The following is a 72,089-nucleotide window of genomic DNA, read 5'->3' on the forward strand; positions in this document are numbered from 1 at the left end:
TGGAGATGTTGTTTTAATTGCAGACGCTACAGCTCCAAGAGGATCGTGGATGATGGCAAAAGTCTTAAATGTAAACCAGAATGCAAAAGGCTTGGTGCGTTCTGTGAGACTACAAACAAAGACCAGTGTTTTGGAAAGGCCAGTGACAAAACTTATTTTGCTACTGGAAGCCTCATCGTGAAGAAAATCCTCAATGAAGATTAAGGACCTGCTTAAGGGAATAGCTCCTCCTTTTGGGACTTTAAAGTAATTGTGATTGTATGCACAATTAGGGGCCGGAGTGTTGGAGCTATTTGTTCTTTATTTTTATTATTTTGAAATTAGTTAAAGTTTGTTGTTAGTTTACTTATATTTGGGGGTTTATTTGTCGGTTAATATTTTGTTTCAATGTTTTGTTTTGTTTGTTGTTATTTTGTTAAATTAGTCAGTAAGAGCTGTAGGGCCATTTTGTTTCTATAAATAAAGAGACTGGTATAGGACCAGCATGCATTGGGGTGGGCCTATGGTTTTTTACCAGAGCAGGAGAAGCAGCAGGAAGGATCTTGTTATTGCTTGCCAAACTGGATAAATAAACCATAAAAACTCAACTTTCAAGTTTAGACAGTGGACTTCTTTTGCCTGCGTACGAAATATTACCTCAGTGAAGCAGTGGCTTGTGGACTTTAAATTATGGGACGTTTGGTTTGTCAAAAGAAAAGGAATTGCCACTACACTGATGTTGAACTTTATTTTGTTCATAAGGTTAATTATTAGAGTTGCCAACCGTCCCGTAAAAAACAGAATCGTCTGGTATTCAGAGAAAATATTACGCGTTTCGTACTGAGGTGAAAATGAACACAGTTTGTCCCGGACTTCAGCTACAATGAAAAAGACACAAAGCTGAAGCTGCACAGCTGCCTCTTCTTCTCTCATTCTCTCCCGTTTCTACTTCAATCACGAAACTGATCAATGATCAGCTGATCGGCTTTTCTCTCTTGTTTGTTTATCGCCCACTTTGCGCCAGAAAGAGGAAACCAGCGGATGTCGCATTAAACAACAGCAGCACGTTTAAGCTTGATCAGCTGTTGTTAGAATTTATTTAATATTAATTTCTAGTATCAGCTGATGTTTGCTGGAGCCACAGCTGTAAAAGCTGCTGGTCATGATATCGGTTTGGTTATCTGGTGAGAGGGAAACATGCAGATGAAACCAGGAGATGTCCTTACTGAATCGTCAGAGCTGAACAGGTGATGGAGAAACAGGTTTACCTTTTAGGTGACATGAATGAGTTGAAGGGAAGTTATGAACTGTTTCTGAGAGACAAATAACACCAGGATCCTTTTCTACGTAGCTGACAGCTGGTAACTGTGCAGGGGCGGGTCTAGCAAAGTTTTGCCAGGGGTCCGTGTAGGGCATTAACAGGGAAAGGGGGGGACAAGGAAATACTTTTCTTTATTATTCTCATTTAAAATGTCTCGCTTTTAAAAAAAATAATTATCTGAGTCTTACAACAAACGATTGATAGATTGATACATATATACCATCAGAACAGTGTACATCACTGTCACAACAGTGTTTATTTTCATTCAAAGGCTTTATGATTTTTCCTATAATGGTGGGAAAAATCATAAAGCTCTCGGTCTCTAGTCAAAATGCCCGGGACGATTGTTTTGTCCCAGTCCAGCTCTGTATGCAGCTCATCTGCAGTCTGGTGTTACCTACATCTTCCTATTCAGAAGGCAGAATTTCCGAGTTCTGAGTACAATCAAAAGCACCACGACTGCAGTTTTTGTGTTGGATGTAAAAAGCAGGCTAGAATCATGGCGGCGGTCAACGATGGTCCAGGCGTGGGATTTCTCTCGTGGAAATGTGCACATTATTTTTTCCTTTCTGTTGGTAGGTGGCACAGTGCACTTGTGGCAAGTAAGCAAGCTAGAAGACTGGCAATCTTGCTGGGTATCCAGTTACAGAAGCAACACATTAACAGGAGAATTCTGAGTAAAACCAAAGTTACTTTCCCTAGTAACTAGTTACTTTGAAAGTAACGAGTAACTTGAAGTAACTGAGTTACTTTTGATAGAAGTAACTAGTAATGTAACTAAGTTACTAATTTAAAGTAACTTACCCAACACTGGTACTGACCTGTACAAAGAGCTGTCAGTCTCAGCTCTTCTCTCCCAGCACTGGTGGAGCAGGTGTAGTTGCTGCTGACAGCCATTGTTGGTTTTCTCAGAGACAGCCCAGATAGCAAGGAAACATTGAAACAATGTTGAGTCAATATCAGGTGATGTCATTGAAGCAACGTTGAAGTGTGACGTTGACCCAACATCACTCTTGCACCCATTTTTAACGTTGAAACAACGTCAGGTTTTGATGTTGAATCAATGTTGAAACCTGACATTGATTCGACGTTACATTTTCTAACACTGTTGACATTGAAACAATGTCAGATTCTGATATTGAAACACTGTTGAGCTATGGTATTGATTTTCCACCTCTTTCGCACAGTTGCTTTTTATTGAAAAAAAAAAACAAAAAAGGTCAATAGACATGTATCATTTGCAAAATACTTTATTAAAAGACAAAGTTTCCTATTTACATTTCTATGTTTCACGTCACTTTTTATTATTTACTCCGGGATGGGGATGGATGATGTGCGTCCTGCGCGCCACCCGTACGATCTGGAGCATATCTGAGCCATTTCTGGACTGCTTGAGCAAAGACCAACTCAGACATAGAGTTCGCCCCTAGCTGCTGCGCCAGGCCATCTAGGACAAAAATAGACACACACACAAAAAAAAGACAAAAAAAGTGAATCAGAGCACATGAATAAGCTTTTGTTAATTGTCTTCAGCAGGGAGAAAGTATGTAAACTCCTAGGCTGATAAACATGAAAGTCACCAGGCGGAAATCAGCAAACTGCCGCATTTGATTCCCAAAGAGCTATAAGCTGAAAATGTGATATGTCTTAGCATGGTGTGCCGTGTATCCTTTAAAAAAAAAAAAAAGAAAACATGGGGTCCTCGGCTGTACAAAGTGTACAACCCGAGGACAAAACAAGCCGAAGACCAAAGACTCCATCTCCAGATTAACCGGACATGAAAGTGTTGTTATTAAGAAAGACAAAGTAATATAGCAAAAACCAGACATAGGAAATGTGAAACGCACCCAGCACATCAATTGATCCCTTTATTGTTCACTTTAGGCTCATAAAACTACAATAAATGTTAAAACTTACCAAATATGCATCTGCACAGCGCTGTCTCTTTAAATGCCCTTTTTTGCTTTGTCTGGTCCTTGGTTTTTTTCCCTGCCCAGTTGAGTACAGAGGCCAGCTCCTTTGTAATGGCATAAACCATTACACGGCGGACTCGCACCTCCAGTGTGGTCCAGCAGCACCAATCAACGCAAAGCGTCTCACCTATAGACACATTTTATGAGATGGAATTAGCGTGTCTCATGTCTTAAATGTGTATGCAAGTGCTTGTGTGTTTACTTCATGTAATTGATGATAGAAACTTGTCATTTAGTTTTCCCTAAAGCCTGATTTTCAAGTCATACAAAGAATAAACCAAAGTATTGGCAGTACAATGTATTCCTATTCCCTTTTGTTGGATATTCATTTGTTAGTTCTTGTAACTGCTAAAAGTGTTTACTAGTTTTTGCCTGTCACATATATTTGTTATACCATGTAAACTGTGAAATTCCAAGATTTTCAAACTTGCCTTGTAATAGTGGCCTCACAGAGTCTCTGGAATCTACAGAAAAAAAAAAAAAAAAATCACAACAAGATGACATTCAGGAGTATAAATTGGGTTTTTTTTTAGATAAGAGTACAATGACATTGTGATGCAGCTTTAAAGCTTTTTTAAAAGCATACCATCTATAGGGAAGACATCAGACTGCATGCTGGCGAGATCGCAAAGCTGTGTCGGTTTGTGCCAGAGTGGCGAAAGGTGCCGGAAGCTGGGTGGGGCATTATGATGGTTGCTATCAGTGGGCTGGGGGGCAGACTGCGGAGTGATGAGGGCTGTTTAGAAAAAGATAATTTTTTAAGTATTTAAGAATACAGACAACTTGTCAAAAAAGTTTCCTCGTGTCAGACACAGATATGTACACAGACACTAGACAGTATTTTATTACCTGGTATTTTCACTCGAGGGGCCTGGGGAAACCGTTTTTTTGTAGGCTGTTCATCCTCTGAGTCCGTATATGTGTACAGGGGATTTGGTCTAAAGAAAAGAAATTAAAAACGGTCTTAAGTAATTGTAAATATGCTTTTGGCATATTGTTTCCTAAAGTTAGTTTGATTTCTAACAACACACACAGGAAACAGAGACGTGCAAGAAGGTACAGTATACAATGAATTTTTGAAGTGCACAAGTGTACACGGCTTTACATTTTTAAAAAGTTTACAAACTTCCACTTTTTGGACTATATTATGTGGTGATATTGCAGTATGCAAGCACCACAGATATGTATAAAAGACAAGATCATAAATTCTTAACAATCAAAGATATGTTTGTGAATAAAAAGGTTTTACTTGTGCTTTCTTTTAAGACTGGTCTGGGTTTCTTCTTCAGACTGAAGGTCAGACGTATCACAGCGTTCACGTGGATATCTCTGAAGACTGCGTTCTGCTTCGTGAAATGTGCCTGGAAATACAAACACAATGTACGGCCAGACATACATTACGTGTGGACAAAAGGTGCAAACGCATAGAAAAATCAGCGGTTTCAAAAATACGCTGGTACGTGTGGACGTAGCCTTATTCATTATTCAAGGCACAAACGGAAAGTCATGTACGCGTGCAACATACAGTCACGTGGGCATGCCGCGTGAGCATTCAAACTGAGTCTAAAGTTTTCGTGTGCGAATTGAAGCGAGTGCTCTCCAATCATCAAAAGTAACAAAGTCATTGAACACGTTTATACAGTTAACTTTACGTTTATCAATCATATATCACAGATTTAGAATTTTTTGTAGTACTAAGCAACTACAGAGCGAAAGTCTGGGTCAAGCGCCGAGGCGACGGCAAGAGCAAAGGAAACCTCGAAGCGTTAAAGCTAGCTTTGTAAGGGAATATAACGAAGAAATTATGAAACAAAAATGTTTTCTTTGTTGATATACTTTGTTCGCAGTGCAATTTATTTGTTGCCGGATTGTAAGAAGTAGACACAATTTCGGGCTCCCACATTTTGTGGGAGCAACGTAAATAACAGTAAAAAAAAAAAACTCGTTAATGTACAACATTAACGAGTTTTTTACTGTTATTCAAATGCAAACATGGAAATAACGAGTAGGAAAAAAAAAATCATTCATTCTTACCTTATACTAATCGTGGTGCGGGCCAGTGCAGTGCATGAACTGATGCCTTCTCCGGTCAATTCCGCTGAGAGTAAATCAAATGTCCCGCTCTACTGTAGAAGACAATGAATACCTGGGGGGATGTACCAATGTGAGAGGGGTGCTGCGGAATAGTCCAAGTGATCGCTGCTTTAATTTCCCGGTCAACTATACATAAATTGCACGTAGACACGATTTTTTAAAGCTGGTGAACTAGACCAAGTCATTGATAACAAATGAACAATAAATCTACTTTCTCTGGTACTTTATACCCGATCAGTTGCAATGCAATTTAATGCTCAACTACAAATCGATGGTTTTTGATGGTGACCGGAGCCGAATGATCGTCAACTATAAATAGACGTTTTCTCGACGTTGTTGTTGTCACCTGGTCGACTATAATTAGATCAAATATCAATGACAAAAAAACAACGGTGAATCAACATCGTTACAACGTCTCTATAGTAAGACTGTCGGTTTACCACAGTATTTCAATGTTGTTACAACATTGGCATTTCAACCCCGACCATATACGACGGTTCGGATGAAAAATCAACATAGATTCAATGTCGTCTTGCTATCTGGGAGGCGGAGGTCTGAAGAGTTGAGAGCATCAGCTCTCATCGATGTGCGCCGCTGTAACGCTGCTTTTGTCCTCTGAGATCACCAGGTATGAAATCCGAGTACTGACAGGGCAGCGGGACAGATCTTTCCCCCTCATTCACTTCCATGAGCACAGCCAAGGCATGCTGGGAAACTGAGGACACACCAGCAGATGTAGAAATGACCTGCATGCTGTGGGTTTGTCTCAGAGTCCTCACAGGTGACACATTAGCTGCAGAAACCCAAGCCAGGTGTCTGAATACTGACACATGGACTCTTCCCATCCAGAGGGAGGATTTAGTCGCACTTTATGATAACGACACAATAGTGAGCGTTAGTATGTAGTTTATTAATGGAACCAGACCCAAACTGTTCCTGTTATACTTTCAGGACCTCCAAGTCTGCACTTATGTTTATTATCAGTTGGAGCCCCTCCTCATTCTTCTTCTTCTTCTTTGGTGCAACCCTGTAAATTTTGGGGTACCCCTTTGGCCCCTCCCCTTTTCTACAATCCCCCTGTGGGAGAGGTCGGTGTCATTTCTTTCCCAACACTGTACAACACACATATAATGTATATTTAGCCACCCTGATGTTTCTGATTGTGTTTTTAGTTCAGTTATTGTCATCATTGTGTCTTTGCTAGATGCTGTAAATGTGTAGTACGTGTGTGCCACAGATGTGTTACAGGCTATGCTAGCATGAATAGATCATTCTTGCTAGCTTGGAAGTTGTGGTGGGTGGAGCTAACCCTCTTCCCTACTGTTTGCATTTGGTTGTAGGAGGTGGAGCGAGCAAGTTAATGACTTGGAGCTCTTTGTTTCTTTGACCTTTCATTGTCAGACACAACGTAGGAACACGCAGGTTACATGAAGACAGATTTAAAAGATCTGGATCAATAAGTTCAGAACATCATCAGTGACAGCAGTTTATATGTCTAAAGTATGACATCACAGACAGAGCAGTTATTTAGGAGCTGTTATGGTTGTAAATTATAGGTTTATTACTTAGAAAATGATTAATGAAGTATTTAGATCATAATAATGTTTCAGATGATTAACATACAGGATAATTCTGCTTCTATAAATGTTATGAAGTTTGATTTCTCTGAGGTTTCATAAATACTTATCTCTGACTGTAATTTCTGCTAACTGAGGCACTTACTAGTTGTTATTGTTAGTTAGTGCTTTTGTCTGATCTCAACGAAGGTGACGATTATTCAGACTTTCAGGAGGTTTTAGATGAAACTGAAAGGCCCACAGAACCAAACACTTCTCAGCTGTGATCACACCAGAAACAGACAAACACAAAGTGATCAAACACACACCAAAGCCTACACTGCCATCTAGTGACAGGAACTAGTACTGCTAGACAACCAGGCTGCTTTAAAGCAGCTGATATTTAGGCTGTGTAAGATTTACAGAAATTAGTTTACTGCTGAACTGTATATAACCATCATCCTTATCATTGCATTAATTATCATTCATCAGAGCATTGATTGAAGGTGCTGGCATTATGTTATAATTTGTATTACAGGTGTTATCATAATCACATATTAACATGTTTAGTCTGAGCAAAGGCCTGAATGTATTCAGCTTCTTGTTGCATTTGAGTTTGCCTAGTTACAGGTGACAGAAGGAGGACAAGTCCATGGTGACCTCAAAGGCCTGAGATCATCACCATATTCGGAAGAGGATGCCAGAAAGAGGAACCTCTGTGTTTGCATTTAATTCTTAAAATACATGAATGTTCTGTACATGCAAATTATGTGCTTGTAAACGCAAGAAGGGGCGTTACAATACCCTGATGTTATAAAAGCAATCTGAAGTGTATTTTGGGTAGAGATGTACAACTGATGTTTCGCAGTTTACACCTCTCCACGCGGCGTGCATTCATTAAAATCAATTGTTTGACCGACCTCTTCTGGACTATCATTGTTTTACTCTCATCCTCAATTTCGAACTCGTAACATTTGGTGCATTGGCTGGGGTTGACGGAACGAGAGAGTTGGAGATTGAGACCGAGAGGGTCCGAGGTGCTCAAACGGGCAGACACGAGTCAGTGGTCGAAGTGAGTGGACATAAGCCGGCTTATTCAAAGGTAAGGCACTACCTGTTGAATTATTTCCAAACTGTGCCAGATTGACTATTACAAAATTGAAAGTCTACTCACTGAAATTACTGGTAAAGGTCTGTTTTGATTTTGGTGAAAATCTCATGAGAATTGAAGTTGAAGTAATGATAATGGAACGTTAAGTGACAGTACTGATTAGAGAAAAAGCAGTTGGACTGCTAAGAGGATTTAAAAGCAGTTGGACTGCTAAGTGAATTTAGAATAATAGGTAATTGGGCGTTTTGTGGGTTACACTCCCAATTGGTTATAAGGTTGGACCTGTGCCAGTCATACACTTGTTCTGAGGTGTTGATTGTTGTTTCAAAGTATTACAAATTTCTGTAGAACGGCAGTTGGACTGCTTAGAAGCGCATTTCTCGGAGGTGACGCTCCAAATTTCCTGGGGATGCTCGGGATTTTCCTTTGGAAGGGATAGTCCGATTTGGCATTCGTGGAGAACTTGGGAACCTCCAAAATAGCTAGTGGTTGGACCACTTTACCGTTTGGAACGGTATTTGCGCTTTTTTGGGTAGCAAAGGTTGGACCTTGGGCGTTGGACGCTTTTAAATTGATTTAGGGATTTTAGAAATCGGGGCAGAAACTGTTGGACAGATACTGCTTAATTGATTACAAAAAAGTTGGACTTTATCGGTTGGACCGTTAACTTAAATTTGTCAAAATTCGGTAGGATTTTTAAAGAGGCCTAAAATCTGTGCAGTTGTAATCAAAGGACGTCTGTGTAATATATTAAGAGACTTGTCTGAGAGGAGTCTGGGAGTCAGGCTGGTATTATTTTTAGACTGTGTGTGTGTGTGAAAATGCAAATAAGGCAGCTGAGAGGTGCATAGAGTTTGAGGAAGTTTATAGAGACTGCTACACATTGCTGAACGCCTGTATTTAAGATGCTGGTTTTGTTTATTACAATACTGTAAGTAAAGTTTTATTTCTTGCCATGACTGTATGACTGTTTGCTGGGTTTTGAGATAGGATACATAAACTGTTGATACTTAGGACCGTTATTTGGGTTCTGAGAAATGAAATTCACTTTGAAATAATTTCATTAATAAATATGTCTGTAAGTGATGTCTCTTTTGGTGTCGAAGTAAGATGTTTTAGGATTTTTAGATGGGTTTTGTTTCAGTTTGAGATAATATATACAGTTACATTTTCTGTGTGTGTGTTGTTGAGTGACAACATGCGCAGTTTAAATTGGGCGCTGTTCCTTCCTCTTTTTAGTTTCAAAACACAAAGGCTGTTAGATTAAATATTACTGTGTGAGGAACGGTTGGACTTTTGATTAGGGAAATAATATGCTTACTTTTGGGTGTATGAAGATATCATAACATTTTGGTGGAGATGCCAGGGTAAAAATAGTGAGCTCAGACGAAGGAGTCTGAAAAAAAAAAAAAAAACCCACCGTGAGTTGAACAAGGTGTTTAACTGATTCAGGATTTCAGAGAATCGAGTCAGCGGCGATCTTGAGTTTTAATGGTAAGTTGATTTTAAGAGAAAAATCAATGTTTACCATGTTGAAGTAATTCTGATGATATTACTAGAGGTGTTGTGACACAAGTGAAGAACAAGTTGTACATGTGGACTCACAATTATGCTGATATGGATCGGCTGCAGTCCATCTGATAAGTGTGTGTTGGGTAAACTAAGACAAGAAACTGTTTTCAAAAGTAGCACTGGCCGCAGTTATTTGACCTTGAGTGATGTTATGAGAGGTTGAGTTTATTTTTCTGATTGAAAACACATAAGTATAGGCACTTAGTACACCCACTCAAGAAATTATTGTGTGACTGATGCTACAAAATTGACCTAAAGAATGGTGATGTGTGTGGAGAAGTGTTAGTTGTCCTGATGTGTGAAAGAGCTCTATTTAAATGTGTGTGAGTGAAATGAAGGCATATTGTTTTTAGATAAAGATTTAGTAGAATTACTGATTGTTTGTAGACTGTGAAATTCAAAGGGAGACAGAGTCTGCCTGTTGCCTGCAGGAAGTCTCTGCAGAGGCTGTAGAAACAGGAAACCGTGTGTGTGTCTGGGACAGGAAATGCATGCCCATAAAAGGGAAGCTCACGGTGACAAGTGTGCACCCAGAGAAGAGAGAGAGTTAACTCTGGGCAGATGAAGCAAAAGGGAGGTTTTAAGATAAAAAATGAATATGATACTAATTATATGCTTTAGTGTGCCAATACAGGTGGACTTCTCTCAACATTGGAACCTTGAGTACAGCGGCAGAACAGTAGATTAACAGAATTGGGAGAAAATAAGCCAGTCTTTGGCTCGAAATTGTGCAGCTTGAGCTCTCACTTTGTCCTTGACCCCGAGAAGAAACGTAAAGGACAGTCAATTTCCTGATGAAGACCGACAGAACATCGTGGACTTGAAGAATTAACTGAAGCGAAAAGACAGTGCAAGCGAAAGCAGTAACACTGACGACGACTGATGAGTCCAGCAGCATGAAAGAAAGCATGTGATGCAACATGCATGCTGGTGAAGAACAGCGTGATATGTCTGCTTGAAGGCACTGACTCTCATATTTGCCAAGCTTGGAGCAATCTTGGAAGAGAAGACTGAAAAGATGAATGGAGAAGAAAACAGAGCAAATGAAAATAAGACTGAAGGAAGAAGAATACTGAAAGATCAAAACAGAGAAGAAACAGACTGTGTTTGCTGGAGCTTTGAAGCCCGAACAGGACACTGTGAATGAAAAAGGACCAGTGAGAGATGAAGCTGGACGAGTTTGACTGCGAGAAGATAGGAGATGATTGGATTGAAATTGAAGCCTGAACTCATGATGGTTTAGGGATGTCCACCACATCACAACGAAGAGGTAAACAATACAAAAGGTAAAGATAATCCAAATAACTGACAACTATATTAATGAATAGAAAACACACATACACAAATTGTTACATGTGAGATTATTTTTGAAACGAATAATAGTGAGATAGTTTGAATATAGAGCTCAGTGAAAAGATGCATAAATTAAATATGAATACATGAAAATGAAATTAATAAATAAGGATGCAATGAAGAAACAGCTTACACTTATGCAATGAAGAAGCAGCTTACACTTAGTGTATATTGACATGAATATAGGAAAATGTAATGAAGGACGCAATGAAGGCATGCAATGAAGAAAACAGCTTACACTTCATTTACATGACCACATAACGCAAGGAAGAACACGCTTACATACATGACATAATTGGTATTTCTGACTAGAGAAAAGAGAAATGGGTCGTTTAGGCACCTGTGATAATAATGAAAATGTCTTAGTTTTGTTATTTTCAGGAGTAAAGCAGACCCGGACCAATTCTCCAGAAGCATCAGTCGGAAGAAATTACAGGTTAACATGAATGGATATGTTAAGGCAAGTTTCTGGTTGAATTGTTTACAGCAGGATGTGTCCAGGAACCTGACAGCAAGCCCTAACTGCTGGCGGAAGACCAGGAGGGCTGTTATTTAAGGTGGGAAATTAAAGTTTGGGTTAGCAATTCGGGGACGGAGAAAACTGACTCTTTAACTGGAGAATGGGAAAGTGTCTGTGAGACTGTGAAGCCATATATGCAAAAATAACACACACAAACATACGCAATGAAGATCGGCTTGCTACTTGTATGAGTGATAGAATGGTGTGAATGTTTAATAAAGTGATTAAAGTAGTTTAAAAGGGTGACTTAGGAGTGCTCTTGCACTGATTGATCACAACAAGTGATTAGTATGGAAAGAAAATGAAAATAATCGAATAATGTGATAAAGTTTAAACATGTATTTCCTTTGCCAAGTTAAGTTGTTGAGATGTGATTCAGTATGCAAATTAGTTCGGGAGCTCATGTGAGTGATGACAGAGGAGCTTGCTGTGTGTGTGATTGAGGCCTTAAAGGAGAAGTTGACTGTTCAGAGGTGCAAATTTGATTAAGAGGTTTATAAATTAGTGTTGACACATTGTTATAACGTGTTTATATCTTAGGCTGAATCTGAGTATGGTAAAGTGCTTGAAGGGGGATATTGTTGTGTACAAAACGGTGCAGTTTTTTACGAGGTTTTCAGTGTGTTGAACGGGTGAAATTTAAGATTGTTGAAGATTTTTGAGGTTGTTGTTTTATTTTTAATAGAGGGAGTTTTAATAAACATGGACATGTTTAAGGGGGGTTTGTAACAGTGCACTTAGAAAGAAAAACCTGTCAGGTGATTTTGTTTTGTACTTTGATGAGCTACTACTCAGCTCTCTTTTTTCTCATTTTTGTTCTAAGCAGGCCTGCAAAAGAATGAATAACAGCGCTGACAAAAGTCTCAGGAGAACAAAAAATAAGGTGACCTTTTCCAGATTACAATGGGCGAAGGAAAGAGGCCACGTGTGGGGATCTGATCAGATTGTGAGTCCCTGTCTAAAAGGATTGCAGCGAGCCAATCCAGTCCAAAAGTATAAAGAACTATTTTCCTAGAAACAAGTAAAAAGAAAATAAATGATTATATAAATAAACTGAGTTTGCTGAAAGTGGAAAATCTGATTATTTGTGCGGAAGTCTACCAATACCCGATGTTAATGCGTGTGAGTGAATGTGTGGGAATGGACAGGTGAATGGACGGACCAGGCAGACCATAGGTTGGACCGACTGGACACTGACAAAAGACTGGACTAAGGTTGGACACATGACTGATAACTGTTCTGTTTTAAGTTTTCTTTTATAACACAGGTTGGATAATAAGTGGGGAAACTGAGTATGAAATGTGAAGTTCTGGTTAACAAACAGGTTTTTGTTTCTAGGACGTTTCAAGGATGCAGGCTGTGGATGGAGCCAAGAAAAGATTTGACATGATGATTAATTTGATTTCATTCCTTAAACACAGGTTTGAAGGTCCGGAGCATGTATGCCTAATATGATAGGACTAACCTTTTCTTTTAATTCCCTAACCTGAGTGAAGGATTTTGAGTTTGTAACACATGAGATGTGTCACAAAAGGGGGGGTTACAGGATTTAAGGTTTAATTTGAAATGGGTTTTAGGATTACTTGATGACGTTTGGGGTTTTTTGATAATTTAGGTATGGTAAAACGGAGGCAGAAAGTGTTATTTTCAGGTTATTTTTGATTTCTAGAATAAGAGCTTATAATTTAGGCGTGCACATACAGATATGTCAAAGGAAAATTGTATATATGTGATTAGCTACATGAAATGTGCTCTTTTAGGATTACTAAGCAAATGTCTACGTGACCTTTACCTAATAACTTCTGTGATGATAAACTTGTTTACCGACTAGCAGCTTGCTCTCTTCTAGGACATACAGACTTAGGAAAGGGGAACCTCAGCTCTGAGTTCTGAGAATAACTCTGTTAAGTTGACAGGAAACATGTCGAGACCGCCGTACAGGGCAAATGTGTTAGAGCTTGTAATTAAATGGGGGCTTGAAAAGAGGAAGCAAAGTTGGTACAGGACGTGCTTAAGATGATCAGATGAGAGAAGGGGAAGGTCAACAATAGTTTAACATGGAACATGCCTCTCTGGAGCTTCTCTCCTGATGCTACCCTACCAAAGACCCTTATCCATAGAGACTATGTCAGCTCCCAAACAGACAACAACGAACCAAGACTAGCAATAAACAATCTAAACATAAATAATAACAATTAAAGAACAATACAGAATCCAAATCTGAACCGAGGAAAAAAATAGTGAAATGTGGATTATTAAATATTTGGTCTCTCTCTTCAAAGTCGCTGTTAGCTCACGCCAAGCGGTCGCAGCAGATGGCTGCCCGTACCTGAGCATGGTTCTGCCGGAGGTTTCCTCCTGTTAAAAGGGAGTTTTTCCTTCCCACTGTTGCCAAAGTGCTTGCTCAATAGGGGGTCACAAGATTGTTTGGTTTTTCTCTGTATCTATGAAGCGCCTTGAGGCAATTTTTGTTGGGATTTGGCGCTATATAAATAAAATTCAATTGAATTGTATTGAAGTAAACTTAAATGTTATAAATTAGGAATTAGTTCATTTCTCAAGGGAGAAATGAAAAAGGGGGACTGGTGTTAGGAATAAAAGAAAATATTTTTAATGTGTATCTGCTCATTATCTTGTTTTATGTACTTTAATAATGAAGGCTTGTAGAGCAAGGCCACCTTTTACTCACAAACAAGTGCTCAGCCAGACTGAAAAACAGGAAGTTTTAGTGCACAAGGCATATTAATAGATATAGACACAAAAAGAGGAACTCCCCATATAAACAACGTTCAAAACTGTGTGACGTGTAAAGTACCGAAATAACATCATATAAGTCACAGCTGATGATTCTAATGTTAGAGAGCTCTTGCAACTGGTGTCTGAGCTGTGCAGAGGTCTCTCACCCCCGGAAGATGATTAAATATTCTTTTATTGCTATCATATAATCTGCCTTATGATGACTGCATTAATAACATGTTGTACAGTATTATTTTAATAGTATTGAATATGTTTGTCATAACAGTGATGTCTCTATTTACAGGTTGAGTTCATTTTATACACAATGCATAACTGTGCTTGTTTAGAGTTGATGTTCCGTCCAAAAGGGTTTTAAGTTTCACTGGTGAGAGTGTCCAGGTGATACATGTTGAGGGAAGATGAGAACATAGCAGGTTAATTGCATGCACGCTTACAAACACACATGATTTGAATATAGGCGAGGCCAAAGGCCTGGACTTGATGTAGCTTTTAACTTTACAGCTCCTAACTTCCAGGAATGGCGTGGAGTGTAATGAATGAATGCAAAATATGCTTACAGACACAAACATGATATAGAGTTATTTTACAGGGTAAAGGTGGAACACATGTTGCTTTGTTTCTGCTTAGCAACTACTGAGACGGGTGAAACAAAATGTTGTAGATAATGGAAACTTGTCTAACTGGCATTAACAGTAACTTTTGCATGTTATGTATATGCTTGAAGCCAAAAGAGGCGTAAATCCTGATAGAAAATTTTGAAGTGTGCTTTCTGGCGGAGATTTAGGCTGACATGGGGCTGGTGTGTATTTTACCTGGGGTGTGTTTAATAGAACTAAAAGCGTTGCTCACACACATAAAGAGTATTGAGATTAAGTAAAGTTAATAAAAAGGATAAAGCCCAGAACATGATATTGTGAACCAAGTTTGAATAATTAAAGGAACAGTAGATGAACACAGTAGATTAGTGAGGTGTAGCAGAGAGAGGCTGTTTGTTTCCTATCCCTTACAGGAGAAGATTTCCACTAGAGAGGGACCCAGAAGAGGAGCAGAGACCACTTAAGCATGAAGTGTTTTCAAGCGGGAGCTGGTGTTTTATTACTGGACCACCTAGAGGACATGAGGTTATTGTCTGATTTGCCGAGTCAGGGGGCGGCTAGAGAGGGTCAGAGCGAAGGTAGTGGACCTGGGAATGGTGGTTTCGGCGCCCATGGTGCCATTAATGGATCTAGAGGTGACAGAGTGGGCCGAAGAGTGACACAACACACGGTATGGTGACCTCTTGTGGTCAAGAGGTCAAGAGAGGGGATTGTAGGATTAAGGAAATTAGTTTACTGCTGGACTGTATATAACCATCATCCTTATCATTGCATTCATTATCATTTCATCAAAGCATTTATTGAAGCTGTCGGCATTATGTTATAATTTGTATTACAGGGGTTATCATGATCAAATATTAATATGTTTATTACAGGTGCAGTTATAACCACTTTAAAATGATTGAGTTAAATATATATATCAAAACTCATATGCTGAGTATATTGTTACAGTAAAATAGGAGCTGAGCAAAGGCCTGAATGTATTCAGCTTCTTCTTGCATTTGAGTTTGCCTAGTAACAGGTGACAGAAGGAGAGGTCCAGTCCATGGTGACCTCAAAGGCCTGAGATCATCACCATATTCGGAAGAGGATGCCAGAAAGAGGAACCTCTGTGTTTGCATTCAATTCTTAAAATACATGAATGTTCTGTACATGCAAATTATGTGCTTGTAAACGCAAGAGGGGGCGTTACAATACCCTGATGTTATAAAAGCAATCTGGAGTGTATTTTGGGTAGAGATGTACAACTGATGTTTTGCAGTTTACACCTCTCCACGCTGCGTGAATTCATTAAAATCAATTGTTTGACCGACCTCTTCTGGACTATCATTGTTTTACTCTCATCCTCAATTTCGAACTCGTAACACTGACAACACATGAGCCAACATCAGACTCCGAGCGCTATGATGCTAAAGATCAGAAGATCCAGTGTGACATCATCGTTACCTGGCAACAGCAGCCCTCATCTGACTTTAATGGAGGATATTTACACCAGCAACACTGTTTAGTTTGATATGACGGATTAACAACATGCTGTGATATCCAGTTCATCTGTAATAGATACTGGATCTAATCAGTAGCAGATATTTGATCAGCTTATTGATAATGTTACGGGTTCGAAATTGAGGATGAGAGTAAAACAATGATAGTCCAGAAGAGGTCGTTCAAACAATTGATTTTAATGAATGCACGCAGCGTGGAGAGGTGCAAACTGCAAAACAGTTGTACATCTCTACCCAAAATACACTCTAGATTGCTTTTATAACATCAGGGTATTGTAACGCCCCTTCTTGCGTTTACAAGCACATAATTTGCATGTACAGAACATTCATGTATTTTAAGAATTAAATGCAAACACAGAGGTTCCTCCTTGTGGCATACTCTTCCGAATATGGTGATGACCTAAGGCCTTTGAGGTCACCATGGACTGGACATCCTTCCGTCACCTGTAACTAAGCAAACTCAAATACCACAAGAAGCTGAATACATTCAGGCCTTTGCTCAGCTACTATTTTACTGTAACAATATACTCAGCATATGAGTTATGATACATATATATTTAACTCAATCATTTTAAAGTAGTTATAACTGCACCTGTAATAAACATGTTAATATTTGATTAGGATAACCCCTGTAATATAAATTATAACATAATGCCAGCAGCTTCAATAAATGCTTGGATGAAATGATAATTAATGCAATGACAAAGATGATGGTTATATAAAATAATCCCTATAATTCTACAATTCCCTCTCTTGACGTCTTCCAAAGACGTCACTACACCATTCCCAGGTCCACTACCTTCGCTCTGACCCTCTCTAGCCGCCCCCTGACTCAGCAAATCCGACAACAACCTCATGTCCTCTAGGTGGTCCAGCAATAAAACACCAGCTCCCACTTGAAAACACTTCATGCTTAAGTGGTCTCTGCTCCTTTCCTGGGTCCCTCTCTAGTGGAAATCTTCTCCTGTAAGGGATAGAAAACAAACAACCTTTCTCTGCTACACCTTACTAACTTACTGTGTTCATCTCAGGTTCCTGTCATTATTCAAAGTTGGTTCACAATATCATATCAGGCAAAATCACAAACCCTACTGCCACGTCTGCTTTGTTAAGCTCTTCAGTTAGACTCTGTACCGGTTTGCCAATCTGTGTGTACATGTCTCTACACTTTTAATGTCTAAATGCACATCTGGATGTATGTGCACTTGTATGTCTATCTGCATCTATGAGTCAGTGGTTTTTCAGAAAAAAGGCGTTAAAGTGAGAAATGTTTCCTGACTATTAACTCCTGATACTCAAGGAACTTTCCTGTTTGCCGAACTTCCTAGGTTTGGCCTTTTACACTTTTACTAAAGAAATTTTAACAGAGCCCAAAGAGATTTTTATTTTACTCCTGTGCTTGACAGGTTAAGCGAAGTTGTTTTTTGTTTTGTTTTGAAATTTTTCCTTCTGTGTGTGTGTGTGTACATAAGTAAGAATATAATAATCAACATAAGATCCCTGGTTTGCAAATGATTTTCTGCCCCCGCTGCAGGGCAACATCCTACATCATTTTGTGGTGAGTCTATGTTGGCTAGTTTAATGCAAATATGTAACAGTTGCTTCATTACATTGCCCACTCAGAGTTGCGCAGTTTCAAAGTATGTGGAGAGTTCAATACACATTTCTTGGCTAAATATTTTCCCAATAAAAGTGAAATCATACTGTTAGGTCTAATTGTTGAATGTTGCCATTGTGTTTCTTAAATTTGTACAGTCTTAGTTCAAGCAGTATTATCAAAGCTATTCCTTTGATCCTGAGCACCTCTAACCACTTTGTGTTGGGGGAGGTTTTATAGCAGATACATCCTATCTGGAAGATCTACTTCCTTTGATGTAAGCTTCCTGCGTTTACGACCCTTTGGTCAGCAGGAGGACACACACACACACACACACACACACACACACACACACACATACCTGCATATACATACATACAGTGCCTTGTCTTTGTAACCAAAGGGGGTTGCGAGGGGAGGTGTTTTGTAAACTATTGTTTGAAGTTTGTCAATAAAAGCCAGCGAGAGGAGGTCCTCGGGGTGGTCATTTTCGTGCTGGACACGGAGGAGGCCTCCCTTGCGCAAGTAATCGATCGATCGCTGACTGTCTTGTTTTCATTCATGATGAATAAGTCTCTAGAACTATCGGGGTTTGTGGGAACAGACCCAACACATACATTGCATTTGATTTCACTTATATATTATCCTGTTCTGGGCTCTATCCATTATATTAACTTTATTCAATCTCAATACTCTTTATGTGTGTGAGCAACGCTTTTAGTTTTATTAAACACCACCCCAGTAAAATACACACCATCCCCATGTCAGCCTGACTCTCCGCTAAAAAGCACACTTCAAAGTTTTCTATCTGGTTTTACGCCTCTTTTGGCCTCAAGCATATACATAACATGCAAAGGTTACTGTTAATGCCCGTTAGACAAGTTTCCATTATCTACAACATTTTGTTTCACCCGGCTCACCCTTACACATTTCCTGTTCACTTATTGCATATTTATCTTTAACACCATTTACCTCAGTAGTTGCTAAGCAGAAACAAAGCAACCTGTGGTCCACCTTTACCCTGTAAAATAAACCCCTGTCATGTTTGTGTCTGTAAGCATGTTTTGCATTCATTCATTACACTCCACGCCATTCCTGCAAGTTAGGAGCTGTAAAGTTGAAAGCTGCATCAAGTCCAGGCCTTTGGCCTGGCCTATATTTAAATCATGTGTGTTTGTAAGCGTGCGTGCAATTAACCTGCTATGTTCTCATCTTCCCTCAACATGTATCACCTGGACACTCTCACCAGTGAAGCTTAAAACCTGTTTGGACGGAACATCAACTCTAAACAAGCACAGTTATGCATTGTGTATAAAATTAACTCAACCTGTAAATAGAGACATCACTGTTATGACAAACATAAAATAATACTGTACAACACGTTATTAATACAGTCATCCTAAGGCAGATTATATGATAGCAATAAAAAATCTCTAAATCCCCAATCCCAACAGGTCCTGCTTTTAAATCTTCCCTGACTTTCCCTTCAAGTTCTGCTTTCTTAGTACAATAATTAGGTCCTCCTAATCCCATTAAATCTGCCATATTGATTCCTTCATGTGTAAATGTCAGATTTCGAGCATCTAAAACTTTACTCTGTTGTGCTAATGATGTCATAGTGAACGCCTGCAAGTTCACATAAGCCACCACACTATGTGTAGTCAGAACTTTTAGTGAGTGTTCTCTCCCTACATGTGCTGTTTCCTATATTATTTTGGCCACCCCTGCTGCATGCTGTGCACATTTAGGGTGCCTTGCTTCTGTTGGACTCAACCTCATGCTAACCTACATAAGTACCTGTCTTAAGAGAGACCTCTGCACAGCTCAGACGCCAATTGCAAGAGCTCTCTAACATTAGAATCATCAACTGTGACTTATATAGTGTTATTTCGGTACTTTACACCACACATTTTTGAACGTTGTTTATATGGGGAGTTCCTCTTTTTGTGTCTATATTTATTAATATGCCTTGTGCACTAAAGCTTCCTGTTTTTCAGTCTGGCTAAGCACTCGTTTGTGAGTATAAACTGGCCTCTACAAGCCTTCATTAGCAGATACACATTACAAATACTTCATATATACAGAGAAAAACCCAATAATCCACATTTCACTATTTTGTTCTTTGGTTCAGATTTAGATTCTGTATTGTTCTTTATTTGTTATTATTTATATTCAGATTCTTTTTTGCTAGTCTTGGTTTGTTGTTGTCTGTTTGGGAGCTGACATAGTCTCTATGAATAAACTTCTTTTGGTGGAGTAGCATCAGGAGAGAAGCTCCAGAGAGGCATATAACAAAAGAGATCTCCTCAACGTGTTGTATATTTTCAATATTTCCTTATTATTTTGTCATAAAATAAATCACCCAAATAACTTAAGCTGTGTGACAGCACCTTGCGTTTACGCCAGGCTGTGAACTGCCCTGAAGCTACACCCCCTTTTACCCCATTTACTTTCTCAATCTTAGTTTAAACTATTCCTGACCTTCTCCTTCTCTCGTCTGATCATCTCAAGTACGTCCTGTACCAAATTTGCTTCCTCTTTTCAAGCCCCACATTTAATTACAAGCTCTAATACATTTGCCCTATATTGCTGTCTCGACGTGTTTCCTGTCAACTTAACAGAGTTATTCTCAAAACTCAAAGCTGAAGTTCCCCTTTTCTAAGTCTGTATGTTCTACAAGAGAGCAAGTCGGTAAACAAGTTTATCATCACAAAGGTTACTAGGTAAAGGTCACGTAGACATTTGCTTAGTAACCCTAAAAGAGCACATTTCATGTAGCTAATCGCATATATTAACACCCCCCTTTTTGTGACACATCTCATGTGTTACAAACTCAAAATCCTTCACTCAGGTTAGGCAATTAAAAGAAAAGTTTAGTCCTATCACATTATGTATAAATGCTCCATAACTTCAAACCTGCGTTTAAGGAATGAAATCAAATTAATCATCATGTCAAATCCTTTCTTGGCTCCATCCACAGCCTGCATCCTTGAAACGTCCTAGAAACAAAAGCCTGTGTGTTAACCAGAACATCACCTTTTATACTCACTTTCTCCACTGATGATCCAACCTGTGTTATAACCCAAAATAAACTTACACAGAACAGTTATTAATCATGTGTCCCCTCCGTTCATGGTAACTTAAGTTACATCAATGTTTCCCTTTTAGCATTTAGCATTCTATAATGTAATAACATAATCCAACCCCAATAAATAATTTTCTCAACGCACACATCAATATCCCAAAATCAGCATCCCCAGATTTAAGTCTCCCACTTGTCCTGTTTGTCAACCTTTTATTTATTTCCCCTCTTGGTCCCATCACTCACATTCACTCCCATGCATTCACACATGATATTTTTTGCTGATCTGCAGCCTTCCGCGCACGTCATCAGATGCTCCACATCAGCAAAATGAGCTCAATCATTTGTTTTATTTCGTTTTCCTTTTTAGGAAAATAGTTCTCTATATTTTGACTGGATTGACACGCTGCAATCATTTTTAGACAGAGACTTGCCGCCAATCGGTCTCTGATTGTAATCAATTATAATTCTGTAAAGCCCACCTGATTTTCGTACTTGGTAATTTTGTCAGCGCCGTCGGTTCATTCTCTTCCGGGCCTGCTTAGAACAAAAATGAAAAAAGAGAGCTGATTATTAGCTCATCAAAGTACCAAACAAAATCACCTGACAGGTTTTTTCCTGAGTGCACTTACTACTACAAAAATTTTTGGGGCCCCTCTCAGAGATATCCATGTCTTAATCAACCACCCTCTCTGGAAATAAAACAACAGCCTCAAAAATCTGAAACAATCTTAAATTTCACCCGTTCAACACACCGAAAACCTCGCCAAAAGCTACACCGTTTCGTACACAACAATAACCCCGGTTAAGCACTTTACCATACTCAGATTCAGCCTAACACCTTACAACAATGTGTCAACACTAATTTATAAACCTCCTAATTAAATTTGCACCTCTGAACAATCTACCCCTCCTTTAAGGCCTCAATCACACACACACAGCAAGCTCCTCTGTCCACATTCACACAAGCTCTCAAACTTTTTCCATACTCAGCCATATCTCAACAATTTAACTTGGCAAAAGAAATACTTTTTTAAACCTCATGCCACTATTCAATTATTTTCATTTTCTTTCTATACTAATCACTTGTTTTGATCACTCAGTGCAAAAGCACTGCTAAGTCACCCTTTTAAACTAGTTTAATCAGTTTATTCAACATTCACACCATTCTATCACTCATACAAGTAGCAAGCCGATCTTCATTGCGTATGTTTGTGTGTGCTATTTGCATATATGGCTTCACAGTCTCACAGACACTTTCCCATTCTCCAGTTAAAGAGTCAGTTTTCTCCGTCCCCCAATCACTAACCCAAATTTTACTTCCCCACCTTAAATCACAGCCCTGCTGGTCTTCCACCACCAGTTAGGGCTTGCTGTCAGGTTCCTGGACACTGTAAACAATTCAACCAGAAACTTGCCTTAACATATCCATTCATGTTAACCTGTAGTTTCATCCGACTCCTGGATCTGGAGAATTGGTCCAGGTCTGCTTGCCCCTAAAAATAACAAACTAAAACATTTTCATTATTATCACGGACGCCTAAATGACCCATTTCTCTTTTTCTAGTCAAAAATACCAATTATGCATCTCTAAATCGCCATGTATGTAAGCGTGTTCTTCCTTGCGTTATGTGGTCATGTAAATGCAGTGTAAGCTGTTTTCTTCATTGCATCCTTATGTATTCATTGCATTTTCATGTATTCATATTTAATTTATGCATCTTTTCACTGAGCTCTAGATTCAAACTATCTCACTTCTGATTCGTTTCAAAAATAACCTCACATGTAACAATTGGTATATGTGTGTTTTCTATTCATTAATATAATTGTCAGTTATTTTGATTATCTTTACCTTTGTATTGTTTACCTCTTTGTTGTGATATGGTGGACATCCCTAAACTATCCCGAGTTCAGGGTTCAATTTCAATCCAATCATCTCCTATCTTCTCGCAGTCAAACTCGTCCAGCTTCATCTCTCACTGGTCCTTTTTCATTCACAGTGTCCTGTTCGGGCTTCAGAGCCCCAGCAAACACAGTGTGTTTCTTCTCTGTTTTGATCTTTCAGTATTTCCTCTTCCTTCAGTCTTATTTTCATTTGCTGTGTTTTCTTCTGCATCCATCTTTTCAGTCTTTTCTTCCAAGATTGCTCCAAGCTTGGCAAATATGACAGTCAGTGCCTTCAAGCAGACATATCACGCTGTTCTTCACCAGCATGCATGTTGCATCACGTGCTTTCTTCCATGCTGCTGGACTCATCAGTCGTTGTCAGTGTTACTGCTTTCGCCTGCACTGTCTTTTAGCTTCCGTTACTTCTTGACGTCCACGATGTTCTATCGGTCTTCATCAGAAATTGACTGTCCTTTGCGTGTCTTCTCGGGTCAAGGACAAAGTGAGAGCTCAAGCTGCACAATTTCGAGCCAAAGACTGGCTTATTTTCTCCCAATTCTTTTAATCTACTTTTCTGCTGCTGAACTCAAAGTTGCAAAGTTGAAAGACGCCCACCTGTATTGACACACTAAACCATATAATTAGTAATATATGCATTTTTCCTTAAAGGCTTCATTTGCTTCATGTGCCTAGAGTTAACTCATCTATCTCTCTGTGTTCTTTCTGTACACACTCAGTTCCTTTTATGGGCATGCATTTCCTGTCCCAGACACACACATTTTAATAGCGCTCTTTCACACATCACCATTCTTTAGGTCAGTTTTGTAGCATCAGTCACACAATCATTTCTTGAGTGGGTGTACTAAGTGCATATACTTATGTGTTTTAAACAGAAAAATAAACTCAACCTCTCATAACATCAGTCAAGGTCAAATATCTTCATAGACCCACAAGTAAGCATATTATTTCCCTAGTCAAAAGTCAAACCGTTACTCACAGTAATTTTAATCTAACAGCCTTTGTGTTTTGAAACTAAAAACAGGAAGGAACAGCGCCCAATTTAAACTGCGCATGTTGTCACTCAACAACACACACAGAAAATGTAACTGTATATATTATCTCAAACTGAAACAAAACCCATCTAAAAATCCTAAAACATCTTACTTCGACACCCCAAAACACACATCGCTTACAGACATCTTTTTTAATTAAATTATCTCAAATTCAATTTCAGTTCTTAGAACCCAGATAGCGGTCTTAAGTATCAACAGTTTATGTATCCTATCTCAAAACCCAGCAAAAGTCATACAGTCATGGCAAGAAATAAAACTTTACTTACATATTGTAATAAACAACTCCAGCGTCTTAAATACAGGCATCAGCCATGTGTAGCAGTCTCTATAAACTTCCTATCAGTCTTACACAGTTTTACCTAGTACAGACACGTGTCAAGCAAACCCCATACTCATATTCTACAGTTATCATGAAATACTTATCATGATCAACAACAGTCACACAAATATAATAAACATAAACTGCATTTCTTCCCTTAAAACACAGATTGAAGTCGTCCTTAACCCTGGCTCTGCAGTCAGTCATTAGCCACTCATTCGTAAACAGGAAATGTCACTCTAAATAAGTCACAGGCATCTCATTTACATAGACACAGACACACTCTCAAAATAAACAGCCTGCTGCAGTGCCCGTGGCAGACAGAGCCTATATACAAACATAAAAATTATAACACAGAGACGTCTGATAAATTAAATAATATTTACAAGGCCTTAAATTGCACAACCTACATAATTTAGACAAAATTTGAATTAACCCTCCAAGGGACAAACTCCAAGTTTTTGATAATCAATGACCCAGTATCAGGTCCAACCTGTGTCTGGTCTAATTGCTAAAGTTCCTAAGTCAATTTAAAAGCGTCCAACGCCCAAGGTCCAACCTTTATTACCCAAACAAAGTGCATAAACCGTTCCAAACGGTAAACTGATCCAATCAGTAGCTATTTAGGAGCGTCGTTGTTCTCCACACTTGCCAAGTGAACTATCCCTCCCAGAGGAAGATGTCGATCGTCACCGACAAATTGGAAGCGTCACCTTCCGACAATGCACTTTCTTAGAACTTCCCACAGTTCCGTTCTAGAAAAATTTACTTGTATTTTAAAGACATCCTATGAAACCACAAAACCGACTGTATTGATGTCCAAGCCCAGCTTTATATTCAATTATAACTGTATGACCATATACAGATTTCAAATGACCTATATCCTAAATTCAGTAGTCCAACTACTTTAAATTCTCTTTCCTTAGCAGTCCAACTGCATTTCCTTTAATCAGTACTGTCACTTAACCTTACATTATCATTACTTCAACTTCAATTCTCATGAGATTTTCACCAAAATCAAAACAGACCTTTACCAGTAATTTTCAGTGAGTAGACTTTCAATTTTGTCAGAACCAATTCAGCACTGTTTGGAAATAATTCAACAGGTAGTGCCTTACCTTTGAATAAGCCGGCTTATGTCCACTCACTTCGACCACTGACTCGTGTCTGCCTGTTTGAGCACCTTGGACCCTCTCAGTCTCAACCTCCAACTCTCTCTACTCAACCTCGGCCAATGCACCAAATGTTACGGGTTCGAAATTGAGGATGAGAGTAAAACAATGATAGTCCAGAAAAGGTCGTTCAAACAATTGAGTTTAATGAATGCACGCCGCGTGGAGAGGTGTAAACTGCCAAACAGTTGTACATCTCTACCCAAAATACACTCTAGATTGCTTTTATAACATCAGGGTATTGTGACGCCCCTTCTTGCGTTTACAAGCACATAATTTGCATGTACAGAACATTCATGTATTTTAAGAATTAAATGCAACATAGAGGTTCCTCCTTGTGGCATACTCTTCCGAATATGGTGATGACCTAAGGCCTTTGAGGTCACCATGGACTGGACATCCTTCCGTCACCTGTAACTAAGCAAACTCAAATACCACAAGAAGCTGAATACATTCAGGCCTTTGCTCAGCTACTATTTTACTGTAACAATATACTCAGCATATGAGTTATGATACATATATATTTAACTCAATCATTTTAAAGTAGTTATAACTGCACCTGTAATAAAAATGTTAATATTTGATTATGATAACCCCTATAATGTAAATTATAACATAATGCCAGCAGCTTCAATAAACACTTCGATGAAATGATAATTAATGCAATGATAAATATAATGGTTATGAACAGTAACCATAAAATAATTCCTATAATTCTACAGGAGTTACAATAATCCAGCTGGGATGTCATGAAAACGTGGATCGCCCGTTCAAGGTTTTTAAAAGATATAAATGATCTCACCTTAGATAAAAGCCTCAGTTTGAAGAAAGACCGCTGAACAACTGAGCTCAGCTGTTTTTCAAAGGTCACATTGCCGTCAAATATAAGCCCCAAATGTAATAATGCGATTTAATAAAAGACCTGAACCAGCCTAATAGAACGCCCTTGATGCCGCCATGCTCCAATGGTGAGATCAAGATGCTGTGGTCAACAGTGTCAAAGGCAGCGGTCAGGTCCAAAAGCACAGCTGAGTCTCCTGATCAGTGGCTGATAAAAGATCATTAAGAACTTTTCAAAGTGCAGTTTCAGTGCTGTGAAGAACTCCAAAGGGGTTTAAATGTGGGACTCTCCGCCATTTGACCTTAGAACTGAAGAAGCTTCTCGGATGCAACTTAAAGAAGTCCAGACGCTTTTCTTCGCAAACTCCTTTGACTCCAAAGCCCTATACTGACTCAGAGGATGAGCAGCCTACAAAAATTGGTTTCCCCAGGCCCCTCGAGTGAAAATACCAGGTAATAAAATAACGTCTAGTGTCTGTGTACATATCTGTGTCTTTTTTTTTTTTTTTGGCCTTTTTCTTTTTTTTGCCTGTCCCGTTTGGCTCTTTTGCCATCAGAATTATTGTCTAAACGGATTTACTTTACCAAATGGACCATCCCTGCCTTGCCATATTGGTGTATTTGATTCACCTTTTATTGTTTATTTTATTTTTTTTTATTTTCACTTGCTAGATACGGGACAGACTTGAATGAGGAAAAGAAAAGGGAGAAAGAAAGAGGGGAAAAAACAGCGGAGAAGAGCGACGGGGATGAAGGGCAAAAAACAAAAACAACAAAATAAGCAGACAAAAAGTACATATATCAATCACCTGGATCACCTGTTGAGAAAGAAAAAAGAAAACAAGCAGAAGAAAAAGAGAGCAATAGAATAAACAACATGACGATGATATATGGGAATATAACAGTAAATACTAAATATTAAACATTATTGTGCAGCACGTAAGATCGACAGCGCACAGTGTGCTTTGAGGTAGGAGGCAAAAAGGGTACTGTTATAGCGGACGCCCTGGACCACTATCTCCGAGACGTGATTCGGTACTGTTCCCTGGTAATAACGTCCGGTCAGAGACAGAAATGATGTCAGAGTGGAAGAACTTTATTTGCCACGAGCCCACATCGAACACACACTCTCGCTGGCAAGTAAGGATGTGGTTCTGTAATTAATACAAATAAGAAATAACATAAACATCTCTCTTGCTTGTCTATCATTTCTCATACCTCCGTATTACAGAGAACAACATACCAGATTACAAAAGGGCAGATCCCGATACCAGAAACAGAGCTTAGAGTAATAACATAACAGGCTGGCATAAACACAGAATCATAATCAATTTAGGCCAATTCTTTCATTTGTGGGTCAACACCACCCTCTAGTGGACACAATCACTCAGTCAAAGGCCGCCATGTGTATGCGGCTTTATAAACAAGAACTGATTCGTATGCTAACTTAGTAACTCCATCAGGTAAAATCTTTGGGAACATTAACTCCCCACAATAACTGAAACAACTTAGAAACGAGGAATATCCTGTGGAGCCAGGCTACTACTTACTTATTCCTACAGCAATAGTAACAGATGTCTACATTGGTACATTAACAGTAACAGAAATAACATACATTCCCAACGTGACTTACTGGTTCTATGAACGCACTCTTGCCCGCCTTAGTCCGATTCAACTCAAGTCCACAACTTGCCTGCAGCAGCGTTACTCTCCGACTACACTTTTAATTGCCACAGCAAGGAGAGAACGGGTGAGCACTCTGATTGGCTGCTGGCCCCTGGGGGAATCATGCTCCTCCCATGCAGGTAACGCATGCCCTGGACGGAGGACTTTTTAACAGCCGCCCCCAGATTTCCTGTGGAAATCTGTTGAGCTCCGGTGGCCATCGGGCAATGATCATTCATTAGTCTGGTATCGCAGGAAGACGAACAAGCCGTGGGAGAGGGCGGGTGTATGCACGCCCTCTCACTTCCACCTTCACAGTTCTGACCCGACCATCTGGTCCTGGGTAGGTCTCTGTGATCCGTCCTGTAGGCCACAGTGAGCGAGGAAGCTGGGGATCTGCAATCATAACGGCTTCACCCACAAGAATGTCTGGACTCTCGAACTGCCACTTCTGTCTGGTCTGCAGGCTTGGAAGATAATATTTAATGAAATGCTTCCAGAAGTGTTCGGCTAAGACTTGGCTGTGGCGCCATCTCCGTTTACTCAATATCTCCGATTCAGGGTAGACACCCTGGGGGAGAGATGCATCTGGCCGCCCCATCAACAGGGTATTTGGAGTAACAGGATCTACATCAGCTACATCTGAGGAAACATAGCCCAGGGGCTTTGAATTCAGAATACCCTCAACTTCAGCGAGGAGGGTCTGCAGCACCTCCTCAGTTACAGTCTGTGCCCCTAAGGTTGTCTGTAGAGCCTGCTTCAAGGAGCGGATCTCTCTCTCCCAGCAACCGCCAAAGTGGGGGGAATTTGGTGGGTTGAAATGGAATCTCACCTGCTGAGCGGCTAGGTGTGTCTGCAGTTCAGGCTGTAAAGCGTCGAAGACCTGCTTCAGCTCCCTCTCCCCACCTCTGAAGTTCGTTCCTTGGTCAGAAAGCAGTTCAAACGGCTTCCCCTTGCGTGCTACGAATCGCCGGAATGCCATTAGGAATGAATCTGTACCAATGGTGGGCAGGAGGTCAAGGTGGACAGCTCTAGTGGTGAGGCATTTGAAAATGATGCCCCATCGTTTCTCATGTCTTCGGCCCACTTGAATAGTATATGGACCAAAACAGTCCACACCTGTTGAATAAAAGGGGGGCTGATGAAGTCGGAGCCTCGAAGGAGGCAAGTCCGCCATCTTAGGTGCCTCTGGCTTACCTCTCCATTTCCTGCAATCCAGACAGCCTCGCTGGTGCCGCTTTACTGCTTCTCTCCCTCGTAGTATCCAGTAGCGCCTCCTAGCTTCTGCAAAAACTCTCTCTGTTCCAGGATGGCATAAGGCTTCATCTGTGTCTTTGATAATTAACTGAGTGATCCTATGTTTAGGATCAAGCACGATAGGGTGGATGGTGAATTGGTCCTGGTAAGGACTGTGGCGAAGACGTCCCCCTACACAAATGAGTCCTTTATTTGAATCCAACTCAGGAGCCAGAGTGAGCAGACGGCTGGATCTTGGGAGTTGCTTGCCCTCTTGTAAGTGGACCAACTCAGAGGGGAAACACTCTCGCTGCACTTGTTGCAGCAGCATGGTTTCTGCTCTGTGATAGTCCTCCGCGGTCGGAGGGGCATCTGCTGGCCCACGGAGAACTTGCGCTGTAGCCTTAAGGAGGTCCTTAAATGTCTGAAATTGATCGGCTTCGGGTAAGGGTGGGCTGCATGGTGTGATGATGTGTAGACAGGTGAATGGCCTCCGTAGTTCCTCATCATTCACAGGTAGGAGGCGTGGTTTCTCGGGCCACCGATCTGGAGGCTCATGGAGGAATGGAGGACCTCGGCACCATCGGCTCAACTCACTTAAGTCTGACAGATGCCTTCCCCGTGTAATGTCATCAGCGGGGTTGTTGGCTGAGTCAACATATCTCCAGGCTGCCCGGTCTGTCAGCTCCTGTATCTCTGCTACGCGTGTCCCGACGAAAACTTTGAATCGACACGTGTCTGACTGTAGCCATGTTAGTACTGTGGTAGAGTCGGTCCATAGGGTGACATGGCGAAGCGAGACCGTTAGTTCAGTAGTGAGCACCTGTGCCAGCTGTGCCCCTGTTAATGCTGCACATAATTCCAAGCGGGGTATGGTCTGTTGCTTCCGGGGTGCTACTCTGGAACGTGCTGTCAGGAAGGCAACTTCCACAGTGCCACTTGCATCCGCACTCCTCAAGTAACCCACTGATCCATAGGCCTGTTCAGAGGCATCACAGAATATGTGGATATCACGTTGGCAGGTGCTCGAATCAATGCTGGAGCTGGTGTAGCAACGAGCTAGAGAGATGGTTTGCAGCTGGGGCAGTTCCTGCTCCCACTCATCCCAGGCCTGGAGAAGGTCCTTAGGAAGGTTGGGGTCATCCCAGTCAGTCCGTGAAGCCCACATCTGCTGAACGATAATCTTAGCTCTTGTGGTGTATGGCACAATGTAGCCCAGTGGGTCGTACTGACTCGCTAACACCTTGTAGACTGTGCGCAGGGTCACTTGAGGATGGTCAACAGTGCGGAGCTTGTAGTACAGCCTGTCTGATGAGCAGTGCCAATGGAGCCCCAGTGCAGCTTCTTTCTGATCAGGTTTGCCATGTGTGATCCAGAGCTCAGCGCTGTCTGATCGAAGCTCTGGCGGGAGGTGGCTGATGATTGAGGGCTGGTTACTGGCCCATTGTCTTAACTCAAAACCTCCATCAGCCAGAAGCTTCTGTAGTTTGTCCACAAGCACTTTAGCTTCTACCTCTGTCGCCGAGCTCCGGAGGCAGTTGTCGACATAGAATGACTGCATCACAGTCTCACGGACGTCTTCCTCGGGGTTGCTGTGATCCAGCACGTGCTTTTGTAGGGCAAAGATGGCGCAGCATGGGCTACATGTGGTGCCGAACGGGAGTACTCTCCACTCGTAGACAGAAGGGGGGTCGTCACGTTTGCAGTCTCGCCAGAGGAATCGGAGGAGTGGCTGGTCTTCTTTTAATAGTCGGACTTGATGGAACATCCCACGGATGTCGCTGCTGAAGGCGATGGGATGTTGTCGAAACCTCAAAAGCACTGCCAGGAGGGTTGGCCCCAAAGTAGGTCCAGGGAGAAGGTGGTCATTGAGGCTCTGCCCCTGGAACTGGAATGAGCAATTGAACACAACTCGATTCTTGCCATTATGCTGCACCATGTGATGTGGAATATACCAGCTAGCAGGAGTGTTGTCAGCTCCAGGCTCAAGCTTGACAACGAAACCTTCCCGCTGCAGTCTCTGAATCTCAGTTGTGTAGCAAAGGACCTTCTCTGGTGACTTTAACAACCTTCGCTCTGTGCTGCGGAGCAGAGGGAGCACTGCCTCCTTGGGCGCAGACAGGGTAGGCATATCAGGAGATCGTAGGAGTGGTGTTGCATACCGTTGAACTCCCCCGATCTCTACTCTCTCCGTTTTAGTCTCGAGAAGTTTGATGGCGTCTTGGTCTTGTCGTGACCTAATGGCGACTTTGGCACTGCGCCAGGGTAGCACATCCATTTGCCATAGTCTTTCAACATCTCGAAGCAAATCCACACCTGGGGACTGACAGGTGGTGAAATAGCACTGTTGCTCTCTCAATTGCTGCACTACACCTTGAGTTGGCCCTTGTAAAGTCCAGCCCAAGCGTGTCCTGACAGCTGCAGGCCCACCTGGGGGCCGAGTCGGACTGGCTCCACTGGGGTGACCAGATGCGGGTGGTCTGATCCTATTAGCAACACTGGTTTGGCGTTGTCAATTTCTTGCAGCGCCAGACCTCTGAGATGATGATATTTCCGCTTAAGGGCATCCACTGGGTGAGTGTGCTCTGCTAGCCCAAGTGTCTTGGCTGTGAAAGCGTGGTTGATTTTGAAAGTCTGTCTCGGCTGGGAAGCAGGAGAAATGCTGAAGGAGACAGCCTCCCCTTGGAGGACATGGAGATCTTGTCTCACGGTTCTCAGCGGCAATTCTTCGGGCTGCCCCTTTAACCCTAACTGCTGCGCAGCGGTGCTGAGAAGGATGGTCCGCTCAGACCCGTCGTCCAAGACAGCATAAGTTTCTAGGACTCGATCGCCATTCCTCAGTAAAACCTTGCTGATTTTCAGTAGGACTTTACATCCTCCTAGTGGTTTGTCAATGTACAACACTTCCTCTCCCACTCGTGTAGCACCTGAGTCTGTTGTTGCAGAAGAGGCCTGTAAGGCTCGCACATTGTTGGCGGACCTGTCATTGAGTTCGTGGAGGACAAGGAGATGTCGTTGGTTGCATGTCTTACAGCGCATCTTTAGATCGCATTCTGCAGCATGGTGGGTCCTCCCACAGCGCCAGCACCGGTTGTTACTCTTGATCCAGTGCTGTCTCTGTGCTTTGTGTAGCTGTCTGAAATTGGAGCAGTTGTTTAAAGAGTGATCAGCACTGTTGCAATAAGGACAATACTTCTTCCCCTTATGTTTGGCTGTTGCTGCTGCTGGAGGGGCACCAGATTCTTGGGGCTCTGTGTTCAACAGTATGGTGGTTGTCTTACCGGTGAACTTCCTCCTTTCCTCTCCTCTTGGAAACGCTGCTCTCTTCGAGCTGAACCGTGCCGTGTCGACTTGCACCTGCAGCTCATATTCAAGCCAATCTGAGAAGTCAGTCAGTGTAGGAATGGGAATGTCTTGAGGATGAATATACCGACGGAAGCTGGACCTCAAATCATGCGGCAGTTTTTCAAGCAACCTTGACACGTGGGACCCACATTCCAGCTCGACAATTCCTTTCCTTCCTAATTGTGCAAGCATGCTGACCAGGGAGCGTACCTTTAGTGCAAACGTCCTGAAGGTCTTGGTATCTCCTGACATAACAGGTGCCCCGTCCATTAACTCTGCGATACGCTGGAGTGCCAGTTGATGCGGCTGTCCATATTCCTTGTTTAGGGCATCCATTGTGCTGGTGTAAGGGTGCCTGGAATGGCTATAGGAGTCAGCAATAAGCAGGGCCTCCTCTAGCTTAAGATGATCTACCAGTATCTGGAACTTGAACCGTTCTGTTGCGTCTGCTGGGAGGATATTTTCCAATGCGATCCTCAGCCTTGCAAACTCTCGTGGGTTTGGGTGTACGAAATCTGGGATTGTAGGTGCTGGCCCCCTATAGTAGCTCTCCTGACCCCCCACCGGGCTCGGCTGCCGGGATCTAGGGTATGAATAGTACTCTGAATGCGCGGGTCTTGGAGGGGGCTGGTAATGCGACCCGTAATCACGATGGGGGCCATCCCCACCTCCCGCTGGCTGCTCTGGGCAACAGTAATAATCCCTGTCCAAACTGCGAGGGTGACCCAACGATGCTACATGCTGTTTTCTCTCTGACAAGGTGAAACCCTCAGGTGAGTAATCACAACTTCTTTGTCGAGAGTGCTGGGTGTCCGATACTGCTGCTGCCATCCTCTCCGAAGGACGGGTAAGGTGTCTGGAGTGAACAGCGTACCTTTCAGGAGAATGCCGGCGTGGTACTGTATGTTCTAAAGGGTGCTGCCAACCTGAATCTGGCTGCCTAACAGGTTCCCGCAGAGCCCCCTCGTATGGCATTGTCATATTAAGTCCTGGGAGGATGTGTCCCTTAACTCCTCGGGTTGAAGCTGCATGCAGTTTCTTGCCACCATCAGACTCCGATCCACTGTGATGGCCTGGAATGCCTGGCCGATCCAGCTTATCAGACTGGTCCTCCTGCTCTAACTGTTGAGGAGGTCGTGGGTCATATGCACTCTGCAACTGAGTAATAACACTGCTGAGATGGTTGAGTTGCTCACGTAACTGCTCTGTCTCAGTTGTAGCCTGGGGGGGGAGCTGGCCCATTCTCTGGTCACTTTTTTTAGCCAGCTCTGCATTCTGCAGTCGCAACTGGTCCAACGCCTCCAGCAAAGCTTCCTGCTCGCTTCTCAATCTTTTATTCTCCTGCTGCAACATCTCGGTGTCCTCTTCCCATCGATCTCTGATGTCCCAACCAGACTGGAAACTATCCTGAGTGACAGGAGATTCAGATCGAGGAGATCCATGAGCCCCGCCGGGCTCCTCCTCGTCTCTCAGACGTGGCGGGGGAGTGTGAGCTGATCTGGGAAGTGATGATCTACTCCGGGGGAGATAGTCACTTAAGTCATATTCTCGAAGATGGGCAGGACGAGCCTGATGTCTCCTGGGGCGCTGTTCTTCCATGCTTTTATTACAGGGATCAGATCCGGCTCGAAGGACCACTTGTTATAGCGGACGCCCTGGACCACTATCTCCGAGACGTGATTCGGTACTGTTCCCTGGTAATAACGTCCGGTCAGAGACAGAAATGATGTCAGAGTGGAAGAACTTTATTTGCCACGAGCCCACATCGAACACACACTCTCGCTGGCAAGTAAGGATGTGGTTCTGTAATTAATACAAATAAGAAATAACATAAACATCTCTCTTGCTTGTCTATCATTTCTCATACCTCCGTATTACAGAGAACAACATACCAGATTACAAAAGGGCAGATCCCGATACCAGAAACAGAGCTTAGAGTAATAACATAACAGGCTGGCATAAACACAGAATCATAATCAATTTAGGCCAATTCTTTCATTTGTGGGTCAACACCACCCTCTAGTGGACACAATCACTCAGTCAAAGGCCGCCATGTGTATGCGGCTTTATAAACAAGAACTGATTCGTATGCTAACTTAGTAACTCCATCAGGTAAAATCTTTGGGAACATTAACTCCCCACAATAACTGAAACAACTTAGAAACAAGGAATATCCTGTGGAGCCAGGCTACTACTTACTTATTCCTACAGCAATAGTAACAGATGTCTACATTGGTACATTAACAGTAACAGAAATAACATACATTCCCAACGTGACTTACTGGTTCTATGAACGCACTCTTGCCCGCCTTAGTCCGATTCAACTCAAGTCCACAACTTGCCTGCAGCAGCGTTACTCTCCGACTACACTTTTAATTGCCACAGCAAGGAGAGAACGGGTGAGCACTCTGATTGGCTGCTGGCCCCTGGGGGAATCATGCTCCTCCCATGCAGGTAACGCATGCCCTGGACGGAGGACTTTTTAACAGGTACATATCTGTGTCTGACACAAGGAAACTTTTTTGACAAGTTGTCTGTATTCTTAAATACTTATCTTTTTCTAAACAGCCCTCACCACTCCGCAGTCTGCCCCCCAGCCCACTGACAGCAGGCATCATAATGCCCCGCCCAGCTTGCGGCACCTTTCACCACTCCGGCACAACACACAAACCGACACAGCTTTGCGATCTCCCCAGTATGCAGAGTCTGATGTCGAGGCCTTCCCTATAGATGGTATACTTTTAAAATTGTTTTAAAGCTGAATCACAATGTGTGATGGACCGAGTTGAAAAACAGGAGGAGTCACAGGAATTATTTGGAAAAACAGGGTTGCCATTTATTTAACCCCAAAACTATATTTACAAAAGCAATAAATGTTGAGCTCATAAAAGAGGTCAAAGAAACAAAATCAAACTCAGGCAAAGACTGCAAACTTAACAAACCAAATGACTGCCCAAACAAAGATAACTGACCTAAACATGAAATGACACACAGGGGTATATATAATGGCTGATCAGACCATTGTGACACATGAGGGGTAACAAACAAACACAATCATAAATCACAGAACAATGCAGTATATTCTAGTTTGTTAATTAACTAAACACTAAAGAAGAAAATCAAAACCATTAAACCCTAAACCCAAATATTTAATTAAATACAAATACTTTGTTTCTGAAGTAAAGAAAACACACATTCTCCCCTTCAGTAGGAAGTGGTGGTGTGGTCCAATTAGCCCTCTTTGTACTTAATGGTTTCAAACCCTGGCTACCATCTTTTGTCCAGCAACTCCCAGGGATGATAGCAGGTAAGAAATAAAAAAGACAAAGGTTAGTCAAAAATGAAGTGGTGTGAATACATAAGTAAACTAAATGTGCGCGCTTACAAATAGAACAAATGTATCCAAACCAATCAATAAAGTTATTGGAAACTAAAGTGTGTTACTATGTTCAAATGAAAATACAAGAGTTACTGACTTTAGAGTGTGGCCACGGGTTTGGCCATCACACAATGTCATTGTGCACTTATCTTCAAAACACCAGTTTATACTCCTGAATGTCATCTTGTTGTGATTCTTTTTTCTGTAGATTCCAGAGACTCTGTGAGGTCACTATTACAAGGCAAGTTTGAAAATCTTGGAATTTCACAGTTTACATGGTATAAATGGTAAATGGCCTATATTTGTATAGCACTTTTACTGGTCTCTAAGGACCCCAAAGCGCTTTACACATTCAGTCATCCACCCATTTACACACACATTCACACACTGGTGATGGCAAGCTACATATACAAATATCAAATATATGTGACAGGAAAAAACTAGTAAACACTTTTAGCAGTTACAACAACTTATACTTGAATGCAGAATGTTACACCATCACTTATGGATATATTAGTTTTTCGCCCCTCACTGCTTAAGCCATTAATCTTTCTGGAATTGTCCTTTGAAACAGATGCAACCTCACAAAAGATGTTAACGATGCTGTCAGACCGGACCAGAGCAGTTAACGAACTCCATGAGGAGGTCAGAGCCAACCATCGTCCCTGCTGGAAGCAGAGTTGCAGTCTTACACGCCTCTCTGCAGCTTCTCTCCTCCTGCTACCCCCCCAAAAACCCATCTCCATAGAGACTGTGTCAGCTCCCAAACAGACAAAACAAACTAAAAACCAGCAATAAACAATTTAAACATAAAAAATCAAAAAGAAAGAACAATACAGTATTCACATCTGAACCAAAGAGTAAAACAATGAAATGTGGATTATTAAATATTAGGTCTCTCTCCTCCAAGTCTCTGTTAGTACATGACTTAATAATTGATCAACAAATCGATTTACTCTGCCTTACAGAAACCTGGTTGCAGCAGGATGATTATGTTAGTTTAAATGAATCAACACCCCCGAGTCATTCTAACTACCAGAAACCTCGAAGCACAGGCCGAGGGGGTGGTGTGGCAGCAATTTTTCACACCAGCTTATTAATTAACGAAAGACCAAGATAGACTTTTAATTCATTTGAAAGCCTGATGCTTAGCCTCGTCCACCCCAGCTGTAAAACTCAGAAACCAGTCTTACTTGTTATCATCTATCGTCCACCTGGGCCTTACACAGAGTTTCTCTCTGATTTCTCAGACTTTTTATCTGATTTAGTGCTCAGCTCAGATAAAATCATTATTGTGGGTGATTTTAACATCCATGTAGATGCTAAAAATGACAGCCTCAACATGGCATTTAATCTGTTATTAGACTCAATTGGCTTCTCTCAAAATGTAAAAGAACCCACCCACCACTTTAATCACACTCTAGATCTTGTTTTAACATATGGCATAGAAACTGAACATTTAACAGTGTTTCCTGAAAACCCTCTGCTGTCTGATCATTTCCTGATAACATTTACATTTACAATGATTGATTACACAGCAGTGGAGAGTAGACTTTATCACAGTAGATGTCTTTCTGAAAGTGCTGTAACTAAGTTTAAGAATATAATCCACCCACTGTTATCATCTTCAATGGCCTGTACCAACATAGAGCAGAGCAGCTACCTGAACGCTACTCCAACAGAGGTCGATCATCTTGTTATTAATTTTACCTCCTCACTACGTACGACTCTGGATACTGTAGCTCCTGTGAAAACTAAGGCCTCAAATCAGAAGTACCTGACTCCGTGGTATAATTCTCAAACACGTAGCCTAAAGCAGATAACTCGTAAGCTGGAGAGGAAATGGCGTGTCACAAATTTAGAGGATCATCATTTAGCCTGGAGAAATAGTTTGCTGCTTTATAAGAAAGCCCTCCGCAAAGCCAGAACATCTTACTATTCATCACTGATTGAAGAAAATAAGAACAACCCCAGGTTTCTCTTCAGCACTGTAGCCAGGCTGACAAACAGTCAGAGCTCTACTGAGCCAACCATCCCTTTAACGTTAACTAGTAATGACTTCATGAACTTCTTCACAAATAAAATTTTTATCATTAGAGAAAAAATTACCAATAATCATCCCACAGATGTAATATTATCTACAGCTACTTTTAGTACCATCGATGTTAAGTTAGACTCTTTTTCTCCAATTGATCTTTCTGAGTTAACTTCAATAATTACTTCCTCCAAACCATCAACGTGTCTTTTAGACCCCATTCCTACAAAACTGCTCAAAGAAGTCCTGCCATTAATTAATTCTTCAATCTTAAATATGATCAACCTATCTCTAATAATCAGCTATGTACCACAGGCCTTCAAGCTGGCTGTAGTTAAACCTTTACTCAAAAAGCCATCTCTAGACCCAACTGTCTTAGCTAATTATAGGCCAATCTCCAACCTTCCTTTCATATCAAACATCCTTGAAAGAGTAGTTGTCAAACAGCTAACAGATCATCTGCAGAGGAATGGCTTATTTGAAGAGTTTCAGTCAGGTTTCAGAGCTCATCACAGCACAGAAACAGCTTTAGTGAAGGTTACAAATGATCTTCTTATGGCCTCTGACAGTGGACTCATCTCTGTGCTTGTCCTGCTAGACCTCAGTGCTGCGTTCGATACTGTTGACCATAATATCCTATTAGAGCGATTAGAACATGCTGTAGGTATTACAGGTGCTGCGCTGCAGTGGTTTGTATCATATCTATCTAATAGACTCCAATTTGTTCAAGTAAATGGAGAGTCCTCTTCACACACTAAGGTCAATTATGGAGTTCCACAGGGTTCAGTGCTAGGACCAATTCTGTTTACATTATACATGCTTCCCTTAGGCAGCATCATTAGAAGACATAGCATAAATTTTCACTGCTATGCAGATGACACGCAGCTCTATCTATCCATGAAGCCAGGTAACACACACCAATTAGTTAAACTGCAGGAATGTCTTAAAGACATAAAGACCTGGATGGCCGCTAACTTTCTGCTTCTTAATTCAGATCAAACTGAGGTTATTGTACTCGGCCCTGAAAATCTTAGAAATATGGTATCTAACCAGATTCTTACTCTGGATGGCATTACCTTGGCCTCCAGTAACGCTGTGAGGAACCTTGGAGTCATTTCTGACCAGGACATGTCCTTCAATGCACATATTAAACAAATATGTAAGACTGCTTTCTTCCATTTGTGCAACATCTCTAAAATTAGAAATATCCTGTCTCAGAGTGATGCTGAAAAACTAGTTCATGCATTCATTACTTCCAGGCTGGACTACTGTAATTCATTATTATCAGGATGGCCTAAAAACTCCCTGAAAAGTCTCCAGCTAATCCAAAATGCTGCAGCAAGAGTCCTGACAGGGACTAGAAAGAGAGAGCAGATTTCTCCTGTTTTGGCTTCCCTTCATTGGCTTCCTGTTAAATCCAGAATTCAAAATCCTGCTCCTCACATACAAGGTCTTAAATAATCAGGCCCCATCTTATCTTAATGACCTTGTGGTACCATATCACCCTATTAGAGCACTTCGCTCTCACACTGCAGGCCTACTTGTTGTTCCTAGAGTATTTAAAAGTAGAATGGGAGGCAGAGCCTTCAGTTTTCAGGCCCCTCTTCTGTGGAACCAGCTTCCAGTTTGGATTCGGGAGACAGACACTATCTCTACTTTCAAGATTAGGCTTCAAACTTTCCTTTTTGCTAAAGCATATAGTTAGGGCTGGACCAGGTGACCCTGAATCCTCCCTTAGTTATGCTGCAATAGACGTAGGCTGCCAGGGATTCCCATGATGCATTGAGTTTTTCCTTTCCAGCCACTCACTATGTGTTAATAGACCTCTCTGCATCGAATCATATCTGTTATTAATCTCTGTCTCTCGTCCACAGCATGTCTTTCATCCTGTTTTCCTTCTTCACCCCAACCGGTCGCAGCAGATGGCCCCGCCCCTCCCTGAGCCTGGTTCTGCCGGAGGTTTCTTCCTGTTAAAGGGGAGTTTTTCCTTCCCACTGTCGCCAAAGTGCTTGCTCATAGGGGGTCATATGATATGATTGTTGGGGTTTTCTCTGTATTTATTATTGTTTGATCTATTGTACAATATAAAGCGCCTTGAGGCTACTTTTGTTGTGATTTGGCGCTATATAAATAAAATTGAATTAAATTGAATTGCTGCAATGAATCTGTAGATGCTGGGGTACTGCCTCTGGATTTGCCCTTGCACAACATTGAGGAGCTAAACAATGCAGAGGCAGCTCTTCAATCACAAGAGGCAAATAAGGCAATGGTAAGTATATAAAGGTTATGTACACTTTGTAACTATTGTAGTGTAATAGCTGTCAGATGTGATTTAAATACATAACGGCCTGTTGATCAAACAAACAAGCACTTGCATACACATTTAAGACATGAGACACGCTAATTCCATCTCTTTAAATGTGTCTATAGGTGAGACGCTTTGCCTTGATTGGAGGGAACACACTGGAGGTGCGAGTCCACCGCAATGCCAAACGAGCTGGCCTCGGTACTCAACTGGGCAGGGAAAAAAGCCAAGGACCAGACAGGGCATTTAAAGAGACAGCACTGTGCAGATGCATATTTGGTAAGTTTTACCGTTTATTGTAGTTTTATGAGCCTAAAGTGAACAATAAAGGGATCAATTAAAGTGCTGGATGCGTTTCACATTTCCTATGTCCGGTTTTTGCTATATTACTTTGTCTTTCTTAATAACAAGACTTTCATGTCCGATTAATCTGGAGATGGAGTCTTTGGTCTTTGGCTTGTTTTGTCCTCGGGTTGTACACTTTGTACAGCCCGAGGACCCTATGTTGTCTTTTTTTTAAAGGATACACGACACACCATGCTAAGACATATCACATTTTCACCTCATAGCTCTTTGGGAATCAAATGCGGCAGTTTGCTGATTTTCCCCTGGTGACTTTCATGTTTATCAGCCTAGGAGTTTACATACCTTCTCCCTGCTGGAGAGAATTAGGTATTAGGAATTAGAGAAATAGGTTTAAGTATTGATGGAAACATGCAGTAGTTTAGCATTGGTTAAAATACCTATAAAGAACGGTAGATTTCCAGTCATGATTTAACTTTTGTTTCAACAAAAAGCAACTGCGAAAGAGGTGGAAAATCAACATCATAGTTCAACAGTGTTTCAATATCAGAATCTGACATTGTTTCAATGTCAACAGTATTAGAAAATATAACGTCGAATCAATGTCAGCTTTCAACATTGATTCAATATCAAAACCTGACATTGTTTCAATAACAATAAAGGGTGCAAGAGTGACGTTAGGTCAACGTCACACCTCAACGTTGATTCAATGACATCGCCTGATATTGAATAAACAATGTTTCAATGTTTCCTTGCTATCTGGGTAGGGACTGAGTAAAGTGCTATACAAATGCAGGCCATTTACCATTTAATTCATCATTGTCTTCTGGCTATGTTCACTCTGTTTTTAAACATGCTGTAGTGCAACCTGTTCTTAAAAAAGGTGTCTTGACCATAACGACCTGTTTAATTAAAGGCCGATCTCCAAACTTCCGTTTCTCTCCAAAATCTTAGAGAAGATAGTTCTCTCGCAACTCCAGGCTTACCTGGATACGCATGACATCTGTGATAAATTTCAATCTGGTTTTAAACCACACCACAGCTCCGAAACAGTTTTGCTGAGAGTCCTTGATGATCGTCTCTTAATTACTGATTCAGGGCATTCTGCTGTATTAGTCTTTTTGTATTTGTCCTCAGCCTTTGATATGGTCGACCATAATATTTTATTAACAAGATTAGAGTGCACTGTGGGCATTTGTGGTGAAGCCCTTAATTGGTTCAAATCGTACTTCTTTAACAGGTCGTACTCTGTTACTTTGGGTACTTATTCTTCCTCAATTGCATCCTTATGCTGTGGTGTGCCCCAAGGCTCTGTGCTTGGCCCAATGTTATTCTCATTATACATGCTCCCTCTAGGCTTAATAAAAAACATAGGTACCCTGCTTGTGTCAATTTGATTGATGACCCTAGCCTTGACCTTTTGACCCCTCCCCTCCCCCACCGGAAGTGTGTAATTTGATCCCCCCTCCCCCACAGGAAGTGTGTAATTTGATCCCTAAGCGTGACGAATTGCATCAGCGGCTTGTGTCAAAATTTGATTGATGACCCCTCCCCCACCGGAAGTGTGTAATTTGATCCCTAAGCGTGACGAATTGCATCAGCGGCTTGTGTCAAAATCTGATTGATGACCCCTCCCCTCCCCCACAGTAAGTGTGTAATATGATCCATAGTCGCGCCATGAGAAAAAAATAAAAAAAGTTTTTGGGAGGAGAATAAAAACAGAGAGGGCGGCGCACTATGCACAGACAGCAAGATGGATCCTTTCATTCTGCAGCCCTGTGTTCCTCTGTACTTGGACGGGGAAGAGATCTGCTCTGCGGAGGCCGTAAGCATGGGAGGCAGCAGCGGCGAGTGGTCTTCGTCGATTATCAGCGACACCCCCGTCACCGTCTACAGTAACAGATCGGAAGCGGCCGATGCTCCGCGGAAAGAAGGGAGAAATAAGGAGGTCTTTATGTTTCGCAGCCAGATAGCGGCTCCGAGGAGCTTGCGGGGAGAATGGACTCTGCCTATTGAGGGCTGTGGAAAGTGGGGCTACATCTTCAAATACGAGCTGGGAGAGCTTTGGTTCTATCAGCTTGATGAAGGAGAAAACTTGACGGAATCGAGCAACCTTGTGAAGCTGACTTCCGGTGACTGGGCCGTGCTGAAGCTGCTGATTGCGCTGGTTATCGGAGAGGCTAACGAGGATTTTCCTATTCCAGAAGAGGAAAATGTTACTCCTAAAAGACGCCGGAGAGAGGAGGATAATCCTCCTCCTCCCCCTCCTCCTCCTTCTCCTTCCGACTCCTCTGCAGAGGATGATGAAATAGAGGTTGATGATCCTCCTGCCACCATCGCTGCTGAGAATGATGAAATAGAGGTTGATGATCCTCCTGCCACCATCGCTGCTGAGAATGATGAAATAGAGGTCGATCCTCCTCGCCTCCCTGCTGAAAAAACTCCGGACCCCCCTGTAGAGGATTCCTCCTCGGATGAGGAGGATGATTCTTCATCCGATGAGGATGACAATCCTCTCCACACCATTACAGAGGAAGAAGAAGAAGATCAGCCCCTGGCTGAAAAACTTTCAGAAGATGTTCCCCCAGCTCCAGAAAAAAAAGAGGAGAAAGCAACCCCTGCTTCAGCGGATGAGAATAAAGAAAACATCCCCCCGGCTGCTGAAAAAAAAGCTTTGGAAGAAGAGGATATTCCTCCTCCTCCTCCCCGGAACGGGGGCATACGCTTCAAGGACGGAGAACTAAGCAAGACTAAAATAATCTTGTCAACCGTCTGGTCTTCAGGAGCCACAGCCACGGGCAGATGGAGACTGCGGGCCAGCCTGCGCTCAACGGATGAGTCTGATGCGCCCGACATTTTCGTCATGGAGAAATTCAACCCCGACTGCGGTTTATTTCGCAGCATGATGGTTTTACCCGCCAAAGAATGGATCGTAAGGATGCTGCAAGTGAGGAAGGATATTACAATTCTTTTTCAAAGTTGCCGCTGCTGGAGAGACGCCGTAGCGGTGAAAAAAACTCTGAGCTTCTGAAAATCCCCGCCCATCCCGGACCACGCCCCCCTTCCTTTTGTTTTAAAAAGGAAGCCCGCGGTCGTTCAAAAAGCCTATTTTTCAGCTCTGAGAGAGAGATGGCCTCTGCACCCGTGCTTCGCGATGAGGAGGTCAGTTCCTCGGACGAGGGTCAGCTGGTACCCGACACTCCCGGCTACTACGAACCTCCGGAGCAGCAAGCCGACCAGCCGGACGGCTGGGCGTCTTCTTTATTCATCGACGCTGTGAAAACCGCCGTGTATCATCTGGTCAACTTGGTGATCAACAGGTACCGCGCCGATGAATGCAACGGCTGTAAGATCGATCATCCCAGCCAGAGACAACACGAGTGTCTGCAAATCCTGGAGGATGATTTTTACTCGGACAACTATTACAGCATCAGGAAGAAACTGCTCACCCCTCGTTTCATTCCTTCCATTCAACGTCTGCTGATTGCCCGCAACATCAAGACGGACGACACCAAAGTCAGCACGGTGGCGGAGACTCTGCTCCATGAGCTGAAGTCGGTGAGGAGAGTTTTTGACGCCATCACCGAGGCTTACGACAATCTGGTGGGGCAGGATGTGGTCAAAATCGGGGAGTTGCGATTGGTCACAGAGTGTTACAAAGGATACTGATTCTTATCCTGCCTGCATGCATGTATCCTATATTTATCCTCGTTTTTTTAATCATGTATCCTCTTTCTTAAAAACCTACCTCATTTGTTTAATCATGTGTGTTGCTTTTTTTAAAAAACATGTATTGTGTTTCTTAAAAACCTACCTCGTTTTTTAAAAACATGTATTGTGTTTCTTAAAAACCTACCTCGTTTTTAATCATGTGTGTTGCTTTTTTAAAAACATGTATTGTGTTTCTTAAAAACCTACCTCGTTTTTTAATCATGTATTTTTTAATCATGTACGCTGCTTTTTTAAAGCATATATCAGGGTTTGAAAAAAACGCTGATCATCCTGCATTTAGTACACTTTTAAAAACATGTATCCTGTTTTTTTGTAACCTTTTTCAAAAGCATGTTTGATCTCAGGTTTTTTGAATTAAAAAAATGTATTCCTGTTTTTGCATGTTAAAGCATTTGGTTTTGAATAAAATGTATCCCGTTTGATTCTATAAGCGTGTTTTATCTCAGGGTTTTGTATTCCTGTTTTTGCATGTTAAACCCTCTGGTTTTTGAATAAAAATATTTTTAAAAAGCCTTCATCTCTGGTTTTTGAATATATTAAACAGATCCTCGAATAAAATAATAATAAAAGCCGACTCCTGCGACGCGATAACGCAGACGGCTTTATATCACAAGACGGGATGGCTGAGAAAAGAGCTATGAAAAAAGTGTATTACGACCCCCTTCACCCCGGTAGTTTCGGAGGAGTAGATAGGCTCAGGCGGGGTGTGGAAGAGGAGACGGGTAAAAAAGTGGATGTTCGCAAGGTGCAAGATTTTTTATCCGAGCAGGACGCTTATACTCTGCACAAACCGGCGCGAGTAAGATTTAAGAGAAACAGAGTGTTTGTGACCAAACCGCTGAAGCAGCTTCAGGCCGACCTGTGCGACATGAGACACCTGTCTGAATACAACGACGGATTTAATTATTTATTGACCGTCATAGATGTATTTTCAAAAAAGGCTTACGCGCGCGCCCTTAAAAAGAAGACGGGGTCGGAAGTGACCGAAGCTTTCGAGTCTGTGTTGAGAGAGAGTCAAATACCCGAAAATGTACAAACCGATGCGGGAAAAGAGTTTTTCAACAAGAGTTTTCAGGCTCTGATGAGAAATCACGGCATCGCCCATTTTGCCACCGCCAGCGACCTAAAGGCCTCGGTGGTGGAGAGGTTTAACCGCACGCTAAAAACGCGAATGTGGAGGTATTTCACCGCCCACAATACCAGACGCTATCTGGAGGTGTTGCCCGATCTGTTAGAAGGGTATAACCGCAGTTATCACAGCGGCATTAAAATGACGCCCGCCGAGGTGTGCCCCGAGAACGCGGATCAAGTGTTTCGCAACTTGTACGGCACAACCCCCGCCCGTCCGAAAATAAACGTGAAATTTAAGAGGGGGATCTGGTGAGAATATCCAAAGTGAGAGGAGTATTTGATAAAAAATACGAGCAGAGTTTCACGGACGAAACCTTTACCGTGACCCGGGCCCTTCGGCGCTCACCCCCCGTGTACAAGCTGGAAGATTATGACGGGGAGCCCATCGAAGGGTCGTTTTATGAGGCCGAGCTGCAGAAAGTGAAAATGACAGAGGACAAAGCGTTTCATGTGGAGAAGATTTTAAAGCGGCGCGCGGTCAGAGGCGAAAAGCAGGTGTTTGTCAAGTGGAAAAACTGGCCCGAGAAATTCAACAGCTGGGTGAAAGCCTCGGAAGTGGTCGGGGTATAAAAAAGAGAGCCCCCGGGATCGTTCGGCTCATTTTTTTAAATTTTCACTCGCCTCATGGAGTCCGGAGGGTTTTACGTGACCCTGCCCTCCAACGCCAGCAAGGAATTATTTAAAGATAATACGAGCGGATGCTACACCGTGGACCTGGCCAAACCCATAGAGCTGACCGGAGAATGGACCGTGGGACTTTGCGAATTTATTTATCCGCGCACTTGGTACAACCTACCCCCGGACGCCTCCTACTTGGAGCTGATGCGGACGAAGGGAGAGGAGGAGGAAGATCAGCCCCTGGTGATTTTAAAATTTGGCAGGGGAGGTCATTACGGCCGCATTAAAGATCTGTTGGAGCACCTGGTGCCGGCGATCCAAAAGTACGACCCCTCGTTCGAGGCCTCTTTCAACAACATCACCAAACGTCTGGATGTGAAAGGCAACGGGAGCCATAAAATCAAGGCCTTCCCTCCTCGGGCTTACATGTTGGGATTGAGAGCGAACGAGTGGTGGACCCTGTCGAAGCGTTCTACCCCCTATCCGTGCGATATGAGCGCGGGAGTATATAACCTGTTTCTCTACACCGACATCGTTCAGTATCAACCGGTCGGCGACAGCTACTCCCCGCTGCTGAGCGTAGTGAACGTGAAAGGCGATTACGGATACGTGGTGAGCATCAGGTACAACACGGTGCATTACCTGCGCGTATCTAAAAAATACATTAAAACCATTCGCGTCGAAATTAAAACGGACCGCGACAGGTTCGTGGATTTTGTTTACGGGAAAACGATAGTCAAGCTGCACTTTAAACCCGCTTGAGAATGGCGGCGCGCCTCCCTCAGGACCCCCACCGTTTTGTGCGCTATTATGAAGGGCAGGTGGGCGGATCCCTTCCGGGTTTTTACGGAGCCCCCGTGATGTACGGCAGAGGGATAGGCTCCATCTTCTCCAGGCTGTTTCGTTTCGTATCTCCTCTCTTCAAAACGGGGTTCGCCGTAGCCAAACCTCACCTGAAAACGGCGGCCACCAACATCGCTACGGACGCTGTGAAAAGAGTGATGGGGAAGCTGACCGAGCCCCGCCAGGAGGGAGCGGGAGGCATGATGGTGCTGTCCCGCAGGAAGAGGAAACGCCCTCCGGGCCAGCGGGTTAAAAATAAAAGCCCGGGTGTAAAAACCAAATCAGTCAAGACCGGCGGCGGGAAGAGAAGGACCCTCAACGGAGCTCGGACATATTTAATAACGTATATTTTTTTTTTTGAGAAAGAAAGAAAAAAAATATATAAATTTAAAAAAAAAAAAAAATGTCTCTCTTACACAAGAAATCTGCCGAATGCACCCTGGCCGAACTGGATCTATTTTCGGCTCCCATGACCCAGCTATCCATAGAGGATAAAAAATATCAAGAATGCCAGCCCCTCTCTGCGCTGAACGACAACTCACCCATTGAATTTTTCATCCCGGGAGACGGGGAAAAGTATCTCGATCTGAACGACACCATGCTCCATCTGAGGGTAAAGATTACGGAGAGAGACGGGACCAACATCCCGCCCGATGCCGGCGTAGCGCTCATCAATTACCCCCTCAATACAATTTTCAGTCAGTGCGACGTTATTCTGGGGATCGTCTGATTTCACAGTCCAGCGCCACCCACCCTTACAGGGCCATGATCGAGACGCTGCTCAACTTTTCAGAAGACACTCTAAAGAGTCAATTCAGCGCCGGCCTGTTTTACAAAGACACGGCGGGAGCCATGGACTCTGCGGTTATAAACAACGGGCCTAACAAAGGGATACAGCAGAGAGCCGCTTTCACGGCAGAGTCGCGAGAAGTGGACCTGCTGGGTCCTCTTCACGCCGACATTTTCTTCTGCGAGAGGCTCCTGCTGAACTCTGTGGATTTGAGAATTAAATTGATTCGCAACAGCGACGCCTTTTCCCTGATGGGGACTCGGGATTCGCAGTTTGCCCTGAAAATAACCGCGGCCTCTCTATTCGTTAAAAAGGTCACGGTTTCGCCGGCCGTCAGGCTGGGCCACGCCGCGGCCCTGATGAAAGGAAACGCCCTCTATCCTCTTTCGCGCGTTTCTGTGAAAACCTACTCCATCCCCGAAAATTCCAGGATCTGCAACCAAGAGAATCTCTTTCTGGGAGCCATGCCTAAATACGTGGTCCTGGGCATGGTTCACCACGACGCCTTCACCGGGAGGAGGGACCTGTCGCCTTTCAACTTTAGACACAACGACGTGGAGTATCTGGCGCTGTGTCAGGACGGCAGGCAGGTGCCCGCCAAAGCTTTCCAGCCCCAGTTTGACCGCGGAAATTCGGTCAGAGAGTTTTACCACATGTTTTCCGCCACCGGGAGACACCTCAAAGATTTGCCTCTGAGCATCGACCGCCGGGAATTTAACGAGGGGTACGCCCTGTTTGCCTTTAATCTGGAGCCCAGCGAGGACGCGGACGCCCTGTCTCCGGTCTCCAACGGAAATTTGAGGCTGGAAATGAGATTCAGAGTTCCTCTGCCTCAGACCACCACGCTCATAGTGTACGCCTGCTACGACTCCATTTTGGAGATTGACTCTAAAAGGCAGGTGCTGGTGGATTATTATTAAAAAAATACATGGATAATCTTCAACTGGAGCACATTCTGCATCGCGCTTTGGGAGACGTTTTCTGCGGGGTTTGGGCCTCGGACCAGCTGGCCTTTTTGAGACGCGACTTTAAAGCACCCGCCTACTTTATAGTAAACACTCATCCGTCTCACTTGAGGGGAGAACACTGGCTGGCTCTGACTCTGGAAAAGGACGGCTGCTCCACTTTTTTTGACTCTTACGGATTCCCTCCCGACTTTCTTCACTATCCCTCGGTCATCTCAGAGTTTCTGGAAGACCGCTCCGAAAAATACTCTATCATGATCGTCAGCTTCAGCACCCTCTGTCTGTCGTTTGCGGGCAACATTGCATTTTTATCTATGTCACAAGGCTCAGGGGTTATCCGTCGACAAAATACTTCTCTGTACTATAATGATGTGTTTAAAAATGATGGCATGGTGTCTGACTTTTTGAAAGGCGCTGTCCCGCTCGATCTCGCAGAGGTCATCACGGGGCTTGCTCCTTACAAAAGTTTAAAAATGCGTGTATCAAATAAAGAATCGTAAACAACGATCAATTTGTTTGCAGCGTTTTTATTTATTTCATTTGTGAAAAAAACATAACAAAAAACACGGTTTTATATAGAGGTCCAGGTCGGGGAAAGCATCTTTTTGAACCGAGAGGGTTTTCTCCCCCTTCGCGCAGGTGTCGGTCCTCCTCCTCCTCCTCCTCCTCCTCCTCGGATTTAAGACGAGCGTACTGCTCGCGAGCTCTACGGTTATGTATGGAGGATGAGGGGATGTTTGATTCGACCAAAGTAGTTAAAAACGCCGTCCATCCTTTCGGACGCGTTTGGTTTTTACTTTTAAAAGAGAGGGAGAGGTTTTTAAATAGATCGATCATGTGAGAACCCCGCACCGCATTCCCCTTGTAAACAAATTCTCCCCTCTTTGTCCATCCTCCTCCCCCCTCCGCTAATTTCTGCATAATGTAGCGGGCGTTTTTGCGGTCTCGAGGGGTAGGGATTTTAATACTTCTTCCACCATTTCATCCTCTTCCCCGGGCTGCTCCTGTTGGTGCGGATGCACCTGCTGCTGATGCACCTGTTGCTGCACCTGCTGCTGAGGCTCCTCGGGCGGCAGGTGGAAAGTCACCCGACTCTCCTCGTCCCGACCCTGTTTATAGAGCGTGAGATATCTCCGCAGCAGAGACTCGTATCTTTTGACTTTTTCGTACAAGTTTAGCCGCGGATCCTCCAGTATAGCTTTCATCTTTTCGTCCAAATCGTCTTTGGCGGCTTCTCTGACCGTGGGCTCGGCGGGTCGGGTCAGTTTTTTCATCTCGTGAGAGGGAACGAGAATCATTTTTTTAAACATCTCAGCGTTTCTGAAATATTCCTCCCAGCAGGTTTCCCAGAATAGGCACGGCGGCGGACAGGAGAGGGAATAGAAACCCTCCCGTCTGTTTCTTTAAAACTTGACGTTTTCGGTTTAAGCTCGTTTTCTTGTCGGCCAGCAGTCTGATGATCTTTTTCTGGCGTTTCAGTTTTTGGTATTGAGAAGCGGAAAGAGGTATGTTCCCCTTTAAAAGATTTAAAGCTATCTCGCACAGCGCCTGGAGGAAATCCGGGGAGCTGTGAGCGAGAATGTCTTTGCGTTTCTGCGGCGACGCGTGGTACAGAGCCTGCAGTAAGACGGCGTTCCTTTTTATACGCTGAGACATAGCGAGCTGCTACTTGGATTTGGGCAGGTAGATGACGGGCTGCTGTCCCGGAAGCAGACCGGCGCGCACTCTGTAACGTTCTGGGCAGGAGGGAGTGAGATCGAGGATTAAATACCCGTGGGGCTCCTCCGTGGCGTCTTTGAAACTGTCTGAGAAAAATGTTTTTGCGAAGGGAAAATTTGGCGGGCCAAAATCTCAATCTGCAGCTTGTCTCTGGGGTTTTAAACAGCACCATATAATTGGAGTTTAAGCCGATGGTGCGGCTGTATTTGCCCTGATGGAAAACGTTCTGGGTCAGCATCATGACGGAGACGTTTTTATGGTGCGGTATTGAGTGAAAATTTTAACCACTTCCGGGTGATCCGAGGCCTGAAAGATGACGTCATCCAGCACCACCAGAGCGTCTTGGAAATCTTCGAAAGAATCGGGCAAACCCTCGACAAATTTAATGTTTTTATTGGTCTTTGACAGTTCCTCGTACATGGGTTGAAAAGAAGTATAAATCCACACAATATTCGCGGGCACAGTATTCATGGAGCGTTCACAGTTTTCCAAAACGCACTTTACAAAATGAGTTTTCCCACACCCGCTAGGCCCCACAACGAGACAGGAAAAAGGCACTTTCAGTCTGTGATCAAAATCAATTTCCTCCATTTTAGAAGAAAACAAAGATAAAACAAACAAACAAACACCTAGTACCCGAAAGGCAGAGTTGTGCCGTCTGGAAAGAGGCGCCTCTTGTCGTAGACCACGCGAAACTTTTTCTGAAATGTTCTGTTTTTGAGCACAAACCCTCTCTTATCCCTCTGAATGCCGTGCTGAGGGGTCTCGAGCTCCGCCTCCTTCATACCGGAAAGGTAACTTTCCACCAGCTCGCTCATACTGTCAAAATTGACCCGCTCGCAACATTCTCTCGTCTGCGTTATACCTTTCATTTTTACCACAAGTTTCTTCTTGTTTCTGGTCCTGTAGGCGTAGCTCTTTGGACCTGCGGAGACAAATTCCTGGATGGTGTCCCCGCCTAATTCGTCCGTGAGATCCCCCAGAAAATTGCCCAGCTCTAAAGGTTCCTCCCCCTCTTTCACTACGTAGATCAGAGAGTCGGTGTCGGTGTACAGAACGTTGCGCTGCAATTTTTCTAAATACTCGTAGAGTTTTAGGCGGGCGTAGGCTGTGGTGAAAGCAGCGATGAAAACGTTATTGGACGCGCCGGGAGGTATCACGCAGCGCTCGTTATAGCTCCACTGAATTAACGCCACGTCCTGTTTTTTGGCCTTTAAAAAAGAGACGTGTTTAAAGTCGTACTGGCCGGAAAAGACGTAGTTAAAAAACTGACCGGGTTTTCTGACCAGAGTGGTCTGAGTCAGGTTGGTTCTCTGAGCAAACTTTCCCCAGAAACTGTTGAGACACAATTTCGATACCTGTCTTTTGGCCGGGTTCACCTCGATTTTTGACGGGTCTAAACGTATGCCCTGATGCCTGTGGTACTCTTCCACGTATTTGCTCCTCTCCTCCTCGTCGCGAGCTTCCGGAGGATAGCCGGAGGCTTCCTGTTTGCCTTTGAGAAAAGTGTTAATATAGCCGGCAAAGATGTCGCTGCTGCGCCGATCAAAGTGCCAGACCTCTGTGATTTTAGCCACCCTGTAACCCAGTTCTAAGGCTTTGTTAAACTCGACGGTGACCCAGACCCCTGTGAGAGCTCTGGCCTCGTCGTCGTGAGGGCACGGGCCGCTTTGGTGATTAGTCTCGGCGCAGGTGCGGCAGAGGGAAAATATTAATTTACCTCCGGGGGTTTTGTAAGGTAGAACGGGGAAATAGAGCCCGCGCGGCGGGTAAACGGTGGCTCTGATCAGCCCGAAATAACGGCGAGGGTCTACGAAATTCTCTCTGATGATTTTCGGGTGATGGAGAGGGTAAGCGCGCTTGGCGTTGACGTAAGGGTACAGGGATGTGACGTCTACGTAATACACATTTTCTCCGGGCGAGGCGCTGTAACGCAGCCTCAAGGCCGAAGTGCGTCCTCCGTAAAGGCCCGAGCGAGGAGACAGAGGTTCCGGAGCTTCGTAGCTTTGCAAAAACTCTTTAACCTCCTCGTTCGATTTTCTCATCTCGCTCCACTCGTGCTCCCACAGCGTGACCGTGCGGACTCTGTAAACGTTTCTCAGCTCCCGGAGCCTCGCCTCGGTAGAGGCGTGCAGGTCGCCGTAAGGAGCGCGGGTCAAAGGGCAGATTTCCTCCGGCCTGTAGCACTTTGGACAGCCGTGATAAAAGCACCCCAGAAATTCCCACACCCACTTTTCACCGTCAATCAGCGCGTATCCGTCAACATAGTACGGACCTATTTTTTTCTCCCCTCCCGTTGTGAGAGCGTGTTGAATGGGGATTTTCTGAGAGCGAGACACCCACTCCAGCCACTGAATGGACGCGTGCGAATAGGCTTTGGACGTGCGTCCGTAGTTGTCGGGCGAGGGGATGGCCAGAGTGTTTTTGGGAAGGAAATTGGTGAGAAACACTTTCATGCAGGCGGAAGCTATAGTGACGCAGCTGAAAGGGTCGATTTTAGTTTCGCCTATGAACCCGTCTCTGAACTTTACGCACGCCTCCCTCAGGATATTAACGTCGTTTTGACAGTAATACAGCGACTCTTTTTCAAAGTTAAAGACGCCTCGGGAGGCCTCGCCGTGCCAACGCAGAAACTCCTCTCGTTCAGAGAGGGACATGCGCTCTACCCCGTAATCCGAAGGAGGGGGGTACGGGCCCACGTATTTTAAACGGCCCCGCGAGCTGAATTTGTGGGGAAAAAACCCTTGGATTTATCCTCGAAGCCTAAAGCTTTGGGCATGGCGCTGAGACGCATGGTGAGGAAAGAAAGCGAGTCTATGAATTTGAGAAGGAAATCGGATTCTGTGAAACATATAATTTTACTGCCTTGCATGATGAGCGAGGGCGTCATGCCCTCTCCCACCAGGTGGGAGAGAATTATGTAGCTATCGAACCCTTTCGCGTTGTGTGCGATGAACGTGGTCTCTCTATATCTTTTCCTTCTGTATCTTTGAACAAACTTTCCAACGCAGTCTACACCGTATGCGTGCCACTCTTCTCCTTCTAGCGATTTTGTGCACACTAGGTAAGGGATGTGCGTCCCCTCCCGGTCTGGGAAGGTTTCAAAGTCATAAAAGATTATGGAAGCGGTATCGAGGGTTTCGTGTTTCAGAGGTTGAATGTAACACAGGTGCTGATTTTCGTCGGGAGGAAGCTCCGCGCGGCAGATTTTACATCTGGCGGCTGTGCACCTGTGCTTCCCGCGGCGGGAGAGGAGTTTGCAGTCAGGGCATTTATACATTTGTTGACAAACGCTGAGGCCGGAACTAGAGTGAATTCTGGGCTGTTTGTGCTTCAAGTAACACTCGCGAGTGCGACATGACCTGTTACAATCCGGACAGATTACAGCGTCCAGAAAGTGAGCGGGGCATGCGGGGTCGAAACAGAGATTGCAGCGATTTTGGCAAAAGTGTTTCTCCAGGATATGGTACCCGCGGTGACACTCCTCGCAAATGTGTTTGACTCCTAAAAATGTTTTTAGATTTTTTATCCCGTAATAGTGATGCCGGAATAAGAATAAGTACAGCGGGTGAGGAGTGTTTGGGGACTCTGTTTCGATTAGCGAAAGAGTCCTGTCCTCGGGAGGGCGGTAAAACACAACGATTTTACGATTTAGTATTTGCTCAAATTTATCTATGTCGGTGAGGGTTACCTGGGTCCGTTCGCTCAGCCCCGCTAAACGCTGCAGCTCTCTGCCGCGTTCCAGGGCCTGTTTATCTGTGAAATGAGGCTCGGTGAGGTGAGCCAAGTTAATGGCGAAGCAGAGATTATCGTTTTTATTTTTTACCACGTACAGACAGCGCCGCTTTTTGACTATAATTTCATCATCTAACGTTTTGTGAATCTTTTTACGCGGGCCTCCGCCGCCTCTAGGATTTCTGATTACTTGCACAACAATTTCTAGGGGAGAGCCGACCACGATCGCGCCGTTTGATTGTATCAGCCTGGCCAACAGGTTCTCAAAAGCCGGTACAATGTTTTCGCCGCGATCGTCGACGTTAAAAACGGCGTGATTTCGCGCGTGCTCGCTGATAATCTCCAGTTGAACCCGATCATTACGACTAACTTCCGGTCTCACCCTATCGGCTAGATCTACAAAATTGTCCCTGACGTCGAGGTAAAATTGAGCGAGGTCGGCCGCGTCATCCTGAGAGGGAATGTTAAATACTCGCCTTATTTCAAAATTATTAAATTGTTCACGGCGAGTCACCGCATCGTTCTGTACCCGAGATCCTCCTCCTCCTCCGTGTTGATGTTCCGCAGGCTGCTCCTCCGCAGGCTGCACCTGCTCCTGCCGCTGCTCCCTCTGCTGATCGTAGAGCTGAAGAGCATTTTCTAACGGCTGCAGAGGGTCAAAGTTCAGTCGGTCGGCACGCCGTTCGTTTTCAATGTTTTGAAGGAGGGCCTGCAAAGCGTTTTCTAAAGGCTGTAGGGGGTCGATCGGTGGTGCTATATGATCATCGTCTCTGTTCAATTCTGCCACGGCTTCCAACAAAGCGTCAGGAATGCTGCGTTCTTCCGACATGATTTTCTTTATTTCTTAATTCACAGACTTTTACATGTGTATGCTTTTACTTTGCACCCCTTTTACAGATCCTTGTGTCGATATATCGATGCATATGCACGGACGGTTATGGCGTACACGAATTTGAGGTCTCCGAGGATCCTCCTCTTATGAAGTCGCCGTCGGGCTGTAAGAAAAGACAAAACAAAATGTATTTTTTACTCCTTCGAAAGGACGATCGTGTTTTGCACAAACGTTTTATTTATTCTTGCTGTATAAAGTTGAGAGTAAAAAAAAACCACACATTTTTTAAAAAAATTTTATTTTATAGAGCGGAGAACTTTATTAATACAACATAATTATTTATTAGGGCCGACTCATCTCCCCCCGTCAATTACCTCTCAGTCTCCTGCGAGGAGGAGCTCTGGATGGTTCCTCCGCCTGATTTTCTGTATCGGTCGGTATATTCTCTGTCGAGAAATAAAACAAAGAGAAAAAGTTTAAGAAAACAAATTGTCTCTCTCTCTGGGACGGCATGCGCGGCATATCCTTCGTATTTTTAAAAAAAAGAAAAAAACTTTTATTTACCTCGCTCCTCCGCCCGATCGTCTGTAGCGGGGGTTTGAATGGGTATATTCTCTGTCGAGAAAAACAAAAGGGAAAAAGTTTTAAGAAAACAAATTTGTCTCTCTCTGGGACGGCATGCGCTGGTTATCCTTCGTATTTTAAAAAAGAAAAAAAACTTTTATTTACCTCGCTCCTCCGCCCAATTGTCTGTAGCGGGGGTTTGAATAGGTATATTCTCAATCTCGGCTGTGGAGAAATAAAAGAAAGAGAAAAAAAGATTAAAAAAACTTTCTAGTACACGTTATACCACTCCGAGTCGGGAGGGGCGGTATAGCATGCTCGGCTTTTCGAATACGTTATTTTGTAGAAATATTGTTTACCTTCGGATTTAAAAGGTATTTTCCTGCAGTTCTCCTGGTATGCGGTGACGAAAATAACGTCGTCTTCTTGTTCTTCTTTTCGCTGCGGCGGAGTCTGTATATTCTCGATTACCGCTGTCACGAAATAAAGCAGAAAAGTTTTAAAAATCCGCTCCGGGTCGGGAGGGGCGGTATAGCGTGCTCGGATTACTCCGTCACATCCTGTTATTCAACAAAATGGCGAATAATACAACATATTGTTTTACCTTCGGTTTTAAAACTTATTTTCCTGCAGTTCTCCTGGTGTGCGGAGACGAAAATAACGTCGTCTTCTCGCCGCGGTCTTTTCGCCGATCGGCAGCGGAGGTTCTGCGGGGAGGATGGCGTCTAAATCGCCTTGGAAAACGGCCGGATTTATGGTGCTCCTCACCGTGCTATCGATAGCGTCTGTAAGTAACAGAGTTTCATTAAAAAACAAGTCTATCTAAACTTATTTTAAAAATGATATATCCTTATTTAAACGCACCGTAGTCCACTTGCGTGAAATCATCGTTGTAGAAATCTAAAAGAACGTAATCAAATTATTGACTTCTGTGTTGATATATCATTTAAAATGGTAAAGAAAAAAAACTTACCGTGGTGAGGCAGGAAAAGTTCTGGCGAGCTGGCCCTGGCGCTCTGGTCGACGGCGTTGTTTGGACGGAGTGCTGACATAATATTCACGGACTCTTCCTCGCGATTGGTAGAATCGTCACAGTAGGGTCTGAGCAGATAACGGTTCTTTTGAGCCCCCTCTGGTTTCTTCTCTCATTTTATCCTCGTCTAGCATCTGTTTTTCGCATCTTTCTCCTGACAATATTGACAGTTAGAGAGTGTTTTTTATTGTTTTTTTGTTTGTTTTTTTCTCTCACCCTTCGGTTCTCTGATTTGTGTGTGTGTGTGTGTTGAGGTGTCCGATTCCCTTTTTTGGGTGCCTTCTTGTGAGGGTTGTCTGTTTTCCACATTCTCTGACGGTAAAATACGACTTAGAGGTGAATATTTGTTTTGCTTTATGGGCAACAGTTGTCCGCGCTTGTTCTTGCTCGTGACAAAACTCGCCTCATGGTGTAAACTAGACACTGAGAAAATAACTCTTTCCCACAGAGGGGGGTGCTTTAATAAACTTATTCGAATATGAGCTTTTTATTTTTTTTCCACTAAGGGTTATTTTATGGGGAGATGTACGAAATTATTTACCGGGGTTACAAGCAATGAGAGATGATAATATTGGCTGTTGACTCCTTAGTGCGCGTAGTACAAGATCATTTTCTGTCTATTGAGAAAAATCTGCTGTAAAAATAATGAAGAAAAAACTCTCTACTTTGGTCTGACAAGGAGCTGGCAGCACAAAACATACCTCATATAGATGTTTTAATAATATTTTTTTGAGGCTATAAGCATTGAGAAAAACCGATATCTGCTGTGTCACTCCTCCTTGACCCGCGGGGTGGGTGGGAGTGTGTGTGAAACAAGACCTCCTGCCTCGGCAATTATCTTTTATGGCTTGTTTTTCAGTCCCTTGTAAAAGGGACTCTCAAAAAATATTCAAAGAAAAGTATTCACTAAGGGATATATATATTTTAACACATACAAGGATGTAGCTAGGTGTTTTAATAATAATATTTTTTGGGCGCGCTATAGGTTATAAGCATTGAGAAAAAACTGATATCCGCTGTCTCTCCCCTCCTCCTTGACCCGTGGGGTGGGGTGTGTGTGCGCGCGTGTGTGAGTGAAACAAGATCGCCTGCCTCGGTAATTATCTTTTATGACTTTGTTTTTCAGTCCCTTGTAAAAGGGACTCTCAAAAAGAAAAGTATTCACTAAGGGATATATATATATATATATATATATATATATATATACATACAAGGATGTAGCTTACCTCCACCCCCACTCTACATAAATGCAATTTGTTGCTAGGCAAATAATCTTAAAGTTTTTTATTGCGCATGTCATATAAGAAAGCAAAACAATATTGAAAGAAACGGTTCTCTACAGGCAATAGGAAGTCACTCTTTTTTCATTACAAGCGACGGTGCATCTTAAGAAAGTAAAATACATCCGCTATTGTAAAAAGAAATACAGAGAAAATTGTCATAATACTGAAACAGGATTCAAACTATGAGTTTGTGGAAAATTAACTGCCGCTCTGTCTCTCTATACAGCACTGACTCAGCAGCTGCTTCACCCCTATGCTTTGGGAACCCTCCCTCTCTGATCTCCTCAGCAACCGTACCCCTCCCCTCATGCTTATGGAACATGAAGCAACAGGTCTGAAAATGACTAGACACTTCCGGAGTATTTCTGGTAGGGTCAAACGGTCGAAATCGAGGCCTTCAATAGTAAATATGCTGTATTTGAATATGTCATACTCAAAGATGTAGCCCCACTTTCCACAGCCCTCAATAGGCAGAGTCCATTCTCCCCGCAAGCTCCTCGGAGCCGGTATCTGACTGCGGAACATAAAGACCTCCTTATTTCTCCCTTCTTTCCGCGGAGCATCGGCTGCTTCCGATCTGTTACTGTAGACGGTGACGGGGGTGTCGCTGATAATCGACGAAGACCACTCGCCGCTGCCTCCCATGCTTATGGCCTCCGCAGAGCAGATCTCTTCCCCGTCCAAGTACAGAGGAACACAGGGCTGCAGAATGAAAGGATCCATCTTGCGTCTGCGCATAGTGCGCCGCCCTCTCTGTTTTTATTCTCCTCCCTCCGCAGACCCCCCCCCCTCCCTCTAAAACTTTTTTTATTTTTTTTCTCACAACAGGTGGCGCGATTATGGATCATATTACACACTTCCTGTGGGGGAGGGGTCATCAATCAAATTTTGACACAAGCTGCTGATGCAATTCGTCACGCTTAGGGATCAAATTACACACTTCCTGTGGGGGAGGGGAAGGGAGGGGTCATCAATCAAATTTTGACACAAGCTGCTGATGCAATTCGTCACGCTTAGGGATCAAATTACACACTTCCTGTGGGGGAGGGGGATTACACACTTCCTGTGGGGGAGGGGAGGGGTCAAATCAAGGCTAGGGTCATCAATCAAATTTTGACACAAGCAGGGTACCTATTTTTTTTATGTCTGCATAACTGAATGTTGAGACACGCCAAAGCAATAAAAATAGTTTAATTAAAAACCCTCATATAACCCCTCTGACGCCCTGTGTGTTTCCACACATGAACTCGCATACCCCTGAGCACACCTGAACGCGCATGCGCACACGCACGAAACCAGTCAAACAGGTTGTCAAACCGGTTTGGTTGGCCGCCATATTGGACTAGTGCCATCGTATTACTACTGATAGGGATTGGGCAGGAAGTCAAATAATGTTACATCACATCTTGAAGAAGTTTGTAGGCCATTCTTATCCTGCATGTTTGATGGAATAGAACTAACAGATCATAGAAAATGTCCTGACACTTTTAATAAAGGTTGTGAGCAATGTTCCCTCTAAGCTGCGCGCGTGCGCAATTGCGCACTGCTGGCACGGTCTCTGCGCACAGAAAATCTGCGTTGCGCACAAAAAAAAATCTAACCTGAATTGAAATTAAAATTAAAACTTTAACAATTCTGTTTTGCAGTGTTAGTCAGTAAGTGACTGGCTTCTCCCGTATGGGATTAGAACGATGCCACCTTATCCCATAGTCCAGCCAATGATGTGATTCACATTCGTATATACGCAGCTAATCAACGTGGTTGACAGGCTATGACAGCGTCCTTATGTGCCGACACCGGTGTTTTAGCTAGCAAAGCGGCGTGGCTGATGTGAAGCCACGTTAATGACAACGTGTACAACCATTGGAGATGTGAGCAGGACAGACGGAACAACTGACGGAAAAAGTGTGGACTTTATACCAGTTTTTAATTGTGTTGATAGGCCATGTAAAACCAGAGTTATGATAAAAATATCTGCAATGTTTGTTTTTCTTCCTGAATACTGTCGTTGTTTATATTTACTGGGGGAAGAAACGGTAAAAACGGCGTTTTATAAGGAAAACGCTCGAAAGCACTCTTTGCCTGTGAGCAAAAACAACAACAAATTTGATGCAGAACGCCTGATTGTTCGGTAAATTGTTTGAAATGTTTGTTTTTAAAAAATGCCTTGGCTGCATTTTTAGGTAAACAGCTGCAAAAAACTTTTTTGTTCGCATAACTGAGTTACTTTTTTGAAGAACTATATAATTAATTGCCCAAAACTGGTCATTGTATACTGACAGACAGTTACAGGACTCTCTCCCAAATCACAGACTCATAATACAAGTCAGAGCTTAAGAAAAAAAGAAAGTTGTGTTTTCAAAATTGGACTTCAAGTTATTTTTACTTCCAGTAGTGTTAACATACTACACAGGTCATGAACAAGATTTTTTTAAATTTTCATTGTAAGTGGACTAAAGCAGTTAATTAAAAGTAGTCTAACATAAATGTAAATGCTGTAATTTGATTATTTTAATAAACCATGTAACTTGGATGGATTCGATGCTGGCGTGACCACAGTGCACACATCTGATGTCGCTCACAGTGGTCCAAGTGACGCTCAGGGAGTTTGTGTGTTCGCTCAGACACATGAAAAATTAGAGGGAACATTGGTTGTGAGTAAGATATTATTACTGATGCAGTTGGAGTGCAGTTTTCTACGGAGGTGCATTGTCTTATGGCACCTCTTTGTTGGAGGTGAATCTCAGGTGGTTATCAAAGATGGTCTCCGAGTACTTCTCTGGAAGTACTCGGAGACTGTGTTGGGAGCTTAATTGCATAAATGAATGCAACAACATCTCAATGAGAGTAACACTGTAAAGAAGGGTGGACCAAAATTCCCCCACAAAGATGTGAAATACTGATCAAAAAGGGGAAAAAGTAATGCAAGTTATGGCTTTTAAAGGTACTTTTAGTTTTGATATCAGAGAGTCATATGACAGATAGAAAACACAACAGGCAATTGTTGAAAGGTAAGAAACATACAGAAACTTTAAACTCTAAATGAAAATGTTGGACTGTTCCTTTATCAGTGTCTAACAGTATGTGTATGAGAGCCATGTAATGTCCATGTGTCCATGCTGAAAGAGACTGTGCTGGTCTGACCCCCCTCCTTCTTTCAGGGTGGAGCCTGCTGGAGTCCGATGGTTGAGACCAGGTCTGAGGAAGTGTAAGTGTGTTTTTAACGTGTTTCATGAAAACAAAGCAGCACACATTCAACCATCTTCATCATTCTGATGTCAGGAGTCATCATCAAAGTGTCAATCAGTGAACAGATGATGGATCAATAACTGCAGCTGGATTGTGTTTGTTCTCTCCATCAGATTCCTGTGAACTCACAATCAACACAAACACAGTGAACACAAAGCTCCAACTGTCTGACAACAACAGGAAGGTGACACATGTGGAGGAGGTTCAGTCATATCCTGATCATCCAGACATATTTGATGTTCGTCCTCAGCTGCTGTGTAGAAATGGTCTGACTGGTCGCTGTTACTGGGAGGTCGAGTGGAGACGAGAGGTTTGGATATCAGTGAGTTACAGAAGAATCAGAAGGAAAGGAGACAGTGATGACTGTTGGTTTGGACGGAATGATCATTCCTGGAGGCTGTACTGCTCTGATGATGGTCCTCGTTCTGTCTGGCAGAACAATACACCAACACCCATCTCCTCCTCCTCCTCTGTCTCTAACAGAGCAGCAGTGTATGTGGACTGTCCTGCTGGCACTCTGTCCTTCTACAGAGTCTCCTCTGACACTCTGATCCACCTCCACACCTTCAACACCACATTCACTGAAAGTCTTTATCCTGGGTTTACATTCTGGCCTCCTGGTTCCTCAGTGTCCCTGTGCTGAGTGGAGTGTAAAGAGTGTCTCCTGTTAGAGAAACACTCTGACTGTTGAACAGATAGTCTGTGCATGTCTGTCTCTTTCACTCACAAACACGTTTTCAGATTCATGGATTCAATCAGTTGATGTTTGAAACTCTTCTAAATGATTCCTTGTAAACTTCTTCCTCTTCAGTCCTTTAAAGATGGAGGCTCCCATTATTCCAGGATCCACATGTTGTTTTTCTGTCTTTTTCCACTCAAAGCTTCACAGTGAATATCAGAATGTTGTGTATCTCTGAAGCTCAGTTCCCAACCAGCTCCTCTGCATTTTCAACAAGTCTGAGCTCATTAAAATGAATCCAAATATTTGATTTCTCTTTCTTAATGGGATGTTTCCAAACTCTCCACATGCTCTTACTGTTTCACTCATTGTTGGAAGCTCATCATTTGAAAATGTTTCAGCCATATAAGCTGAAAATATTGGCTCAATAGTTTTGAATGCAGTTCTAAGCATAATCTGATTGTCTTGAGGGATCATAATGCATGTGGCTTATCTAATAAACAGCAAAGGCTTCAATCCTCATTTGAAACTAGTCTTGTGTTTTTCCCATGTTGAACAAGAACATGGTGCAGGATGTTGGTAACAGCTTGGTTATCAAACTCTTAGAAACATGTAAGTATGTGTGTATAGCACTGCATATGAAAAAAATAGGTACCCTGCTTGTGTCAAAATTTGATTGATGACCCTAGCCTTGACCTTTTGACCCCACCGGAAGTACTCCGGAAGTGTGTAAAATGATCCATAAGCGCGACACCTGTTGCGACACCTGTTGTGAAAAATAAAAAAAAGTTTTCTTCCTTAGAGGGAGGGGGGTCTGCGGAGGGAGGAGAATAAAAACAGAGAGGGCGGCGCACACTTTTCTATGCACAGACACAAGATGGATCCTTTCATTCTGCAGCCCTGCGTTCCTCTGTACTTGGACGGGGAAGAGATCTGCTCTCCTGAGGCCGTAAGCATGGGAGGCAGCAGCGGCGAGTGGTCTTCGTCGATTATCAGCGACACCCCCGTCACTGTCTACAGTAACAGATCAGAAGCAACCGATGCTCCGCGGAAAGAAGGGAGAAATAAGAACGTCTTCATGTTCTGCAGCCAGATACCGGCTCCGAGGAGCTTGCGGGGAGAATGGCCTCTGCCTATTGAGGGGTGTGGAAAGTGGGGCTACGTCTTCAAATACGAGCTGGGAGAGCTTTGGCTCTATCAGCTTAATGAAGGAGAAAACTTGATGGAATCGAGCAACCTTGTGAAGCTGACTTCCAGTGACTTGGCCGTGCTGAAGCTGCTGGTTGCGCTGGTTATCGGAGAGGCTAACGCGGATTTTCCTATTCCAGAAGAGGAAAATGTTACTCCTAAAAGATGCCGGAGAGAGGTGGATAATCCCCCTCCTCCTCCTCCTCCTTCTCCTTCTGACTCAGCAGGAGAATCCTCTGCAGAGGCTGGTGAGAATGATGAAATAGAGGTTGATGATCCTCCTGCCCACATCGCTGCTGAGAATGATGAGGATGAAATAGAGGTTGATCCTCCTCTTCCTCGCCTCCCTGTTGAAAAAACTCCGGACAAACAGGACCCCCTGTAGAGGATGATTCCGATGAGGATGATTCTTCATCTGATGAGGATGATAATCCTCTCCACATCATTACCGAAGAAGATGAGCCCCAGGCTGAAAAACTTTCAGAAGATGAAGAGGATGTCCCCCCAGCTCCAGAAAAAGAGGAGAAAGGAGACGATCCCCCTGCTTCAACGGGTGAGAATAAAGAAAACATCCCCCCAGCAGAAAAAGCTTCGGAAGAAGAAGAAGAAGAAGAAGAAGAGGATATTCCTCCCCCTCCTCCCCGGAACGGAGGCATACGCTTCAAGGATGGAGAACTAGCCAAGACTAAAATAATCTTGTCAACCGTCTGGTCTTCCGGAGCCACAGCCACAGGGAGATGGAGACTGCGGGCCAGCCTGTGCTCAACGGATGAGTCTGATGCACCTGACATTTTCGTCATGGAGAAATTCAACACCGACTGCAGTTTATTTCGCAGCATGATGGTTTTACCCGCCAAAGATTGGGTCGTAAGGATGCTGCAAGTGAGGAAGGATATTACAATTCTTTTTCAAAGTTGCCGCTGCTGGAGAGACGCCGTAGCGGTGAAAAAAACTCTGAGCTTTTGAAAATCCCCGCCCATCCCGGACCACGACCCCTTCCTTTTGTTTTAAAAAGGAAGCCCGCGGTCGTTCAAAAAGCCTTTTTTAGCTCAGAGAGAGAGATGGACTCTGCACCCCTGCTTCGCGATGAAGAGGTCAGTTCCTCGGACGAGGGTGAGCTGCTACCCGACACTCCCGGCTACTACAGAACCCCGGAGGAGCATGCCAACGAGCTGGACGGCTGGGCGTCTTCTTTATTCATCGACGCTGTGAAAACTGCTGTGTATCATCTGGTCAACTTGGTGATCAACAAGTACCACACCGAGGAATGCAACGGCTGTAAGATCGATCATCCCAGCCAGAGACAACGCGAGTGTCTGCAAATCTTGGAGGATGATTTTTACTCCGACAACTATTACAACATCAGAAAGAAACTGCTCACCCCTCGCTTCATTCCTTCCATTCAACGTCTGCTGATTGCCCGCAACATCAAGACTGATGATGTCAAAGTCGGAACGGTAGCGGAGACTCTGCTCCATGAGCTGAAGTCGGTGAGGAAAGTTTTTGACGCCATTACCGAGGCTTATGACAATCTGGTGGGGCAGGACGTGGTCAAAATCGGGCAGTTGAGGATGGTCACAGAGTACTACAGAGGAGACTGATTCTTTTTCGGTTATCCTGCATGCATGTATCCTATATTTAGGATACATGCATGCAGTATGTATGTATACTGCATGCATGTATACATACATGCATGTATGCCACAAAATCAAGGCCTTCCCTCCTCTGGCTTACATGATAGGATTGAAAGCGGACGAGTGGTGGACTCTGTCAAAGCGCTCTACCCCCTATCCGTGTGATATGAGCGCGGGAGTATATAACCTGTTTCTCTACACCGACATCGTTCAGTATCAACCGGTCAGCGACAGCTACTTCCCCCTGCTGAGCGTAGTGAACGTGAAAGGCGATTACGGAGACGTGGTGAGCATCAGGTACCACACGGTGCATTACCTGCGCGTATCTAAAAAATACATTAAAACCATTCGCGTCGAAATTAAAACGGACCGCGACAGGTTCGTGGATTTTGTTTACGGGAAAACGATAGTTAAACTGCACTTTAAGCCCAGTTGAGAATGGCGGGGCGTCTCCCTCAGGACCCTCACCATTTCGTACGGCAGAGGGATAGTGTCCATCTTCTCCAGGCTGTTTCGTTTCGTATCTCCTCTCTTCAAAACGGGGTTCGCCGTAGCCAAACCTCACCTGAAAACGGCCGCCACCAACATCGCTACAGACGCTGTGAAAAGAGTGATGGGGAAGCTGACCGAGCCCTGTCAGGAGGGGGCGGGGGGCATGATAGTCCTGTCCCGCAGGAAGAGGAAACGCCCTCCGGGCGAGCGGGTTAAAAAAAAGGGCCCGGAGTAAAAACCAAATCAGTCAAGACCGGCGGCGGAAAGAGAAGGATCCCTCAGCGGAGCTCAGACATATTTCAATAAGGAAGGCATTTAAAAAAAAAAAATGTCTCTCTTACACAAGAAATCTGCCGAATGCACCCTGGCCGAACTGGATCTATTTTTGGCTCCCATGACCCAGTTATCCATAGAGGATAAAAAATATCAAGAATGCCAGCCCCTCTCTGCGCTGAACGACAACTCTCCCATTGAATTCTTCATCCCAGGAGACGGGGAAAAGTATCTCGATCTGAACGACACCATGCTCCATCTGAGGGTAAAGATTACGGAGAGAGACGGGACCGACATCCCACCCGATGCCGGTGGAGCGCTCATCAATTACCCCCTCAATACAATTTTCAGTCAGTGCGACGTTATTCTGGGGGATCGGCTGATTTCTCAGTCCAGCGCCACTCACCCTTACAGGGCCATGATCGAGACGCTGCTCAACTTTTCAGAAGACACTCTAAAGAGTCAATTCAGCGCCGGCCTGTTTTACAAAGACACGGCCAGAGCCATGGATTCTATAGTTATAAACAACGGGCCGAACAAAGGGATACAGCAGAGAGCCGTTTTCACGGGCGAGTCGCGAGAACTGGACCTGCTGGGTCCTCTTCACGCCGACATTTTCTTCTGCGAGAGGCTCCTGCTGAACTCTGTCTGCCTTCTGCCTGATGGGGACTCACGATTCGCAGTTTGCTCTGAAAATAACTTCGGCCTCTCTGTACGTCAAAAAGGTCACGGTTTCCCCGGCCGTCAGGCTGGGCCACGCCGCGGCCCTGATGAAAGGAAACGCCCTCTATCCTCTTTCGCATGTTTCTGTGAAAACCTACTCCATCCCTGAAAATTCCAGGATCTGCAACCAAGAGAACCTCTTTCTGGGAGCCATGCCTAAATATGTTGTCCGGGGCATGGTTCATCACGACGCCTTCACCGGGAGGAGGGACCTGTCGCCTTTCAACTTTAGACACAACGACGTGGAGTATCTGGCTCTGTGTCAGGACGGCAGGCAGGTGCCCGCCAAAGCTTTCCAGCCCCAGTTTGACCGCGGAAATTTGGTCAGAGAGTTTTACCACATGTTTTCCGCCACTGGGAGACACCTCAAAGATTTGCCTCTGAGCATCGACCACCGGAAATTTAACGAGGGGTACGCCCTGTTTGCCTTTAATCTGGAGCCCGGCGAGGATGCGGACGCCCTGTCTCCCGTCTCCAACGGAAATTTGAGGCTGGAAATGAGATTCAGAGTTCCTCTGCCTCAGACCACCATGCTCATCGTGTACGCCTGCTATGACTCCATTTTGGAGATTAACTCTCAAAGGCAGGTGCTGGTGGATTATTATTAAAATACATGGATAATCTTCAGCTGGAGCACATTCTGCATCGCGCTTTGGGAGACGTTTTCTGCGGGGTTTGGGCCTCGGACCAGCTGGCCTTTTTGAGACGCGACTTTAAAGCCCCCGCCTACTTTATAGTAAACACTCACCCCTCACACTTGAGGGGAGAACACTGGCTAGCTCTGACTCTGGAAAGTGACGGCTCCTCCACCTTTTTTGACTCTTACGGATTCCCTCCCGACTTTCTCCACTATCCCCCGGTCATCTCAGAGTTTCTGCAAGACCGCTCTGACAAAATACTCTATCATGATCGTCAACTTCAGCACCCTCTGTCTGTCGTTTGCGGGCAACGTTGCATTTTTTATCTATGTCACAAGGCTCAGGGGTTATCCGTCGACAAAATACTTTCTCTGTACTATAACGATGTGTTTAAAAATGATGGCATGGTGTCTGACTTTTTGAAAGGGCGCTGCCCCACTCGCTCTCGCAGAGGTCATCACGGGGCCTGCTCCTTACAAAAGTTTAAAAGTGCGTGTATCAAATAAAGAAACGTAAACAAAAAGATCGTTGCAGCGTTTTTTATTTCATTTGTGAAAAAACAGAACAGAACAAAAAAACACAGTTTTATATAGAGGTCCAGGTCGGGGAAAGCATCTTTTTGAGCCGAGCAGGTTTTCTCCCCCTTGGCGCAGGTGTCTGTCCTCCTCCTCCTCCTCCTCGGATTTAAGACGCACGTACTGCTCGCGAGCTCGGCGGTTATGTATGGAGGATGAGGGGATGTTTGATTCGACCAAAGTAGTTAAAAATGCCGTCCATCCTTTGGGGCGCGTTTGGTTTTTACTTTTAAAAGAGAGGGAGAGGTTTTTAAATAGGTCAATCATGTGAGAGCCCCACACCGCATCCCCCTTGTAAACAAATTCCACCCTCTTTGTCCATCCTCCTTCCCCCTCCGCTAATTTCTGCATAATGTAGCGGGCGTTTTTGCGGTCTCGAGGGGGTAGGGATTTTAATACTTCTTCCACCATTTCATCCTCTTCCCCGGGCTGCTGCACCTGTTGATGCACTTGCTGCTGATGTACCTGCTGTTGCTGAGGATGCACCTGCTGATGCTGCGGCTCCTCGGGCGGCAGGTGGAAAGTCACCCGACTCTCCTCGTCCCGACCCTGTTTATAGAGTGTGAGATATCTCCACAGCAGAGACTCGTATCTTTTGACTTTTTCGTACGAATTTAGCCGCGGATCCTCCAGTATAGCTTTCATCCTTTCGTCCAAATCGTCTTTGGCGGCTTCTCTGACCGTGGGCTCGGCGAGTCGGGTCAGTTTTTTCATCTCGTGACAGGGAACGAGAATCATTTTTTTAAACATCTCAGCGTTTCTGAAATATTCCTCCCAGCAGGTTTCCCAGAATGGGCACGGTGGCGGACAGGAGAGGGAAAAGAAACCCTCCCGTCTGTTTCTTTAAAACTTGGCGTTTACGGTTTAAGCTCGTTTTCTTGTCGGCCAGCAGTCAGATGATTTTTTTCTGACGTTTCAGTTTTTGGTATTGAGAAGCGGAAAGAGGTATGTTCCCCTTTAAAAGATGTAAAGCTATCTTGCACAGCGCCTGGAGGAAATCCAGGGAGCTGTGAGCCAGAATGTCTTCGCGTTTCTGCGGTGACGCGTGGTACAGAGCCTGTAGTAAGACGGCGTTCCTTTTTATACGCTGAGACATGGCGAGCTACTTGGATTTGGGCAGGTAGATGACGGGCTGCTGTCCCGGAAGCAGACCTGCGCGCACTCTGTAGCGTTCTGGGCAGGAGGGAGTGAGATCGAGGATTAAATACCCGTGGGGCTCCTCCGTGGCGTCTTTGAAACTGTCTGAGAAAAATGTTTTTTGCGAAGGGAAAATTTGACGGGCCAAAATCTCAATCTGTAGCTTGTCTCTGGGGTTTTCAAACAGCACCATATAATTGGAGTTTAAGCTGATGGTGCGGCTGTATTTGCCCTGATGGAAAACGTTCTGCGTCAGCATCATGACAGAGACGTTTTTATGGTGGCGGTATTGAGTGAAAATTTTAACCACTTCCGGGTGATCCGAGGCCTGAAAGATGACATCATCCAGCACCACCAGAGCGTCTTGAAAATCTTCAAAAGAATCAGGCAGCCCCTCGACAAATTTAATGTTTTTATTGGTCTTTGACAATTCCTCGTACATGGGTTGAAAAGAAGTATAAATCCACACAATATTCGCGGGCACAGTATTCATGGAGCGTTCAAAGTTTTCCAAAACACACTTTACAAAATGAGTTTTCCCACACCTGCTAGGCCCCACAACGAGACAGGAAAAAGGCACTTTCAGTCTGTGATCAAAATTAATTTCCTCCATTTTAGAAGAAAACGAAGATAATTAAAAACAAACAAACAAACAAAAAAAAACCACACTAGTACCCGAAAGGCAGAGTTGAGCCGTCTGGAAAGAGGTGCCTCTTGTCGTAGACCACGCGAAACTTTTTTTGAAATGTTCTGTTTTTGAGCACAAACCCCCTCTTATCCCTCTGAATGCCGTGCTGAGGGGTCTCGAGCTCCGCCTCCTTCATACCGAAAGGCAACTTTCCACCAGCTCGCTCATACTGTCAAAATTGACCCGCTCGCAACATTCTCTGGTCTGCGTTATACCTTTCATTTTTAGAAAAGTTTCTTCTTGTTTCTGGTCCGGTAGGCGTAGCTCTTTGGACCTGCAGAGACAAATTCCTGGATGATGTCCCCGTTTAATTCGTCCGTGAGATCCCCGAGATAGTTGCCCAGCTCTAAAGGTTCCTCCCCCTCTTTCACTACGTAGATCAGAGAGTCGGTGTCGGTGTACAGAACGTTGCGCTGCAATTTTTCTAAATACTCGTAGAGTTTTAGGCGGGCGTAGGCGGGCGTAGGCGGTGGTGAAAGAGGCGATGAAAACGTTATTGGACGTGCCGGGAGGTATCATGCAGCGCTCGTTATAGCTCCACTGAATTAACGCTACGTCCTTTTTTTTGGTCTTTAAAAAAGAGACGTGTTTAAAGTCGTACTGGCCTGAAAAGACGTAGAAAAAAAACTGACTGGGCTTTCTGGCCAGAGTGGTCTGCGTCTGATTGGTTCTCTGAGCAAACTTTCCCCAGAAGCTGTTGAGACACAGTTTAGACACCTGCCTCTTGGCCGGATTCACCTCGATTTTAGAGGGGTCTAATCCTAATCCCTGATGCTTGCGGTACTCTTCCACGTATTTGCTCCTCTCCTCCTCATCGCGAGCTTCCGGAGGATACCCGGAGGCTTCCTGTTTGCCTTTGAGAAAAGTGTTAATATAGCCGGCAAAGATGTCGCTGCTGCGGTGATCAAAGTGCCATACCTCTGTGATTTTACCCACCCTGTAACCCAATTCTAAGGCTTTGTTAAACTGGACGGTGACCCAGACCCCGGTGAATATAGCCGGCAAAGATGTCGCTGCTGCGGTGATCAAAGTGCCATACCTCTGTGATTTTACCCACCCTGTAACCCAATTCTAAGGCTTTGTTAAACTCGATGGTGACCCAGACCCCGGTGAGAGCTCTGGCCTCGTCGTCGTGAGGGCATGGACCGCTTTGGTGATTAGTCTCGGCGCAGGTGCGGCAGAGGGAAAATATTAATTTACCTCCGGGCGTTTTGTACGGTAGAACGGGGATATAGAGCCCGCGCGGCGGGTACACGATGACTCTGATCAGCCCGAAATAGTGGCGTGGGTCGGAAAAATTCTCTCTGATAATTTTGCGGTGATGCAGAGGGTAAGCGCGCTTGGCGTTGACGTAAGGGTACAGGGATGTGACGTCTACGTAATACACATTTTCTCCGGGTGAGGTGCTGTAACGCAGCCTCAAGGCCGAAGTGCGCCCCCCGTAAAGACCCGAGCGAGGAGACAGAGGTTCCGGAGCTTCGTAGCTTTGCAAAAACTTTTTAACCTCTTCTTTCGATTTTTTCATCTCGGTCCACTCGTGCTCCCACAGCGTGACCCTGCGGACGCGGTAAACGTTTCTCAGCTCCCGGAGCCTCGCCTCGGTAGAGGCGTGCAGGTCCCCGTAAGGAGCGCGGGTCAAAGGGCAAATCTCCTCGGGCCTGTAGCACTTTGGACACCCGTGCTAAAAGCACCCCAGAAATTCCCACACATACTCCTCGTCATTAATCAGCGCGTATCCGTCCACAAAGTACGGGCCTATTTTTTTCTCCCCTCCGGTTGTGAGAGCGTGTTGAATGGGGATTTTCTGAGAGCGAGCTAAACACTCCAGCCACTGAATGGACGAGTGCGAATAGGCTTTGGACATGCGTCCGTAGTTGTCGGGTGAGGGGATGGCCAGAGTGTTTTTGGGAAGGAAATTGGTGAGAAACACTTTCACGCACGCGGAAGCTATAGTGACGGAGCTGAAAGGGTCAACGTTAGTTTCGCCTATAAACCCGTCTCTGAACTTTATGCACGCCTCCCTCAGGATATTAACGTCGTTTTGACAGTAATACAGCGACTCTTTTTCAAAGCTAAAGACGCCTGGCGAGGCCTCGCCGTGCCAACGCAGAAACTCCTCTCGTTCAGAGAGGGACATGCGCTCTACCCCGTAATCCGAAGGAGGGGGGTATGGGCCTACGTATTTTAAACAGCCCCGTGAGCTGAATTTGTGCGGAAAAAATCCCTTGGATTTGTCCTCAAAGCCTAAAGCTTTGGGCATGGCGCTGAGACGCATGGTGAGAAAAGAAAGCGAGTCCATGAATTTGAGAAGGAAATCGGATTCTGTGAAACATATAATTTTACTGCCTTGCATGATGAGCGAGGGCGTCATGCCCTCTCCCACCAGGTGGCTGAGGATTAAGTAGCTGTCGAACCCTTTGGCGTTGTGCGCAATGAACGTGGTCTCCCTGTATCTTTTCCTTCTGTATCTTTGAACAAACTTTTCAACGCAGTCTACAACGTAAGCGTACCACTCTTCTCCTTCTAACGATTTTGTGCACACTAGGTAAGGGACGTGCGCACCCTCCCGGTCTGGGAAGGTTTCAAAATCATAAAAGATTATGGAAGCGGTATCGGGGCTTTCGCGTTCCAGAGGTTGAATGTAACACAGGTGCTGATTTTTGTCAGGAGGAAGCTCCGCGCCGCAGATTTTACATCTGACGGCTCTGCACCTGTGCTTTTCACGAGGGGAGAGGAGTTTGCAGTCCGGGCATTTATACAGTTGTTGACAAACGCTGAGGTTGCAACTAGAGTGAATTCTGGGTTGTTTGTGCTTCAAGTAACACTCGCGAGTGCGACATGACCTGTTACAATCCGGACAGATTACAGCGTCCAGATAGTGAGCGGGGCATGCGTGGTCGAAACAGAGATTGCAGCGATTTTGGCAAACGTGTTTCTCCAGGATATGGTATCCGCGGTGACATTCCTCGCAAATGTGTTTGACTCCTAAAAATGTT

General features: G+C 43.9%; 3 long non-coding RNA genes across 3 annotated transcripts; all 3 read right to left on the bottom strand.

Moving 5' to 3' along the window:
• Positions 1 to 27,379: 27,379 nt before the first annotated feature.
• On the bottom strand, positions 27,380 to 28,189 carry LOC112844624 (uncharacterized). The gene is made up of 2 exons (XR_003217364.1): positions 27,938 to 28,189; positions 27,380 to 27,458 (listed from the first exon to the last, which is right to left on the bottom strand). It is a non-coding gene; the product is annotated as an uncharacterized LOC112844624 (long non-coding RNA).
• Positions 28,190 to 34,274: 6,085 nt separating this feature from the next.
• On the bottom strand, positions 34,275 to 35,031 carry LOC112844625 (uncharacterized). Its single transcript, XR_003217365.1, has 2 exons — positions 34,833 to 35,031; positions 34,275 to 34,353 (listed from the first exon to the last, which is right to left on the bottom strand). It is a non-coding gene; the product is annotated as an uncharacterized LOC112844625 (long non-coding RNA).
• A 21,159-nt stretch (positions 35,032 to 56,190) lies between these two features.
• On the bottom strand, positions 56,191 to 56,765 carry LOC102081756 (uncharacterized). Its single transcript, XR_268283.4, has 3 exons — positions 56,475 to 56,765; positions 56,366 to 56,401; positions 56,191 to 56,286 (listed from the first exon to the last, which is right to left on the bottom strand). It is a non-coding gene; the product is annotated as an uncharacterized LOC102081756 (long non-coding RNA).
• Positions 56,766 to 72,089: the final 15,324 nt, after the last annotated feature.

Source organism: Oreochromis niloticus, unplaced genomic scaffold (genome assembly GCF_001858045.2).
Source record: "Oreochromis niloticus isolate F11D_XX unplaced genomic scaffold, O_niloticus_UMD_NMBU tig00000606_pilon, whole genome shotgun sequence".
Lineage (NCBI taxonomy): Eukaryota > Metazoa > Chordata > Actinopteri > Cichliformes > Cichlidae > Oreochromis > Oreochromis niloticus.